Genomic DNA, 72,089 nt, shown 5'->3' with positions numbered 1-72,089 from the left:
CGATGAGCTTAGGGGCAAAATGGACCTCCTAGCATCGGAGTGAGATGCTACCAAAGAAGATCTGGCGTCGACCAAAGTTCAGCTCTAAGTGATGAAAGAAAAGGCCCATAAATGGTCTCGACTGAATAAGGAGCTTCGGGCAAAGCTTGCCTCGGTCGTTGCAGAATGCGATGCCCTCGGCCAAGAGTATACGGCGCTGAAATCCAGATTGGAAATGGCTTTGAACGAGGCCTCTGAAGCTCAGGACATGCTGGCCCAGTACAAGAATGATGTAGAGGTAGCCGAAGCCCGTGTTATAACGAAGGCCGAATATGTGAAGTGGCTATCTCGGAGAGAGACTCTCGAGGAGATCCAATCCCGGGGGTTGACTTAGCGGTCGAGATCGAAGAGGCGAAGAGGTTCGAAGTCGAGGCCATAGCGAGGTACCAGCCCGATGGTTCGGATAGCGAATTGGGCTCTAATGAAGACTAGGTAGGAAATGCCTTAGCTTATTTTTGTCTTTTTTTGTAGTTACATGCTTTGTATTTTGGGGCCATTTTATAGCGCCTCTGTAAATACCTTTCGGTGAATATATATGAAATTTTCCCTTCAGCTATATGTTGTATCCTTTAACTTTTCTATATTTGCTTATGTTTGAGACTTAGGATATATAACTTGTGTCTTAGACTTAATAATATGCCATCGATGCCTTAGCGTAGAATTTGACATCGCTTAAATTGTTCAATCTCCCAAAGCCTGGATGAGGCCTGGGTTAAAAATGACTCTGAGTAGCTTTGACTTCGGAGGACCCGATAAAAAACAAAGTCTTTGCTAAAAAATTTGAATGATTTAACCGGACATAACTAATCTTTGCCGTAAGTGGCACTTTTCATGGCAGTAATTCGAGACCGATTGACTTGATCGGGTCTGAAGTAATCTTTTATGGATTAAAAATGTGTAAGGACCTTTCTTTTTATGCACGAATTTATACATCTCCGAGCCATTTATATGTTGTGGTTGAAGCTTTAAAGGCTTCATATCTTAAGCTCGTCATGGCCTTTTGTGTTTGGGCCCTTCCTTGTAGGCTCGGTGCCTTTGGGATTTAGTAGCCCAATTTTCCCAACCTTACTGTCGGGTAGCAGTCCCCGGTTCGGGGTGACCCGTAGGCTTAGGGGTCTTTAGATGTTTGTGCACGGTATTGTGGGTTCTTACTGCCTTCGGGGTTTCATGCCCCCGTTTAATGGTGGCCCGCGGGCCTAGAAAGTTTTGAACCCAATATTCATTCTAAGTGACTTAACGATAATATTGCTTGTGCGAATGTGAACCGATGAAACAAAAGACGAATTTCTTTTTATTACTTTGAATCCAGTGTAAGTAATTGAAGCTACAAAAGCTATTCGCCATGGCGAGAATGAGATATGCAGGCACAGTTCGTTTGACTATTTGACCCTTATAATTAATCCTAACATTCAAGCCTTGGCTTTCAATGTCTAATAGGAGTGCCTTCTTAATTTCTGAACTAAGGTCTTCGGTTCTTGACGCAAGGTGTGATAGCCCCCTAGTATTCGAGACTGAATTTTGAGGGCTCCAATACTATCGATCCGGTACAGATGATCCACAGTCTCCGGCCTTAGACCCGTCTTCAAAAATAAGGTAGCATGCTTACTGTTGCCTCGTTAAAAACCTTGCCGTAAAACCCACTTCGGGAAAAAATCGATCGAAGAGAAAAAGAGTGCAACACGTGCTTTTAGACCTAATCCTTTGATTTGGCTTTGATTGAGTACATGTATGAGTTAGTTCAAAGCATAATAAACCAAAATGAAATTTATGTGTTCATATCTTAGCAGTAGTACCACTTTAAGTGTGCCACATTCCAGTTTTTGGGTAGTTGTACACCATTTCCGAACTCGAGCTGGTATGAGTCTTACCGGGTTATATCGGTGACTCTGTACGGTCTCTCCCAGTTCGGGCCTAGTTTTTCGGCATTCCGGTTCTTGGTATGTAGTGTGACTTTCCTCAATACCAAGTCCCGACTTGGAAGTACCAAAGGTTTGCCCTTCGGTTGTAGTTCTTCCCATTCGCTGCTATTGAGCTGCTAACTGAACTAGGGCGGCTTCTCGCCTTTCGTCTGGTAAATTTAGACTTGTGGCCATGGCCCCATCGTTCGATGTCTCCGTAGCATATCAAAATTGTAGCCTCTATGCCGTAGACTAAAGAGAATGATGTTTCACCGGTACTTGACCTCGAAGTTGTCCGATATGCCCATAGTACCTCGGGCAGAATTTCTTTCCACTTTCATTTTTAGTCGGTCAATCTTTTCTTCAAGTTCTTCAGTATTGTTTTGTTCGTTGACTCCGCTTGACCATTAGCACTCGGCTGGTAAGAGGTCGATAGAATCTTTTTGATTTTGTGAGATTCGAAGAACTTATTGATCTTGCCGTCAATGAACTATCTCCCATTGTCACACGTGATCTCGGCCGGTATCCCGAACCGGCATACTGTATGATCCCAGATGAAGTCTATGACCTCCTTTTCTCTAACTTTCTCGAACACATGTGCTTCAACCTAGTTGGAGAAGTAATCAGTCATAAGTAAGATGTACTGGGCCCATGGCAAAGGACCTACGATGTCCATTCTCCATTTTATGGACAACCAAGGGGAAATGACCGGGTGAAGCATCTCCCCCGGTTGGTAGATCATTGGGGAGTGCCTTTGAATTTTGTTACATTTTTGAACAAAGTTCTTCGCACCTTTTTCCATCTTGTTCCAGTAATAACCGGCCTTGATTAATTTTCGAACCAACAATTTTGCTCCTTAATGGTTTTCGCAAGTACCCTCGTGGACTTCCCTCATCACGTAATCGGTCTCTCGGGACCCAAGCACCTCGCTAACGGTCCGAAAAATGATCTTCGGTACAGTTTTCCTTCAACTAAGCTAAACCTGGTAGCCTTAGTTCGAAGGGCCCTTGATTCTTTGGGATCCGATGGCAATTTTCCTTTCTGAAGGTAGTCTATGTATTGGTTTCTCCAATCCCAAGTCAAGCTTGTTGAGTTTACCTCGGCATGACCTTCATCTATCATCGAGCTCATCGATTGCACCACCGTTCTGGAATTGAATTCATTGGAGTCGACCGACGACCCTAGATTACTCAATGCAACAACCTCGTTATTCTGATCTCGGGGCATATACTATAGTGTCCATTCCTTGAACTAATGTAACGTCACTTGTAACTTATCCAAGTATCTCCGCATCCGGTCTTATTTTACTTCAAATGTTTTGTTAACTTGGTTAACACCTCAGCCCCCAAGCTCTTAGCCAGTTCTAGACCTGCAATCACAGCCTCATATTTGGCTTCATTGTTAGTCAATTTCACAGTTCTAATAGACTGCCTTATTACATTATCCGTGGGCGGTTTTAGTACGATTCCAAACCCGAACCTTTTTGTGTTGGAAGCACCGTATGTGAACAGGGTCCAGACCCCCGAGCTAGTCCCTGAGGCAAGTAATAATTCTTTCTCGACCTCGGGGATTAAGGTCGGTGTGAAATCGGCCATGAAGTCTGCCAAAATATGAGACTTTATAGCTGTTTGGGATTTGTACTCAATGACGTACCCGGTAATCTCTATGGCCCATTTTGCTAGCCGACCTGAAAGCTCGGGTTTATGCATAACATTCCTTAGCGGATACGAGGTCACAACACATATAGGGTGACATTGAAAGTATGGTTTTAGCTTCCTAGATGCGCTTAATAAGGCGAGCGCTAATTTCTCTAAGTGTGGATACCTTGTTTCGGCATCACCTAGGGTTCTACTAATATAATAGATAGGGAACTGTGTACCTTCTTCTTCCCGGACCAGGACACCACTTACCACCACCTCGGAGACTGCCAAGTAGAGGTATAACTGCTCGTTCTCTTTCAGGGTGTGCAGCAAAGGAGGACTTGATAAGTATTGTTTGAGTTCTTCTAAAGCCTCTTGGAATTCCGGGGTCAAAGAGAAGTCGTTCATTTTCTTTAGTAACGAGAAGAATCAGTGTCTCGTATCCGATGACCTAGAAATAAATCGGCCCAATACGGCTATCCGCCCGGTCATTCTCTGTACCGCCTTGGCATTGTCAATCAAGGTGATATCTACTATGGCCTTTATTTTATCCGAGTTGATCTCTATTCCTCGGTTAGATACCATGAAACTGAGGAACTTGCCCGAGCTGACTCCGAAGGCACACTTTTCCAGCTTCAACTTCATGCTGTATTCCCTTAGTATGTTAAAGGTTTCCTGCAAATATTTCAAATGGTCCTCTGCTCGCAAGGACTTAACTAACATGTCATCAATATAAACCTCCATTGATTTCCCTATCCTTTCCTCGAATATTCGGTTAACTAGGCATTGATATGTGGCACCGGCATTTTTCAGCCCAAACGACATCATGTTATAACAATAAGTGCCGAACTTAGTTATGAAATAAGTCTTCTCTTGGTCGCCCAGGTCCATCTGTATTTGGTTGTACCCAAAAAAATTTTGGGAAATTTTGACTATGTTTTGGAAAATGAAAATTTGAGATTTGAGAGTCGAATTAGACTCAGATTTGAAACCAAACACATATATGAACTCGTGGGGTTATGGGTAGTCGAGGTCTACCCTTTAACTCAGATTTGAAAACCAAACACATATATTTGGTTCTCTTGCATTGTTTGATATTATTAAGTTATTTTTTGGCTAGATTTGAGCCGAGCGCAAGTGAATTTTAAAGGGAAAACTTTTTTTTGAGTATTGAATTGGCCTAATTGAGGTAAGTACTTGCCTAACTTTGTGTCGGGGAATTTGCCCCTTAGGATTTGGTCTAATTTGCATCCTGGTTCTGGTGTTTCACATCTGTGCATGTTGGAGTGCAGGTGCGGATCTGCTTCTGCCAGATTTGTGTCGCTTCTGCGAGGCTGTGGGATGCTCAAGTGTTCCACTTCTGCAGGTGAGGGACCGCATGTGCGAGGTCGCATCTGCGGAAGAATGATCACAGATGCTGACTGAGGCTCCACGTGGGTGTCCGCTTCTGCGAACGTGTTTTGCTTCTGTGAAGTCGCAGATGCGCACTGTTTTGTGCAAATGCGGTTGGTGGAAAGGTAAGTGGAAGTCGAAGATGCGAGCTTCTTCTCGCAAATACGGGAGCACAGGTGCGCTGCTTTGTCCGCAAATGTGGAAATCCTCGAACAGATTTTATATATATCAAGGGTTTGGTTATTTTATCACATTTTGGGATCTAGAGCTCGGTTTTGGGCAATTTTTGAGAGGATTTTCACCACATGAATTGGGGTAAGTATTTTTTTGATTATATTACATGATTCTATCTTCAATTTTGGCATATGATTGATGATTCTAAAAGAGAAATTGGGTTTTTTTTGTCTAAACTTTCCTAAAGTGAATTATTGAGTTTCGAACATCGATTTAGAGTTAGACTTGAGTGAAATTAGTATGATTGAACTCGTAATTGAATGGGTTGTTGGAATTTATAAGTTTTGTCGAGTTTCGAGGTGAGGGCTCGGGTTGACCTTTTGGTTGACTTTGAGTATTTGATTAAAAAATTGACCTTTTTCTTTGGGTTTGTTTCCTATGACATTATTTAATGCTTTTGAGTTGCTTTTGGCTAGTTTCGAGTCGTTCGATGGTTGATTCTCGCGGGATGGAATTTCTAGAGTAATTTTTGGCTTGCTTAGTATTTGATTTGGCTTGTTCGAGGTAAGTAACATATTTAAAATTGGATTTGAGGGTAGTAATCCCTAAGAACTATGATATTTGAGATGGGTTCGGGGTGATGCACATGCTAGGTTACGGGCGTATGTACGTGCACCGAGGCACTCATGATCTGAGTAGTTCTTAGGCTATTATTTGCCTTGTTTTGCTATCATGCTTCTTTGATATCATGTTTTCTCCATTTATATGACTGTGAGATATTATTCATGTTATAAATTATGTCTAGGCCACCTACTTATTGTTTGAGATATGATAGGGCTATTTTTGCCATGTTGAGCTATTTGCCTTAGCCGTACTCATATTGTACAATCATGATATTTACATACGCATGTTATATCTCGATCTATTAACACTCTTGATATACTATCTCACATGTTACTGGTGTTCTTGTACGTGACACAAATTTGAGCTGTATCTGTGGTACATTGTGTTATTCCGTGTTGTATAATTGGATTATGTTTCTGTGAGTTGTGAGACATTGGGACTCGAGATTGATGATTGATGTAGGCCATAGAGACATATTGTGATTGTTACTTGGATTGGGTTGCACGTCGCAATAGGACCTTTGAGCCATGCATCTTGAGTATGCTTAGTATGAGGGTACTTGGTGATATCACTGTGAAATCATTAACTTGACATGTATATTTGACATGTAGGCATAGAGATGTATCCCCCTCATGCTACACAGTAATATGACATTTGATAATTTGACATGTAGGCATAAAGATGTATCTTCCTCATGCTAGACAGTAATATGACATTTGATGATTTGACATGTATATTTGACATGTAGGCATAAAGATGTATTCTTTTTGTGTTAGACAGTAATATGACATTTGATGATTTGACATGTATATTTGACATATAGGCATAGAGATGTATTTTCTTCATGCTAGACGATAATATGACATTTGATGACTTGACATGTATATTGACATATAGACATAGAGACGTATTTTTCTCATGCTAACTGGTAAACTAGAATTCTTATATGATGTTAAGAAATTGGAAAAACACAGTTCTTTTGATAAACTCATGTTTAGTTGACTGTTATACTTGAAAATCATGTCTACTTTTCCATAACTGTGAACGAGCTGAGCATAATATCTCTTCAGTTATTTACCTTTACTGTCCTTATTATATTATTATGAGTTGTTATTGGCCATTGGTGTTGTACTCTAACCATCTTCCAAGCTTGTCATTGCTTTCAACCTGAGGTTAGGTTTATTAATTATTGAGTACATGGAGTCGGTTGTACTCATACTATACTTCTGCACCTTACATGCAGATCTTGGAGCTGATGCCGCTATGCATGGGGGGAGCTGGCATTGAAGATGTACCCTCTTTCCGGATATAGCTGCCACTTGTCCTTGGTAGCTTTAGATTTTGTAATCTGTTTATGTACATTCCAAACAGAGGTTGTATTTATACCAGCTTTGTAAAACTAATTCTTAGTGGCTCATGACTTGTACTACCAGTTTTTGGGCAATTGTATATAATCCAGTTATGTCACTTCTAGACTCTTATCATTATTATTAGATTGTGTTGATTGTTATTTGGCTGACCTAGCGGGTTGGGTTAGGTGCTATCGATACTAGGTAGATTTAGGGTCGTGACACTCTGTTTATCTAAAAGTGTGCTGGAAGCTCTTATGGTTTATAGAGTCTCAACATGAACACTCTATCAATCACGCCGTTGTATCTAAAGCACACATACCACTAGGGAATTTTAATTCGTGGTTCAAATAACCCTCTTTGTACTTTCTCCCTACTTTTGGTCATAAACAATTCCCCGTCATTGCTCCCTCTGACACTTGCACCATGAATATATAAAATTATCGTATCTATTTCACCCATTCTAAAACTTCTGGTATATACATAATCTCAAACTTTGCTCTCGATTCCAATTCTCCATGTCAATATACTATAGATGATGAGTCGTTAACTTATTCCCTTATTGGGTATATATAAGATTCGGAAGAACTTGACGTCATAGGATGATGTTCCACAATACCTGAATTCGATCGTTGTACTTAGACCAAAACTTCTTTCCTTATCCCCCTGGCTAACACCTTCCGTCAGTGGCACTTGGGAAAGATTACCTTGTACTCATTAAGCTTGTGAGCTCGATACATTATTTACCATAAAACCTCTGGTGTTCGAATTGTCTATTATTATCCTTCCTTGCCCTTCACTTCATCTTTGTTCTAATAATGTTATTTCTAAACACAACTCTTTAATGCTCGCCTTGTATACTAGGCTCATTGGCACCTTTTCGATCATTTATATGCTTATATTGAGCTTTACCCACCATTGCTCCTGTCAAAATACTTTCTGAGAGTTGTGACTATATGTGTTGTTGGACCAATACTTCGCACGTTTAGATCCAGTTTGTTGTTTTGTATGATCTAATGTCATGACCCAACTCCCACCGGAGCCGCGACGACGCCTAACACTACTTGCTAGGCAAGCCAACAGATACATAATAATTATGAATTTGAATATACATGGTTTAATAACTCAACAGCGGAAAATATCATGAAATATCTGATGAAAATAATACAATATTGCTACAACCATCCCAAAGATCTGATGTCAACGAGCACATGAGCACTACTAGATATCAATAACAAAGCCAAATCCTCAATACAACTGTCTAGACAATAGAACAATAATAAAGGAAATAAGTGAAATAGAACTCCAAGGTCTGCGAACGATATAGCAACTACCTCGTAGTCTCCCAAGTACTGGTACCAACACAGCTCTAGCAATCACCACGTCCAGAAGTACCTGATCTGCACACAAAATGCAGAGTGTAGTATGAGCACAACTGACCCAATTACTCAATAAGTAACAAACCTAACCCCGGGCTTAAAGCAGTGACAATCTCAGAAGAAACAGTTAAAGACCAACATCAATAACAACACATAATATAATGATGCCTATAATAGTAAATAACTAAAAGGATTTATCATGTTTAGCTCGTTCACATTACATGAATTTAGACATGCTTCCAAGTATAACAGTTAACGCCCAACACGGATAAGACATTTCAGTTACTAGCTAGCATGAGCAAAATACATATCTGTGCCTACATGTTAAATATGCATGTCAAGTTAATGATATCACAATGATAACCTCAAGTACTCTTACTCTCAGCTCACTAGGTTCCTGACTCAAATGCCCACATCATATTACACACACAATCACTCAGCACTGTACGGGTGCCTGGTATCAATGCCCCTCTCCAAAGCACGTGTATATATTACTGTGCCTGCGCCCATTGTTGGTAAGTTAGACTCCGGAGGGCGGATCCTGCCCAAGCACTAATTGAAAGGCAATAAGTCCTACTGCGGTGTGCAGTCTGATCCCAATAATAATAAATCCAATATGGCCTGCTGCGGCGTGCAGCCCCATCTAAAATAACACTCTTAATACGGCTCTAAGGCCTACCTCAGTCATCAACCTCTCAAGTCTCAAGGCTCACAATCTCATATCACTCAGCCCAAGCAGTATCACATATAGAAAAGCAACCATGGCATGTGATGTAACAATGAATAATGTACAGAGACTAAGATATAATATGCAAATGAAAAATCATGATTCAGTGTATAATTACAGTTAAGACAGATAGCCCAAATCAACAGAAATGGCCTCATTAGGTCTTAGTCAAATAATCACATAGTCTAAACATGATTTCTAACATGAATCACAACTCAGTTAAACAAAAAGTGGGAAAAACACGGATATAACAAGGTATTATAGCAAACAAGCCCGGTAACAGTCTAAAAGTCAATTCGGATCATGATTACTCCGGTGCATGCCCACATGCCCGTCACCTAGAATGTGTGTTACCCCCAATACATTTCATATAACATGTTTCCCGGGGATAATTACCCTCACATCCAAGTTTAGATATGTTACTTACCTCAAAACTGGCAAATCAACACTCCAAAAAGCCCTTCCCACGCGTATCGGCCTCCGAACGACTCGAATCTAGTCACAAATAACTTAATATCATCAAATAGTGCCGTAGGAAAACCCATCAAATACGAGTCCAACCATATGAAAATCATCCAATTCAGACCTCAAATCGACCTTCAAATCCTCAAATTTCATTGAGAAAAGTTTTTTTTTAAAAATCCCCAATTTCTCCACTTCAAATCACCAATTAAATGATAAAAACAAAGATGGAATCTTGAAAAACGGACAAATCCGACTCAAAAACACTTACCCCGATCCAAATCGTGAAAATTCCCTCCAAAATCGCCCAAAACCGAGCTCTCTAACTCAAAATGTGATATAATAACTCAAACCCTCGAAATAGAGTTTTAAAACAATCTGCCCAGGCATTACCCTCCGCGATCGTGGACACTTCCTCGAAATCGCGAAGAACAAACTTCCAGCTCCTCCAAAAGACTCTAAGCGAACGCGAGGCCAGGGCCACTAACGTGAAGCACAACGCACCTTGACACTACGCGAACATAGGCATAGCTTTGAGATCACAAAGTCTTACAGCCAGTCGCTCCTATCCGGCCTTCCTTCTACGCGAACGCGTGGTCCCGCACGCGATCACGAAAGCCACTACTTTTCAAAGCGTCACGAACGCGATCATCTTTTCGCGAATGCAAAAAATAATCCGCTAGCCTTCAACAATACACTACGTGATCACGACCCCTTATTCACGATCGCGAAAAAGGAAACCAGAACTAAGAACTAGCAGTTCCAAAACATGGAGAAATGGCCCGAAACCCATATAAAACACACCCGAGGCCCCACGGACCTCATCCGATCACACCAACCAATCCCAAAAATACGACACGAACCTACTCGAGGACTCAAATCACACAAAACAACATCAAAGCCACGACTCGCACCCCAATTCAAGCCTAATGAAATTAATGAACTTTCAACTTTCAAAACTCACGCCGAAACATATCAAATCAACTCCGAATGACCTTACATTTTGCATGCAAGTCCCAAATAACACAACAGACCTATTTTAACTCCCAGAAAAAAATCCAAACCCGATATCGATAAAGTCTACTCCCAGTCAAACCTCTTAACCTTCCAACCTGACTTTCCAATTTTTGCCAAAGAGCCTAAATCAACCTACGGGCCTCCAAATCAACATCCGGACATAACCTATGTCAAAAATCACCATACGAAACTATCAGAATCATCAAAACACCATTCCGGAGTTGTCTACACAAAAGTCAAACTCCGGTCAACTCTTTCAACTTAAGCTTTCAACCTTGGGACTAAGTGTCTCAATTCACTCCGAAACATCCCTGAAACTATATCAACCATTCTAGCAAGTCACATAATCACAAATTAACATAGAAGAGGCAATAAATAAGGGGAACGGGGCTACAATACACAAAATGATTGGCTGTGTCGTTACATTCTCCCCCTCTTAAACAAACGTTCGTCCTCGAACGGGTCTAGAAAAGGTGAGAATATCTATTCTGCATCTCCTGCTCGGTCACCCAAGTAGCCTCCTCAACTTACTGACCTCTCCAATGCACTTTCACTTACGCTATATTCTTTGAGCTTAACTTTTGGACCTGCCGATCAAAAATGGCCACCAACTCCATATTATAAGTCAAATCCCCGTCTAGCTGCACCATGCTGAAGTCCAAAACATGTGACAGATCACCATAATACTTCCGGAGCATCGAAACATGAAACATTAGTTGAAATCCTGATAGACTAGGTGGCAAGGAAAGTCTATAGGCCACCTCTCTAACTCTCTCAAGTACCTCAAAAGGGCCAATATACCGAGGGCTAAACTTGCCCTTCTTCCCGAATCTCATCATACCCTTCATGGGCGAAACTCTGAGCAGAACCTTCTCACCCGCCATGTAAGCTACATCTCGGACTTTTCGGTCCGAATAACTCTTCTGTCTGGACTGTGTTGTACAAAGTCGCTCTTGAATCACCTTAACCTATGTCAAAAATCACCATACGAAACTATCAGAATCATCAAAACACCATTCCGGAGTCGTTTACACAAAAGTCAAACTCCGGTCAACTCTTTCAACTTAAGCTTCCATCCTTGGGACTAAGTGTCCCAATTCACTCCGAAACATCCCTGAAACTATATCAACCATCCTGGCAAGTCACATAATCACAAATGAACATAGAAGAGGCAATAAATAAGGGGAACGTGGCTACAATACACAAAATGACTGGTTGTGTCGTTACATTCTCCCCCTCTTAAACAAACGTTCGTCCTCGAACGGGTCTAGAAAAGGTGAGAATATCTATTCTGCATCTCCTGCTCGGTCACCCAAGTAGCCTCCTCAACTGACTGACCTCTCCAATGCACTTTCACTAACGCTATATTCTTTGAGCTTAACTTTTGGACCTGCCGATCAAAAATGGCCACCGACTCCACATTATAAGTCAAATCCCCGTCTAGTTGCACCATGCTGAAGTCCAAAACATGTGACAGATCACCATAATACTTTCGGAGCATCGAAACATGAAACATTAGTTGAAATCCTGATAGATTAGGTGGCAAGGAAAGTCTATAGGCCACCTCTCTAACTCTCTCAAGCACCTCAAAAGGGCCAATATACCGAGGGCTAAACTTGCCCTTCTTCCCAAATCTCATCATACCCTTCATGGGTGAAACTCTGAGCAGAACCTTCTCATCCACCATGTAAGCTATATCTCGGACTTTTCGGTCCGAATAACTCTTCTGTCTGGACTGTGTTGTACAAAGTCGCTCTTGAATCACCTTAACCTTCTTCATACCATCACAAACCAAATCAATGCCCAACAACCTAGCCTCTCCAGTCTCAAACCAACCAATGGGAGAACGACATCGCCTCCCATATAAAGCCTCATACAGGACCATCTGGATGCTGGACTGATAGCTCTTGTTGAGGCAAACTCTACGAGCGGTAGAAACTAATCCCATGAACCACTGAAATCCATAACACAGGCACGTAACATGTCCGCCAAGATCTAAATAGTGCGCTCGGACTGTCCATCCGTCTGGGGATAGAATGTTGTGCTCAATTCTACCCGTTTTCCCAACTCTCACTGTATCGCTCTCCAAAACTGCGATGTGAACTGTGTGCCCCGGTCAGAAATGATGGAAATGGACACGCCATGCAGGCAGATAATCTCCCGGATGTAAACCTGAGCCATCCGCTCTAAAGAATAGGAAGTCATTACAGGAATGAAGTGTGCAGACTTAGTCAACTGGTCCAAAATAATCCAGACTGCATCATATTTCTTCAAGGCCCGTGGTAAGCCTACCACAAAATCCATCTATGGTATCTCCAATCTTCTACTCAACCCTCCCAGTTTATGATGCTCATACTTCACCTGTTGACAATGCAAACACCGAGAGACATACACAAGAATATCTTTCTTTATTCTTCAGCACTAACAGTGCTATTTCAAGTCACGGTACATCTACGTGACACCTGGGCGAATGGAATAGCGCAAGCTGTGAGCCTCTTCAAGGATCAAATCTCTCAACCCATCAACACTTGGAACATAAATTCGGACTTGAAGCCACATAACACCATCACCACCAATCACAACCTCCTTAGCACTACTCTGCTGCACTGTGCCCTTCAATACCAACATGTGAGGATCATCAAACTGGCGAGTCTTGATACGCTCCAACAACGATGACTGTGCCACAAAGCAAACAAGAACCCGGCTAGGCTCCAAAACATCTAATCTCACAAACAGATTGGCAAAAGCCTGAACATCTCTCTACTACCGGTAAATATGCCAAACTTCCCATACTCTCAGCCTTCCTACTCAATGCATCGGCCACTACATTGGCCTTCCCCAAATGATATAATATGGTGATATCATAGTTTTTCAGCAACTCTAACCATCTTCGCTGCTGCAAATTAAGGTCCTTTGGTTTGAACAGGTGTTGGAGACTCCAATGGTCGGTATAGACCACACATGGAATGTCGTACAGATAGTGCCTCCAAATCTTCAACTTGTGAACAATGGCTGCCAACTCTAAATCATGCATATGATAATTCTTCTCATGAACCTTCAACTGCCGAGATGCGTAGGCAATCACCATACTGTCCTGTATCAACACACACCAAGTCTAATGCGCGACGCATCACAATACACGATGTAAGATCCGGAACCTGTAGGCAACACCAACATTGGGGTTATGGTCAATACAGTCTTGGGCTTATGAAAGCTCTCTTCACACTCATCAGACCATCTAAATGGGGCACCCTTTTGGGTCAACCTAGTCAAAGGTGCAGTAATGGACGAGAAACCCTCTACAAAACGGCGATAATAACCTACAAAACCCAAGAAGCTCCGAATCTCCATAGCTGAAGACAGTCTAGGCCAACTCTGAACTGCCTCAATCTTTTTGGGATCCACCTTGATCCCCTCACTAGACACCATGTGGCCCAAGAATGCCACCAAATCAAGCCAAAACTCAACTTGGAGAATTTAGCATATAGCTTCTTCTCCCTCAAAGTCTGGAGCGCGATCGTCAAGTGCTGCTCATGGTCCTCCCGAATGCGAGAATACACCAATATGTCATCAATGAACACAATGATGAATGAATCAATATATGGTTGGAATACACTATTTATCAAGTGCATAAAGGCTACTGGGGCATTGGTCAGCCCAAAAGACATCACCAGAAACTCATAGTGACCATACTGGTTCCTGAATGCCGTCTTCGGAATATCTAAATCCTGGATCTTCAGATGATGATACTCCGACCTCAAATCAATCTTCGAGAACACTATAGCACCCTGAAGCTGATCAAATAAGTCATCAGTGCACGGTAGAGGGTACTTGTTCTTGACTGTAACTTTGTTTAATTGCCTGTAGTCAATACACAGCCTCATAGTACCATTATTCTTCTTCACAAACAAAACTGGAGCACCCCAAGGCGAGACACTTAGTCTGATAAAACCCTTATCAAGCAACTCGTGAAGCAGTTCCTTTAATTCCTTCAACTCCACTGGTGCCATAAAATACACTGCAATAGAGATGGGCTGAGTGCCAGACACCAAGTCCATACCAAAATCAATGTCCCTATCGGGTGACATGCTCAACAGGTCTGCTGGAAATACCTCTGGGAAGTCTCTCACTACCGGGACTGGCTCAGTGGTTGGAGTATCAACATTAACATCCCTTACGATGGCCAAATATGCCAAACATCCTTTATCAACCATCCGTTGAGCCTTCCAATGTGAAATCACTCTACTAGGAACATAATCTAGGGAGCCTCTCCACTCTAGCATCGGCACCCCTAGTATCACCGACGTTACGATCTTTGCGTGACAATCAAGGATAGCGTGATATGTAGATAACCAATCCATTCCCAAAATCACGTCAAAATAAACTATGCCAAGCAGTAAAAGATTAACTCTCATCTCATAACTTTTAATAGTCACCACACATGACCGATATACATGGTCCAAACAAATAGAATCATCCACCGGCGTAGATACATGAATAGGCATAACAAAAGAATCATGGGGCATATCCAAATAACGAGCACCCCTTTTGCCGGGGGCGCTGCATCTTTAATGGATGCAGGTGGTTCTACAGCAGGCGGAATTGATCAGTGATAGCAGTACACTCTTTTCAGCTGATTTGGTGAGCCCCACTTCATTTCGGGGCCATGTATTTTTTGTTTCTCATGTATTGTATTTTGAGGTATAGCCGGGGCCTTGTTGCCGGCATTTTCATATTACTCTTCTATTATTTTTAGAGGCTCCGTTGACAGGTTGTGGGTGGTGTTTGATGTGAGGAATTGAAGTAGAAATGTTGGTATTTGGCAAACATGTCTTTCATTATATCTATAAACTTGTAATATTTTGAAAATTATGAACGAAGCTGCTAATGGAAATGAAATGAGAGTTGTTAATGAATTCTTTTCAGTGTTTGATTAATGGAGTACATCTCCTCTTTATTCATGGATGAGTTTGGGTAGAAGGAAATCTGACAAGCCTGCTCGGTCGGGTCCACTCGGTTGAGCTCTGGTCTTGGCCATCTCTTGAATTCCACGTGTCCCTTTTTTGGGCGGCTACGTATCATAACATATTTTACCCTATACAATTTTCTTTCTACACTAGTCCAATTTTTCAGTTGCATACCTAAAGGTGTGATCACACCAGATATCAGCTGCCTCATTTTTTCTTCCAAGTCCAAACTCGATCCGTTAACCATCCGGAATCCACCCGAGGCCCTCAGGACCTGAACCAATTATACCAACACGTCCCAAAACACATTACGAATTTAGTCGAGCCTTCAAATCACATCAAACAACATCGAATTCACGAATCGCAACTCAATTCGAGCTTTATGAACTCTAGAACTTTAACTTCTACATTCGATACCGAAACCTATCAAATCACATCCGATTGACCTCAAATTTTGCACACAAGTCATAATTAACATTACGGACCTACTCCAACTTCCGGAATATGAATCCGACCCCGATATCAAAAAGTCCACTCCCGGTCAAACTTCTCAAAATTGTCCAAATTTCCAACTTTTGCCAAATAACCCAAAAATGACCTACGGACCTCCAAATCTACTTCCGATCGCGCTCCCAATATCGGAATAACCATACGGAGCTATTCCCTGACTCGGGATTCCAAACGGACATCGATAACATTGAAATGCACTTCAACCCAAATTAATGAAATTCTTCCAAAATGCTAACTTCCGCAATAGGTGCCGAAACGCTCCCGGGGCATCCAAAATCCGATCCGAACATACACCCAAGTCCGAAATCATCATACGAACTTGCTAGAACCTTCAAATCCCGATTCCGAGGTCGTTTACTCAAAAATCCAATCTTAGTCAATTCTTCCAACTTAAAGCTTTCGAAAAGAGAATTTTCTTTCCAATTCAACTCCGAACTTCCTGAAATTCAATCCCAACCATGCGTACAAGTCATAATACCTGAAGTGAAACTGCTCATGGCCTCAAACTACTAAACGATGCTCTATAACTCAAAACGACCAGTCGGGTCGTTACATTCTCTCCCACTTAAACATACGTTCGTCCTCGAACGTGCTAAGGACTGTCGGTTTCCAAGATGCGAGGCCAGGGTTGACTTTTTGGGTTGAATGTTTGATTTTGATAAAGATCGAAACTTTATTGTTTGTAGTTGTTTCCTACGGCATTATTTGATGATATTAAGTTGTTTGTGACTAGATTCGAGTCGTTCGGAGGACGATACGCGTGGGAAGGGCTTTTTGGAGTATTAATTTGCACGTTTTGAGGTAAGTAACATATCTAAACTTGGATTTGAGGGTAATTATCCCCGGGAACCATGTTATATGAGATGTATTGGGGTAACGCATATGCTAGGTGACGGACATGTAGGCGTGCACTAGAGTAATCAAGATGCGGGTTGACTTTTAGACTGTTACCAGACTTGTTTGTTATCATACCTTGTTATATCGTGTTTTCCCCAGTTGTTGATTAACTGAGCTATGGTTCATGTTTGAAATCATGTTTAGGCTACGTGATTATTTGACTGAGACCTAATGAAGATATTTCTGTTATTTTGGGATATTTGTCTTAACTGTAATTATACACCCAGTCATGTTTCTTCATTTGCATATTATATCTCACTCTTTGTACATTATTCGTTATTACATCACATGTTGTGGTTGTATTTTCATATATGATACTGCTTGGGCTAAGTGATATGAGATTGTGAGCCTTGAGACTTGAGAGGTTGATGACTGAGGTTGCCCTTAAAGCCTGTTGAGAGTGTTATTTTGGATCGGGCTGCATACCGCAGCAGGCCATATTGGATTTATTATTATTTGGATCAGATTGCACGCCGCAGCAGGCTTGATTGGCTTTTGATTATCACTTGGGAAGGATCCGCCCCTCCGGAGTCTGACATGCCAGCAGTGGGCGCATGCACAATGATATATATATATATATATATATATATATATATATATATATATATATGTGTGCGTGTGTGTGTGTGTGTGTGTGTGTGCACGCGTGTGTGTGTGTGTGTATGCGCGCGCGCGCGCTTTGGTGAGGGGCATTTATGCCAGGCATCCATACAGTGGTGAGTGATTGTGTGTGTGATGACGTCGACATTTGAGTCAGGCACCTTGAGTGAGCTGAGAGTGAGAGTACTTGAGGTTATCACTGTGAAATCATTAACTTGACATGCATATTTGACATGTAGGCATAGAGATGTATTTTCCTCATGCTAGATGGTAATTGAAATGCCCTTATCCGTGTTGGGCTTTAACTGTTATACTTAGAGGCATGTCTAAATTCCTATAATGTGAACGAGCTGAACATGATAAGTCCTTTTAGTTATTTATTGTTACTGTCATTATTATATCATGTGTTGTTATTGATATTATTCTCTGACTGTTTCTTCTGAGCTTGTCACTGCTTTTAGCCCAAGGTTAGGCTTGTTACTTATTGAGTACAGGAGGTCGGTTGTACTCATACTACACTTTGCACTTCGTGTGCAGATCCAGGTACTTTCGGATGTGGGGATTGCTAGATATGTGTTGGTACCAGTACTTGGGAGACTACAAAGTAGCTTCTATGTTGTTCACAGACCTTGGAGTTCTCTTTCACTTATTTCCTTTATTACTGTTCTACTGTACAGACAGTTGTATTGAGGATTCGGCTTTGTATTTGACATTCAGTAGTGCTCACGTATTCGTTGACACCAGATATTTGGGATGGTTGTAGCAGTATTATGTTATTTGCATCAGACATTTCATGATATTTTCCGATGTTGAGTTATTAAACCATGTTTATTCAAATTCATAGTTATTATGTGATTGTTGGCTTGCCTAGCAAGTAGTATTAGGCGTCGTGACAAGTTAGTATCAGAGTACTAGGTTTCTTAGGTCTTACGAGTCATGAGCAAGTTTAGTAGAGTCTTGCGGATCGGTATGGAGACGTCTATACTTAACTTCGAGAGGCTACTGAACTATTAGGAAACTTCACTTTCTTGCATTTTTGTCGTGCGGATTTGTTAATTCTGAAGTTTGAACCTCTATTCTTCTATTCTCTCATAGATGGTGAGGACACGATTAGCTGATCAGGAACCAGTACCACCAGTAACGGCCGTGAGAGGCCGGGGTCGAGGTAGAGGCTGAGTTGGGGCTCACACTGCAGCGAGGGCAGCACTTGTGGACAACTAGTTTCTCTAGTGGAGGAGCAGGTATTAGATATTGTTGAGCCGGTGGGACCATCTCAAACACTGGCGGTACCTATTGTGATATCGGGTATTTAGGAGGACTTAACTTAGATTTTGAGTGTATGTTTGGGATTGGCTCAGGCGATTTCATTGCCAGTTGCACCAGCTACCTCACAGGCTGGGAGAGGATCCCAGACTCCCTCCACCCATACTCCAGAACGGCTAACTTAGGGCCATACTAGGGGTGTTTCCAGTAGAACTAGTTGTTGATGCTCGAGCTGCGGCTGATCAATCTATGTCTGATGCGGAGCATAGGAGGTTGGAGAAGTTTAGGAAGCTTGATTCGCCCGAGTTTAGCAGAGCAGAGTTAGAGGATGATCAGGATTTTTTAGACCGGTGTCATCGTATTCTTCGCACTACGGGTATTGTGGATATCAGGTGAGTTTCTTTCACTATTTTTCAGTTTACAGGGGTAGCCTATAGATGGTGGCGAGATTATGAATTAGTCAGACTAGCTAGCGCAGCACCACTTTTATGGCATGAGTTCTCAGTTCTCTTCTTAGAGAAGTTTGTTCCATAGACTTGTAGAGAGGAGTTGCATTGAGAGTTTAAGGAGCTTCACCAGCGAGATATGACTGTGACTTAGTATGACAGGAGATTTACAGATTTGTCCTGACATGTCGTATGGTTGGTTCCCATAGAGATAGAGAGGATCAAGAGGTTCATTGATGGCCTCAACTATTGTTTACGTTACAGTTTAGCTCGAGAGGCCAAGACGGATACTAGGTTTGACAAGGTGGTCGAGAATGCTAGGCGCTTGGAGTAGGTTTGCAGGTTTGAGCGTGAGGAGCGGGAGGGAAAGAGGTTTCATGATTTAGGTGGTTTTAATGGTTCCTCATCTTGAGGTCAGTCACATTACAGCAGGGGTCGTCCTTTTAGGCCCGCTGATATGGCTTGTCAGGTTCATCGTGGTTCATCAGCTAGCCACGGTTCTTACAATACTCATCTAGTTCAGTCATCTTTCAGTGCACTCCCAACTCAGAGCTCGTACCGTGCTCCATCAGTTCAGGGTTCCTCAGTACCGGGTTCTTCCAGTGGTTATTCTAGTTCTCGGGGTTCGGTTCAGGCTCCCCAGTCACCCCTAGATAAAGGTTGCTATGAGTGTGGGGAGTTGGAGCATGTGAGGAGGTATTTCCTCCGTCTTATTGGAGGTCCCGTGCAGTAGAGAGGTCTGGCTGTGATTCCCACACCAGTTATTACACCATCCGCTCAGCCAGCACGTGGTGGGACTCAGGCAGTTCGAGGTCACCCTAGATGGGGGTTGTCCGCACCTACGAGGTCATAGATGCGGAGGTGCATCGCGGGTGCGAGAGTGAGAGAAGAGTTTGGGAGCGCTGGTGCGAGGGTATGTCTGCACCTGTGAAGGCGCAGATGCGGAAGGGAAGGAGCAGGTGCGAAGTCGTGCTAGGCAGAGGGAATGCGCAGGTGCGAAAATGTCGCCGGGCAGAAGGGTTTTTATAAACGGGACTTGGCCTTCTCCCATTTTTATTTGGTTTGGACGATTTTGGAGAGCTTCAAGGGGAGATTTTCATCAAGCACTTCTAGGTAAGTGGTTTCTTCCCATTGTGAGTTAAATACATGAATTATGCATGGATTGGAACATGAGAATTAGTATAAATTGTTGGGATTTTGGTAGAAGACCTAGAATTGGGTATTTTGGATTTTGACCACGAATTTGGGCATGAAATTGAGAATAAACTATATATTTGAGTTCGTGAGGTTATGGGTAAAGTTATCTTCGAAAATATTTGGAATCCGGGCATGTGGGTCCGAGGGTGATTTTTATCGACTTTTCGATCGGGGTTAGAAATTTGCTATAAATTAGATTATAATGAGTATTCGAGTGTATATTAATGGGTTTGCATAATTATGGGCTAGTTTTGGAGCGTTGTGCATCGATTCAAGTTGTTTGAAGGGCTCGAAAGCCGGTTATGGAACTACGGAGTGAGGTAAGCCTCCTTTCTTACCTTGCAAGGGGGAATTAACCCCATAGGTGAACTAAATTATTGTGTGCTCTATTTGTGGAGGCTACGTATGCACGAGGTGATGAGAGTCCGTACGTAGCTACTAGCTATGCCTACGTTCTGGTAGTTTTAGACTCACATCATGCCTTGTTGATAATGTTATTGGTCTATGTTTGTTGTTTGCCTTGAGAGGGAGCGAGATTGAGTCTGCTTATTAAATGTTTTGAAAGGAGTTGAAATTGAAGAACTTATGATTTAAAAGGTTTCATTTGAACTTCATAATTTCGAAAAGAATTGAGGAATAATATAATAGTTGAAGAAATCTATGTGTAACCGCGTCGCATGTATGTTTCGCGAGCGGGGTAATTTCCTTAAAAAAAAACTAGTATGTAAAGCTAAAAGTCCTCTTTCAAAATAGAATGACCATGTAAGAAAAGACAACACATAGAAACAGCAAGTCACAATCAACAATATCCAAATGTCCAGTTAAAACATAATAATTTTTAAAATACGAACTTCATATACAATTTTTGGTTGGGAGATCATTAGCACCGATATGCCACCATCTGTGTTAGCACGGCATCCGATCACGCCCGATCGGCTAGGCCATCTCCCCACGAATGATGTGGTTTGATGAGTGATGCGAAAGAAAGTTGTTACCAAGAGTAGTACCACCATGTGCGCAACATGGCGTCCGATCTCCACCCGATCAGCTAGGCCGCCTTCCCACATATGCCATGTGGGTTGACTTTTCCAATCCACAATTGTTACCAGTTTTATCTCAATTAAGGGGAATAAGATCACAATTTCTCCAATATTTTAATTTCATCCCAAATAAGGGGAATAATCACAATTCGCCCCTACACCGGCACGTGTAGTTTCAGGTGTGGGCCTTATGACCCACCCTTCCTCGATTTTGCTAATTATGCTCCCAAAAATATTTTTAATTTGATTTGTACACAAGGTAACATAAATACAATTGCACTACTAGCCACAATCATAACTTAAATTCTTGGCACGTTGGCCACACTCTATATCCTCAATTCACTTATTTCATTTTCAAGCATCTTTATAGATTATCAACAACAAGATATTTTCAATCAAGACTTTAGGTACACATATGAGTAATTTAGAGTCTTAAGCACATCGAGTTTTTCTCACCCAATTGGTATACTAGTTTTCATTTAAAACACGACTCAAAGTCATAACATTTTAATACGCAAACTATACTTTGAACATATATCTTTTGACATAAGGCTCATTCGGAATAGCCAAGTTTATAAGAGATAACCCGGAATATAGAAATTAGAAATCTTGAGCCAACCATACTTGAACTTACGGGAACATTATGGAATTTGATTCTAAGAGAGAAAGTTTAGCCAACATACCTCAAATTCGTCCCTTAATAATACTACAACGATCCACTACACTAAGCAACTTCAATCTATAATTACAACATCCAATGGAACCAATATTAGTAACAAATTCCATAGTTTAGGCCATTTAGGCATTTTATCAAACACCTAGTAGGCATGAATCTCTACATCTCTTACCCATAGAATTAGTTTATCCAACTACTATCATTTACCAATAATTTATCCCACCATCATTCTTAAACAATTCATAGCTTCCAACATCACATACATGATCATCCATCCACACCCAACCAACAAAATTCCATCAAATAATCACCTTTCAATCTCTACAATTGTTATGTATTTAAATTGGGAACTTATGGCTTCCAATCACCATACCATAAGTTTAAATACTTAATTCATACTCATATTCCCATAATATATCCATACATGTAAGTCTAAGGGTGTAGGATTATCTTTTGGAAGAAATCTTGCAAAACCCTCCTTTGGGTTCTTGAAGAAATTTCTTGAAGATCTATGTATTTTATGGAGGATTGAGTTAGTTTTAGGATGGAATTGATGGAATGAAACACAAAATTAGTAGGTATTACTCACCTTGAAGATGGGGGGAGTTGGGGGTCGTGAGAGAGTGGAGGAAAACCCCAAAGTTCGGCCAAGATAAATGGGGTAAAATGAACCCCGACTGAGTATATAGTGTTTTAGGGCGCCACAGGTGGCGTGAGGCGCTGTCTGTGGCGCTGGTTCCAGAACCTCAAGATTCCCGGCGCCAGGGATAACGCCCCACGCTACCCTGGGCGCTGGCGATGGAAAAATGGGCATAACTCTCTCATACGATGTCCGAATTCGACGATTCTTTTTGCTATGACTCGGTAATTTCAATACGGATCTAATGCTTTAATCAAAACTGAATTTGGAGCTCATTTGCTTAATGTGATACCACTTATATTCGAATAAATGACGTCGTTGAAACACTTTTGATGTCCAAATAATGTGGTTCCAACCCATAGGTCTCCTTTGATACTCGAATACGTTATTTCCGAATACCGTTGTCGCACTTTAAAATACTAAATCATTAGAAAATTTTAACGGGGCCTTACATTCTCCCCCGCTTAAGATCATTCATCCTCGAATGAGGGTTAGAATCCGCCATAAACACCCAATGTGACTTAAATCCTCATCCATACACCAATAGTTCCCAATTTTACTAACTTCATAAATTTCCAAAAATTTCGGCAGAGTTTTCCCTGTAACTAGGCCTATCCACCTTCCAGAGAATCACCAAAACCACTCCTAATAACCCATCCACAACTCGACAAAGCATCACAATATATATATATCAGCGGCACTAATCTCAACATTGTAGGCATTATATTATCAAAAGTGATACCTGAACATGAGCTACACATATTTGAATCGTAACACAAAGAAAGTACCTTTTGATCCACAATCATTTGACTATGCACTCAAGTGAAAACATTTTATTCCTTTAACAATTTCGGACATTGAGGTGGCCTCTTCGACTCAAAGACTTCGCCATAACACACGACGGAGGCAATCTCAACTTCCGGACCTATCTAACAAGGATGGCAAATAGATAGCCCTCATAATCCAATTATCCATTAACTTGACCTTCACTAGCTTTCACCGGAATGGTAGACAGAGGATTTACAACCACCTCCTTAGACATAGACACATGAAAAACCGGGTACACGGAAGACAATAATAGAAAAATATCATACTCATAGTTTGGCCTATTCTGCTCAAGATTTCGTATAGCCTAATGTGACTACACATACTTTACCTTCCTTAACAATTCACCCAATATATTTATAGAGAAAATCTTGGGAATAACCCGTTGACTTTCTTCAACTCTAAATCCATATGCCGAACACCCAAACAAAACCTTTGGGGACCTCCAACAATTACTCTAAGGTGTGCTAGCTTGAATATGACCATAAAACTTCCTATCCAATATATTTGATCACGGGATGATGCTTCTTCTTTGTCATGTTTGAACCGTCAACCACCATAGGTTACTATAAATAGGAACAACGAGGTTAGAGATTAGGTTGGAATGTTTCAAGAATCCATCAATGTGCTGAACAGGGCATTTCAGTAGGTTATATCCTAAGAGACATGAAGGTTACTACCAATAGTGATGACATGGTTAATCATTATGATGACATCATTGATTCGACAAATGAGGCATAGAGTTGTCTAGTAGGCATTGATAATGTAGGGACCATGTTCATGATTATGATATTTAAAAGAAATGAGTCATTTTAGACATATGACATATGGGAGGCATGGCCGGGAGGATAAAGATATTAGCGCCAGTTATTCTCGGAAGACTATGAGTCATGAAAAGGAAGGACAACAAAAATTGTTTCATTCCATATGTGCCTTGTTTGGCAATAGTAGGCCTCAAAGATAAATAGCCAAGTACATGACACCAGTTGCCTCTTGAAATATAGGGAAAATCTGTTTAACTCGAAATGAGAATATTCTAGCACCATGAATATGATATGGGTTTTAAAATACATGAAGTTGCATTATGCTCTAAACAGTAACTAGCACAAGGAATCTATGCCACAAGCCCACGAGGATGAAAAAAAAGTTGGACACTTGTGAGATTATTATCATTCTCACATCTTAACCTTTGCCAATAGTTAATCCTATGTGAAAGGACTAGAGATACGACGAATATGTCTTTCAATTCAATATGCTCATCATAAGGCTGCTTAACTTTCAACCTCAGACAAGTGAAATCATGTAGCTAGGACATTTTAATGTTGGGATGAAATCATGAATTGGTTAGAGAGAATGAACACTTTGCTGTGAGCTAGACATGTTTTTGCTATAACAACTCTCAAGCTACAATACTAGGCCACTTCATGGGAAACTACCATAATAGGAGCAAAATGAGTTACTCACTAGGACATGATCTAGGTGGACATAAAAGTCATACTGAGATGCGTGAACAAAAAGATCTTCCTATGACGAATTTTTTTGAAAATCTCAAATTTTTGAGAAACTTTTATGCGGACAAGTAACCCCTTTTCAATTGACAGTTACACATATAATAGGTGTTGATATACGCTCTCATGTTACTAGATAGTGAAATGGATTCATGATCACAAAGGAGTAAAATGATTGTTCTAACAATAGGAGCCACAAACACCGGAGAAAAAAGAGTGGCTCAGGAAGGATCTCAACACTAGACTGTTTTACATTAGAGATGATACCACATAGGTAAATATTACGATGGTGTGTGCATAGGCACAAGTGAGCAGATGTTATCCATTCGAATCAAAAGGTTATGTAAGAAATTCATCAGGTATAGTCCATTGTTGAGAATTTAGGGAAGCAAGTAGGAAGTATTAGCCTAGGGTTATAACCCAATTCAAGGAGCTCATTATAGAACTCAATTTCTCAAGAGGTTGTAAATATTACTGCGTCTCGTTCAAAGAGTAGATATAGAGAACGACTCATAAAGTTGTTCCAGTTCTATCCTAACTTTCATAGTAACATAAGGAGTGACATATGACAAAGTGGAACCAGAATCAATAAGAGCATACACATCATGAGATTGGACAATCAATATACATGTAACCACATCTGGAGAAGCCTCAAACTTTTGACACCTCCTCATAACATACAACCTGTTGGGCCCTCCCGAGCTCAGAATACCACCCCTAGCTTCTCCACACCCTGCGGGTGGTGTAATGCCTCTAGCTGGGGGAGGTGTTGTGGATGTAGTAGCTGTGGAACTGGATGGTTGTGTCGCTCCCCCGCCCATGCTCTGGCGAGAGGAATGATAATCTCTCTGAATGTGACCCCTCATAAAACACTTGTAACATATATAGGTACCATAGTTGTAACACCCCAAAAAATTTCGAAGTACTTAAGTGTAAAGCCCGATAATATTTGCAAAGAAAATAATATTTCATGGTGACGGACTAGGCTTACGTGTTTGAGGATCGGACTTTTTGGGTTGAACAATGCACCGGAAAGTAAAGGAAAATGTTTGGCAAAAAAGTGCATTTCTGCGGTCTATTATGCGACCGCAGAACCACTCTGCGGACCGCATAATGGTCGCAGAGTGAGGCAGTTAATTGGGTCAGTTGAAAGCAACTATGCGGTCGACTATGCGACCGCATAACTGTTATGCAGTGCATTATGCGACCGCATAATAGTTATACGGACCGCATAGTGACCGCATACACAGACAGTTCTTTTGGCCATTTTGTAACCAATAATGCGACCGATATGCGGTTCCCATATCGGTTATGCGATCACATACCTTGTTCCGGAGCTCCATTTTTGGGTTTTTAAAACCCAACCCTATTTCGTTAAATAAACTATTTGGGCCATTTTGAGACATAATCTGATATTTTAGAGTGAGAGAGAGTGCCCTAGAGTGAGAAGGTGTTCTTCAATAATTTTTCTTCAATTCTTGCTCAAGTTTTGGAAGATTAAGAAGGGAAGCTCATTAGGTCTTCATCCTAGAGGTAAGATTCTACACCCTAAACCCTAATTTCAAAATTTTCTGAAAATGGGTAACTAGCAAGATAATTTTTGGGCATGGGAGTTATTTATTTTACATGCATGTGATATCAAGGGGTGTAGGAAGATTGTTGAGATAAAAATGGTAAAGATTGGGTTGTGGGATGATGGAATTCTCCATAAAAGGACCTTGGAACCTTAATGCACACCTAGTGTTTGATAAAATGCTCAAATGAGCTCGAACCATGATCATCTTCCTAATTTTGATTCAATTTGTTATATTTCTACAATAGATTGAAGTTGCTAAGAATTCCGGAACATTTAGAGTGTAAGGAAGCTCAAGTGAGGTATATTGGCTAAACGCTTCTCTTAGAATTGAATCCCACGATATTCATGTAAATTATGTAAATCCCGAGTGATTCATTATGAAATTGGCTATTCCGAGTAAGATTGGGTTGAAAGATATATGTTCAACAAGCATCCCAAATGCTCTATTCATGTTATGTTACCAATTGAGGATGTGTTAAAATATGGGCTATGCATTAATAATGTTTCGACTTTAAGTCAAGTTCAAATGAAGGCTATTATGCCAAATTTTGTGAAATATCTCTATGTGCATTAGACTCTGAATTGCTCACATGTATACTACACACTTTGATTTGAATTGTGTTTGTTGTTGATGATGAGGATGATATTTGAAATTAATAATATGAGCATGAAATACTGAATATGGACAACGTGCCAAGAATGATCTTATAATTATGGCCACTAGTGCCAATGAAATGAAAAGATATGAAAGTATTATGAAATGCGGTGATTGATATAAAAAGTTTGATGTCTCAAATAAGATAGCCTAGCCGGTCGGGTCATGATCGGACACTATGTCGCACACATGGTGGTGATTGTGCTGGAAATTATAATTGAAATTGTGATTGTGGTCGATGTCCCTAATGGATAGCCTAGTCGATCGGGTCGTGATCGGACTCCGTATTAAAGACGGTGGTATTAATATTGAGAGAAATTATTATTGATGTCTCTACTGTGATAGCCTAGCCGATCGGGTCGTGATCGGACTCCGTGCTAAGAGTGCGGTGGTACTGGTTTTGTGAAAAATGGTATTGTGAATAGTGGTATTGGTATGGTGAATAATGGTACTGGTATTGTGGACAATGGTATATCGATACTAAAAATCTCCCAATATGAGATATGAAAATTAATTTGAACACTGTCTTGATCCTAAATTGGGGTTTGATGTTAATTAAGGCTTTCATTGATATTATGATAATCCTATTTGTATTATTTGTCACTCTATTGAGAGGGTGTTTAGTTATATATACTAGTGCTATTCGACAGTACTAACGTCCCTTTTGCCGGGGACGCTGCATCTTTCAATGGATGCAGGTGGTTCCACAGCAGGAGATATTGGTCAGTGATAGCAGTGCACCTTCTTCCCAGCTGACTTGGTGAGCCCCACTTCATTCCGGGGTCATGAATCTTTTATACTTTGTGTATTCTGTTTGAGGTATAGTCGGGGCCTTGTTGCCGACATTATCATTGTACTCTTCTTTATCTATAGAGGCTCCGTAGACATAGTGAGGGTTGTGTATTGGTGCTGGGAAAGACAAACTATGCTATGTTGTAGTTGTATTACTTGTCCATTTGAGACTTTAAAAATGGTGAAACTTATGGTAAGAAATTGGTAATTGCAGACATGACCACTTTATTGTTTAATTAAGGAAAATATATATTCTCTTTATTCATGAATGAGTTTGGGTAGAAGGAATCTAACAGGCTTGCTCGGTCGGGTTCACTCGGTTGAGCGCCGGTCGTGCTCCTTGGTTTTGGGACGTGACAATAGTGACATACTCACGGATGACATATCCCACACTTCACAACAGGGATGAGGTCCACTAAACTGACTCGTCCCACTGACCTGATATTTATCCTTTTTGCATACATTATAAGCATCCCCCTTATCCTTCCTCCAAGCTTCCAATGCGGGAGTAACAATTCCAGCACCAGATTGTTGTGTGGGCCTTTGGAATTTCCCAAACCTGTCACCCCTAACATGCTGCTGAGCATACTCACCACACGACACCAAATGTTCCTTCCCACACATCGGGCAGACCGGGATGGGTGTACCCAACCTAGGGCATTTGTTCTTCTTGTGCCCCCTCTTTCCACAGCCATAACATATTTCAAGGGTCATCCAACATGTTCCCAAGTGGCGCTTGATGCAAATCACACAATCTGGTTCATTAGCACTAACAACCCTCTTTGGTTTCTTAGATTCTCTCACCACACGATCCGGTGGTGCGGTGACATTGGTAGGAACAAGGACACTTTCCTTAGCAACAAGTTCTTCCAATCCCTCCACGGCTCGACGCATTCTCCCAACGAACTCTTATGCAATCTCCCCCAGATTCAATAGCGCGGTCATTCCCTCTTTGCTACTTTGAACTCGTGGATTACTCAACTGGAAAATGAGACATGGCGAGAAATTTAGCTTCCTATCTTGATCTCTATCGCACGATATGGAGTATCAAAGAAGTGTGACATTCCTAAATATCCATGTAGCCTCCTCATTATAGATATGGTTGAGAATACATCGATAAGAAGGACTCTACTAGACACGGCTCCGAGACATCCTAGGGCACTTTAAAACCTTAGGCTCTAACACCAAGTTTGTCACGCCCCAAAATCGAGGAGCACGACCGGCGCTCAACTGAGCGGACCCGGCCGAGCAAGCCTGTCAGATTTCCTTCTACCCAAACTCATCCATGAATAAAGAGGAGATGTACTCCATTAATCAAATACTGAAAAGAATTCATTAACAACTCCCATTTCATTTCCATTAGCAGCTTCGTTCATAATTTCCAAAATATTACAAGTTTATAGATATAATGAAAAATATGTTTGCCAAATACCAATATTTCTAGTTCAATTCCCCACATCAAATACCACCCACAACCTGTCTACGGAGCTTCTAAGTATAATAGAAGAGTAATATGAAAATGCCGGCAAGAAGGCCTCGGCTATACCTCAAAACACAGTACATGAGAAACAAAAGATACATGACCCCGAAATGAAGTGGGGCTCACCAAATCAGCTAAAAGGAGTGTACTGCTATAACTGATCAATGTTGCCTGCTGTAGAACCACCTGCATCCATTAAAGATGTAGTGCCCCGGCAAAAGAGACGTTAGTACTATCGAATAGTACTAGTATGTAAAGCTAAAAGTCCTATTTCAAAATAAAATGACCATGTAAGAAAAGACAACACATAGAAATGGCAATTCACAATCAACAATATCCAAATGTCCAGTTAAAACATAATAATTTTTAAAATACGAACTTCATATACAATATTTGGTTGGGAGATCATTAACACCAATATGCCACCGTCTGTGTTAGCACGGCGTCCGATCACGCCTATCGGCTAGGCCATCTCCCCACGAACGATGTAGTTTGATGAGTGATGAGAAAGAAAGTTGTTACCAAGAGTAGTACCACCATGTGTGCAACATGGCATCCGATCTCCACCCGATCAGCTAGGCCGCCTTCCCACATATGTCGTTTGGGTTGACTTTTCCAATCCACAATTGTTACCAGTTTTATCCCAATTAAGGGGAGTAATATCACAATTTCTCCAATATTTTAATTTCATCCCAAATAAGGGGAATAATCACAATTCACCCCTACACCGGCACGTGTAGTTTTAGGTATGGGCCTTATGACCCACCCTTCCTCGGTTTTGCTAATGATACTCCCAAAAATATTTTTAATTTGATTTTCACACAAGGTAACATAAATACAATTGTACTCACCTCAACATTTTTCACATTGTATAATTTCTTATTAGTATTTCTAGACACTCACAACAATAATATTTCCTTGGCTCATTTGGCTATTCACAAGATTCTTTATTCCTGGCACGGTGGCCGTATTTCATATTTCACACTTTTACCTCTTTCAATTTCAAAGATCACCATCAAATATCAACATATAGAATATTTCAGGAATCATATAACTCAAACTTATTAGTAATGGGAACTTTAAACACGCAAGGTTTCTTCCCAAATAATAGGGCATACCGACCAGCAATACAAGCACATATCAAAATCATAAGCAATCAATACACCATTTATTCGTGCAATACTCCTTCCCAAAAATGACAGTATACAATTTCAACACCTGAATATGTAAGAACTCGAATCACACTGGATATATTTTTTTAAAGCAAAGCATTAGTCAAAACAGCCACTTATGGGCATGAATTGAGTTCAAAAGCTTTTAGGCAATTCTATTTTCGAAATCATTTTTAAAAATTTGAGTCGAGGCTCATTTCATATTCTTTATCACATCCTCTCATTTTATTTGCACTACTAGCCATAATCATAACTTAAATTTTTGGCACGTTGGCCACACTCTATATCCTCAATTCACTTATTTCATTTTCAAGCATCTTTATAGATTATCAACAACAAGATATTTTCAATCAAGACTTTAGGTACACATATGAGCAATTTAGAGTCTTAAGCACATCGAGTTTTTCTCACCCAATTGGTATGCTAGTTTTCATTTAAAACACAACTCAAAGTTATAACATTTTAATACGCAAACCATACTTTGAACATATATCTTTCGACATAAGGCTCATTCGGAATAGCCAAGTTTATAGGAGATAACCCGTAATATAGAAATTAGAAATCTTGAGCCAACCATACTTGAACTTACGGGAACATTATGGAATTCGATTCTAAGAGAGAAAGTTTAGCCAACATACCTCAAATTCGTCCTTTAATGATACTACAATGATACACTACACTAAGCAACTTCAATCTATAATAACAATATCCAATGGAACCAATATTAGTAAAAAAATTCATAGTTTAGGCCATTTAGGCATTTTATCAAACACCTAGTAGGCATGAATCTCTACATCTCTTACCCATAGAATTAGTTCATCCAACTACTACCATTTACCAACAATTTATCCCACTATCATTCTTAAATAATTCAAAACTTCCAACATCACATACATGACCATCCATCCACACCCAACCAACAAAATTCCATCAAATAATCACCTTTCAATCTCTACAATTGTTATGTATTTAAATTGGGAACTTATGGCTTCTAATCACCATACCATAAGTTTAAATACTTAATTCATACCCATATTCTCATAATATATCCATACATGTAAGTTTAAGGGTGTAGGATTACCTTTTGGAAGAAACCTTGCAAAATCCTCCTTTGGGTTCTTGAAGAAATTGCTTGAAGATCTATGTATTTTATGGAGGATTGAGTTAGTTTTAGGATGGAATTGATGGAATGAAACACAAAATTAGTAGGGATTACTCACCTTGAAGATGGGGGGAGTTGGGGGTCTTGAGAGAGTGGAGGAAAACCCAAAGTTCGGCCAAGATAAATGGGGTAAAATGAACCCCGAATGAGTATATAGTATTTTTGGGCGCCACAGGTGGCGTGGGGCGCTGCCTGTGGCGCTGGTTCCAGAACCTCAAGATTCCCGGTGCCAGGGATAGCACCCCACGCTACCCTGGGCACTGACGATGGGAAAATGGGCATAACTCTCTCATACGATGTTCGAATTCGACGATTCTTTTTGCTATGGCTCCGTAATTTTAATACGGATCTAATGCTTCAATTGAAACTGAATTTGGAACTCATTTTCTTAATGTGATACCACTTAGACTTGAAGAAACTACGTCGTTGAAACACTTTTGATGTCCAAATAATGTGGTTCCACCCCATATGTCTCCTTTGATACTCGAATACGTTATTTTCGAATAGCGTTGTCGCACTTTAAAATATTAAATCATTAAAAAAATTTAACGGGGCCTTACATGCTCGCGGACTCTTTCATCAAGGCTCATGCCAAGGCCAGAAAAGTACAGACCCATAAGGCCGATATATTCAGGATTGCACGAGAATTTATTACATGATGCCAGAATGAGAGAATGTTGCTCCCAGCTGTCTCGGATGAATGGGCGATTGAAGCATTCACCAAGGGACTGAATCCGAGAAATTCAGACGCTTCCCGAAAACTGGAGGAAAGCTTGCTTGAGTTTCAAGCAACAACTTGGGCGGATGTCCACAACCGGTACGAGTCAAAGATAAGGATTGAAGATAATTAGTATGGTTTTCTATCGTCGACCAAAGGACGAGAGAAGAACTGAGAAAAATCAAAAGAGGATTAAGACATGGACAAACAAACTTCGAGGGGCCGGTTTTGCCCTACGAACGGACCGAAGGCCGTGGCAGAGGCTTCCGGACAGTGGACAGGTTTGTCGTTGACAAAAGGACTGATCGCGCTCAAAATAATAGATTACTACAGGATAAAGAAGTGTCAGGGTGACGGGATCCTTCTTACTCCAAGTTATCGGAATACAACTTCAACGTCAGTATAGTGGAGTTGGTGTCAGCCGTGAGAAACATCAAAGAAGCACGGTTCCTGAAATCAATAAGATTCAATCCCAGCCAGAGGGATTCCAACTTATGGTGTGAATACCATGGGACGAATGGCCACCAGACATGGGACTGCCGACACCTCAGGGAAGAAGTGGCAACATTATTGAAGAATGGTCACCTCAGAGAATTCTTGAGTGACCGGGCTAAGAACAATTATGGTCGTAACCGGGACAATGCGGAACCCTCGAAAGAAGGAGAAGATCCTCCGCGACAAACGATCAATATGAACTTCGGAGGAAACAAGATCAACGGGGTTACCTTTTCGGTAGCAAAAAAGACAAAAGTATCAATAACTCATAGCAAAAGGCTCCGGGAAGACATTATTACTTTTATGGAGGAGGATGCAGAAGGATTGCTGCTACCACACAATGACGCATTGGTAATTTCTTTAAATGTGTTAGATTTTAAGATTAAACATGTTCTAGTGGATCTAGGAAGTTCGGCTAATATCATATAATGGAGAGTATTGGAGCAAGCTAAACTCACCGGAAGCATTATTCCGGCCACAAAGCTCCTTGCCGGATTCAACCTCGCGAGTGTGACAACCCGAGGAAAAAATTTATTACTCACAACACCGAAGGAGTAATGAAAACAACTCTCTTCGAAGTGGTAGATGGTGATATGGGATATAAAATCATTATGGGAAGGCCATGGTTGCACGGGATGAAAGCTGTACCATCAGCATATCATCAATTGCTGAAGTTTCCAACACCTGAAGGAATTAAGCAGATAAGGGGTGACCAACCAGCAGCAAGAGAGATGAATGGAATTTCAGTCTCCAGTAGCAAAAGGAAAAGAACACGCGGCATAGCAATTATAGGAACCGGCACCTGCTCCCGAACTAGATGAAGTTAGCCCGGGGGTAGAGGCATCGGAATATTATCAGGTGCTGAGATATTTACAGGTTCCAGAAGAGACGGGTGCAACGAAATCCACAGTAGAAGAGCTTGAGCAAGTTGCATTGTTCGAAAAATTCCTAGAAAGGAAGTTCCACTTAGGGACAAGACTGCAACCGGAACTAAGGTCTGACTTTATTAAATTCCTTAAATCTAATGCCGATTGTTTTTCATAGTCGCATGAGGATATGACAGGTATCCCGATAGAGGTAGCCGTACAAAAGTTAAGTTTGTATCCCACCATACCTTCGGTAAGACAAAAGAAATGCCCTATTACCGAAGCTAGGAATAAATTTGTCAAAAAAGAGATAACCCGCTTACTTAATATTGGTTCGATCCGAGAGGTAAATTATCCAGACTGATTAGCCAATGTAGTAGTAGTTCCTAAGAAGAACAATAATTTTCGCATGTGTGTAGATTATAAAGATGTTAATAAGGCGTGCCCGAAGGACTCGTTCCCACTGCCAAACATTGATCAAATAATTGATGCCACGGCCAGGCACGAGTTAATGAGTTTCCTCGATGCTTATTCTGGGTATAACCAAATTAAGATGAACCCGGAGGATCAGGAAAAAGACTTCATTTATAACAAATTTCAATACATATTGCTACAATGTGATGCCCTTTGGTTGAAAACGCCGGAGCCACTTATCAACGGCTCGTGAACAGGATGTTTGAAAATCAAATAGGAAAAACTATGGAAGTATATGTAGACGATATGCTCATTAAGTCTTTAAATGCAGGTGATCACCTTAAACATCTATAAGAAACTTTTGACATCCTAAGGAAGCATAATATGAAACTTAACCGGAAGAAATGCGCGTTCGCGGTTAGCTCTGGTAAGTTTCTGGGATTTCTGGTATCGCAAAGGGGAATTGAGGTAAACCCCGATAATATTAAGGCCATAGAACACATCCCGGGCCAACTGTCAAATGTGAAGGAAGTCTAAAGGCTCACAGGGAGATTGGCAGCTTTGAGTAGGTTCATTTCCCGGTCATCAGAAAAATGTCATCATTTTTTCGCACTGCTCAAATAGAAAAATAATTTCAAATGGATCCCGGAGTGCTAGCAGGCTTTGAGGGATTTGAAAAAGTACTTGTCAAGCCCTCCATTGCTTTCAAAACCAAAAGAAGGTGAAATGTTGTTAGTCTACCTCGCGGTCTAGGAAGTCGCAGTAAGTGCGGTTTTAGTCCATGAGGACGAAGGTACGCAATCTCCCACTTATTATGTTAGTAAAATTTTAACGAGAGCAGAAAATCGCTACCCACATTTAGAGAAAATGGCCTTAGCTCTCGTAGTAGCTGCTCGGAAGCTGAGGCCCTACTTCCTATGCCACCCGATAGTCGTGGTAACCACTTTCCCTTTGTGGAACATCCTCCATAAACCCGAGCTTTCGGGTAGATTGGCCAAATGGGCCGTCGAAATGAGTGAGTTCGACATAGAATATAGACCAAGGACTGCAATTAAATCGCAAGTCTTGGTTGACTTCGTGGCCGGTTTCAGTCCAGGATTACTGCCTTTGGCAACCAAGGAGGCAGTAATGGTGTCAGAATCAACATCAGGGGTTTGGACCTTATTTACGGGCAGAGCTTCCAACATAAAAGGGTTCGGGTTTGGTATTGTCTTAATCACGCCTTCAGGGGAAACCTTAAGGCAAGCCATTAGAATGGTCCCTTTAACTAACAATGAAGCAGAGTATGAAGCTTTGATTGCAGGGCTTGAATTAGCTCGGAGACTTGACTCCGAGGTCATCAAAATCAAATATGACTCACAGCTGGTGGTAAATCAGGTCTGCGGGATCTTCGAAACCAAAGAGGAGCGCATGCAACAATACGTGGTAAAGGTACATGCTATGTTGGCGTGATTTCGGGAGTGGTCGATTACTCATATCCCGGGGGAAGATAACGCAGAAGCAGATGCATTGGCTAACCTTGGATCATCGACGGGAATAAAGGGATTAGAATCCGGGATGGTAGTACAACTGATGAACTCAGTTCTGGATACATATGGTTACTATGAGGTAATTGCAACTAATTTGGTCTGGGACTGGAGAAATGAAATCATCGATTATCTCGAGCCCGAAAAGTTACCCGAAGACCCCAAAGCATCCCCTGTGCTGTGAGCCAAAGCAACACGATATAGCTTCAAGAGAGGCCAATTGTATAGAAAATCTTTCCAAGGCCCGATGGCCCGATGCATAGGGGCATCCGAAGCTAACTATGTCATGAGAGAGGTTGACAAAGGGATATGTAGCAACCATTCGGGCGCAGAAAGTTGGTAAGGGCAGGATATTATTGGCCCCGCATGGAACAAGATGCCAAAGACTTCGTACGAAAATGTGATAAGTGCCAACGCTACGCACCACTAGTGCATCAATCAGCAGAACCCTTGCATTCGATTCTGTCCCCGTGGCCGTACATGAAATGGGGGATGGACATCGTCGGACCACTACAGTGGGCTCCTGGAAAGGTAAGATTTCTTTTAATTTTGACTGACTATTTTTCTAAGTAAGTGGAAGCAAGTCCTTATCAGAAGATCGGCGAGCGCGAAGTGGTGGATTTCTTGTGGGAAAACATAATTTGCAGGTTCGGAATACCAAAAGAGATAGCATACGATAATGGGCCACAATTTATCGATGCAAAAGTTACAAAGTTCCTCGAAGATTTAAAAATAAAGAGGATCACATCTTCACCCTATCGTCCGAGCGTAAACGGTCAAGCGAAGTCAACGAACAAAGTAATTGTTCAAAACCTCAAGAAAAGGTTGGAAGCGGCAAAAGGTAATTGACCCAAGAAATTATCCGGAGTTCTATGGGCATACCGAACAACGGCCAAATCGAGCACAGGAGAAACTTCCTTTTCCCTTGTGTATAGTGCAGAAGCTTTAATCCCGGTAGAAGTAGGGGAATCCACCTTGAGATATTTCCAAGCAGAAGAAGAATCAAACAACGAAGCAATGTTAGTCAACTTGGAGCTACTCGATGAGCGCAGGGAATTGGTGTAAGGCCCCCGTGAAATTTTTCCTAAAAACCAGGGTTCCGTGATGTCGGGGTAGGCGTGGAGGTTAATAATAGTAGAAACTCTTCGCGGCAAGCTTGCGAGCCGTGGTTCGGACTTTTTGGATTGAACAATGTGCTGGGGAGTTGAAGGAAAATATTTGGCAGAGTTAGGCATTTCTGCGGCCCATTATGCGGCCGCAGAATGGCCGTAGAGTGAGACAGTCTTCTGGGCCATTTTTTATGTCAATTTTGCAGCTCATTATGTGACCGCAAAACCATTTCGTGGGCCACGCTCTGATAGCATATCCAGCATTAATATTTTCGCGGAGGGAGGTTCTGCGACGCATTATGCGACCGCAGACCCAAACAGAGTTTTCCAGTTTTTTTGGCACCAAATTGTGCGATCGATATGCGGACCACATATCTATTTTGCGGTCGCATATGCGACCGCAGATCCTGTCTCGGGGCTTCATTTTTGGGGTTTTTAGACCCGACCCTATTTCGTTAAAACATATGCCATAGTCCATTTAGAGCAAAATTTCTGATACTTTTAGAGTGAGAAAGTGTGCTTAGAGTGGGGGAGTAACCTTCAACCTATTATCCATCAATTCTTGCTCAATCATTGAAGATTATCAAGAAAGTTCTTATCCTAAAGGTAAGAATCTATGCCCTAGCTCTTAATTTCAAAAATATACTAAAAAGGGGAGTAATTAGCAAGATAAATTTTGGGTGTGGGAGTTGTTATCTTGCATGCATGTGATATCAAATAATGTAGGAATGTTGTGAATTAAAACTGGTAGAGAATTGGTTGAGTGATGATGGAATCTTTCATAAAAGGGCCTTAAAAACCTTAATACACACCTAGTGCTTGATAATATGCTCAAATGAGCTAGAATCATGATTATCTTCCTAATTTTGGTTCAACTTGTTATATTTCTAAAATAGATTAAAGTTGCTAAAAATTCTAGAACGTTTTAAAGGTTTAAGGAAGCTCAATTGAGGTATGTTGGCTAAACCCCTCTCTCAGAATCGAATTCCACGTTGTTCATGTAAGTTATGAAAGACCCTAGTTGATCATTATGAAATCGGTTATCCCGAGTAATCTTGTGTTGAGAGATACATGTTTAATATGTGTTTCAAATGCATTTATTCATGCTATGTTTATCTTTTGAGTATATATATTCAAAGTGTGGTTGTGTGTGTTATAATTGTTACGATTTCAAGTTATGCTTGAGTGAAGGTTATCATGCTAAATTATATGAACAAAATCTCTATATATGTCTAAGACTCTTAATTGCTCTCAAGTGTACCTAAAAGCCTTGAATTGAAAAGTCTTGTGGTCGATAATGGTAATGGTGTGTGAAAATGAAAAGGGGAGCATGAAATATGAAATACGGCCAAGTGCCAAAAACGGTATTATAATTGTGGCCATAAGTACCGATGAATTGAATAGATATGAAAGAAGTATGATGTGAGATGACTAAAAAAAGGTAATGTCTTGGGTGAGACGGCCTAGCCGATCGGGCCGTGATCGGACACCATGCCGCACACATGGTGGTGACTGTACTGGAAATGATAATTGAAATTGTGGTTATGGTTGATGTCTCAAATGAGATAACCTAGCCGGTCGGGTCGTGACCGGACTCCGTGTAAGAATACGATGGTATTGTGAATTATGGTATATCGGCTCTAAAGATCACCCAACCGAATAACATGGAAATTGACTTGAAAACTTATGTGATCCTTAACTTGATGTTTTAGTATTTGGAGCTCTTATTGAATCCTTGACTGTTCCCCCTTGTATTATTATTCATTCTATTGAGATGGTGTTTAGTTTTACATACTAGTACTATTCGACAGTACTAATGCCCCTTTTGCCGGGGGCGCTGCATATTTAAATGGATGCAGGTGGTTCCATAGCAGGCAGTGTTGATCAGCGATAGTGGTACATCCTCTTCCCAGCAGACTTGGTGAGCCCCACTTTATCCTGGGGTCACATATTGTATCTTTTGTTCATATTATTATCACATCTCGAGGTATAGCCGGTGCCTTGTTGCCGGCACTATCATAGCACTCTTTTATATCTTTTAGAGGCTCCGTAGACACTATGTAGGTTGTACATGGGTGCTAGAAAAGTCAAACAGATTATGTTGTGTTTTGATCTCTTGTTTTACTCGAATCATAAGAATGTGTGTATTTTTGGACTTTAAAATGATGTAACCAATAAGACGATTTAGTATTGTATATATAAACTTTCTACTATTTAATTAATGAAATCATGTCTTCTCTTGATCATGGGTGAGTTGGGTAGAAAGTATCTACAGGCTTGCTCGACCGGTTCACTCGGTTGAGCGCCGGTCATGCTCCCCGAGTTTGAGGCACGACACTTGGCTCATATAAGAATGGCAGCCCAAAAGCAGAGAATGGAGAGGTATTATAATCGAAGATCCAACCTCCGTTATTTCAAAGTAGGAGACTTGGTCCTAAGGAAAGTAACTCAAAACACCCGGGAGCCCAACGCAGGGAAGTTAGGCCCAACGTGGCAAGGCCCCTACTGTGTTTCAGCTGTCACCGGAAAAGGTTCATATGAATTAGAGAACCAAAATGGAGAAACGTTGTCCAGCAACTGGAACGTGGCGCACCTCAAAAGATATTATTGCTAATGAACATTATCCGAGTTGAAAGTATGTGCTGCACTCTTTTTCCTTTCGTTCAGTTTTTGTCCCAATTGGGTTTTTCTGGTAAGGTTTTTAATGAGGCAGAAGCAGAAAGCATACTACGAAGACAGTAGCAATAAGACCTTTAATAGCAAGGCACACAAGCAAAGATCCACTCGGGGACAGTTAGATAATCTTTTACTCTATAGCAAATTCCCACCGGGAAGTTAAGTTTGCTATTGAGCAAAGGTTACCCGACTGTTCACGAGCGCAAACCACTAGAGGATTGTTAGATAGTCCTTCATTTGATAGCATAAATTCCAGAGGGAAAGTAAAGTTTGTTACCAAGTTAAGGATTATCTAGCAATTCATTGGTGGAATCCTCGAAGATACAAGACTTCCAGTATTCTAATTCGCATTCTTCGCATTCGAACACTGGGGGGAGTGATATGAAGATTCAATGACAAGCCACGTCAACCAGGAATGAAAAACCAGAAATATAATTGTATCATCGGGACCAGGGACTGCGCGGACAGTCCCGTAGAAACAAGTAGTACAAATTAGCCACAAGTAATGACAATTTCTTTTCAGCATAGCAAATGCTTATGTACTTTTTGAAAATAGAAGGAATAAAGTGAAATAAAATCCTTTTGTTTTTATCCTGTTTCTTGTCTGAACGATGAATTAACTTTGTCATTTGAAAGTTAAAGAAGTACTTCAAATGCTAGTGCCGTAATGAACAAGAGACGTCTTCTTTAAGAGCACCGTAAACATAAGAGGGCCCTCTCTTATAAAAACCCTCCCGTTAAAGGGTTGGTTTCGGAAGAATTTATGCCCGAAATCAAAATGCTTTCGGGGAAAATACACCCAAGGCTTTACATAATAAGACTCAAACAGAAAAACTTGCGCAAAACTTTTAAGCAAAAGGAAGAAAATGTAAAGGTTAAAAACTTGCATGAACATTCAAACGAAAGAAAGACTCAAACAAAAACTTGAGCAAAAAGATATTTCTATTTACAATAACATGCCACAACGGCACAGATACAAGAATTGGAAAAAGAAAAAGAAAAGCTAAACTACATTATCTCCGGACCCCGGAGGAAGAGAAGTGTCTATGTCCCCCGGAGCAGTAGATGGAACCACCGATGGCTCAACATTTTGATCTTCACTAGCTTGACCTTCAGCATTATCATCCTCCGATTCTTCTTCAGATCCTGAAAACTCGAAACCGGATCCAGAAGGACCAGGAGCATCAGACCTCACTGGGAGACCACTTTTAGCAGCTAACTCAAGCTCACGGGCCTTAGCAATTTCGGCATCAAAATCAATGAAACCAGCTTTGGCCTCTTCCAAGGTTTTCCTCCTCATGTTGTACATAGCGTAAGTTTTCTCTACAACGAGGGAAGCATCTCGACGCTTGAGTTCTTCTTTGAGTTGGGTGACCTCGGTAGAAAGGTTTTCCCGGGCGCATCTAACGGACTTGAGGCTAACATCGAGCTTGCGGACAGTAGAGCTGAAAATCTTATTATGCTCAATGGTCCTCTTGTGCTTCTCCTCCAGGTGGGCATATTTCACCTCTGCAGCAGCGAGTTCTTCAGCCTTCGAATTCAAGGCTGCCTCTAAGTTGTTCAATCTTTCAACAGAGGCAGCCTCACGATCGAATGCAACAAGAATGACAATATGGACTTCAGCCCATTTGGCCCTAGCCTCTTCAAATTGGACCCTCAACAGGGCAATCTCTTGGCTAAGGGTCTCCACTTTCTGCTCACTTTGCTGCAAATGAGTTTCCAACACAACATCCTCGGCAGCCTTAGTTTCCAATTCTGAGAGGCGAATAACGGCTTGGTCTCGTTCAACCAAAAGTTGATCCCGCTCGGAGGTAAGTTCCTCATTTTCCCTAATCAACCTTTGAAGGCCCTCAGAAGCAAGAAAGTTGGCCTACAAAGTGAGAAAAACAAACTCAAGATGTGTTTATACAAAAATAGTAGAAACAACAAAAGAAGTAAAGAATATGCTCTTGCGACGTTGTACATGGCATTGTTCAACAAGCACTCTCCCGAGAGAGCCTGAATCTTTTCCCAATCCTTCTCTGAAGCCAAAGGCTTCAGGTAATTAGCAATCTCCACCGACCGGGATAGCAAGTTGCATCTAGTGGAGACCGAAATTCCTTCTCCCTTCTCCAGAGGGGGGAGCATAATTTTGCCCCAAATTCCTATGAACTAGGAACTGGAGAAAAGGAACACTTCCTTCATGATCAAGTATGGCCGGTGGAGGTGATGTGGCAGTTGCTAGTGGAAGAATAGATGCGGATGAAGCAGCTGCTGGTGTAGGCAAAGGTGGAGATGAAGCTGATGGGGTTAAAGAGTGAGAAGCAACTGCATCAAATGCAGTGCTGGTTGTTGGATGCTCGCCAACCAAAGACGGCAGGGACCCCGGTACTCAGCCCCGCAGCACCGGGCACAATAATTAGGGCCCGAAGATGGGAGTTGGCATTATCTACCAAATCAAACTCTCCCCAAAGTGTCGAAACATCGTCCTCGGTTGGTGTAACAATCTCAACGGGTCGAGCATCTTGTTGAGATGATGAGGATCGTCGTCTTCTATGTAGAGAAGCTCCCTCATCACTAGCTTCTTCATCATCATCGATTATCACGATGTCTATGACCGGACCGGAAGAAGGGCCAGTCATCATCACTATCGGATATGACTCGGGGGCAGCAGTCTTCGCCCTCTTATTCTTTTCCCCGGCCGTGGAGGAACGCCTTCTTTTTGGTTGTTTGTCTTACGGCTAGGGACTCCGTAATGATACACTTGTACCCGAAGCAATCCTGGAGATATCTGTTAGAGTAAGCGCCTCCTGAAGCAATCTCGCCGCATCAGCAGGATCACCAAGATGTCCTCCTCGGGGACAACAACAGAGCCCGCGAGTAGACCTGATTTCATAGACAAGGTAGAAGGGATCAATCAAGTTCTTCACATGAAAAATTGAAACACGGTGAGTTTGAATTACCATGATTTTTGGCCTTCCACCCGTATTTAGGGGCTAGTTCTTTCCACAAGCGAGTTCAGGCGTCATAACATCCAAGATCTTCTGGACCCACCGGTCCAAACCTTCAACCGCCGGTGGGATCCATCGGGTTGTTGAAACAGACGAAAGATGGAGGATCAATACTGGTATAGAAGAATATTTAATAAAAGAAATATTAAACAAAGAGCTTATGAGTGCGATTCCAAGCGGCAGGAAAGGATGAAGCCGTTGCCGAAATGATATCGTTGGTGGCAACTATAACGAACCGTTCCATCCATCCACGACCGTTGTCATCATCCATGCTAGACAACAGAGCATGATGGCCATGCTTGCAGAGGTTTATCATTCCCCCAAGGAAGATCTTGGGAAAATAGAGATTCATCATATGAGCTAAGGTTAGCTCTTCTCCCGTCTCCTGGCACAAACGCCGAAGGCAAGCAACCGTCCCCTACACAGAAGGACTTACTTGTGCCAAACATACCTGGTAGCTGAGGCAAAACTCTGCAATAATGGAGTCAAGCTCTCCATTTAAAGAGAACACACACAAAGTAAAGGGATACATGTAAAAATATGTAAAACCCTCCTTGGGTAGGGTCACTCGCTCCGATAGATCAAGAGCAACAATATCCAAATCGTGACAGCGGCAGTCTTCCTTCACAGCAGGAATGCTAGAAGGACGGATGATACCTACTGACGGCCCATGTACGAGAGTTAGTAGTAGGAAATTTCTCTTCGAAGTCTTTTGTAGTAACAAGACTTCTAGGGATGATGGAGCCCACTGTTGGAGGAGCAGAATCCTCGGCCTTGTTCTTGTTCTTTGAAAAACTGGCACGCTTTGAGAAAGAAGCCATTGTATGGAAGAAAGAAAAGGTTTTTGCTTGAAGAAAATTAGAGAAATGATGAAGAGCAGGATGCAAGTCGAATTAGAGAAGCTTGTAAAATTATGAAGTATAGGGGAGAAGGTTGATGCATATAAGTAAAAGTTTTGGCGGCTAAATTAATGGCCATGATTACCTCGAGAATCGGCAAAAGTTGTGCTGAATCGTGGGATGACGCATGTTCGGGGCATTAAATGCGGAGAGACGTGCGTCTAATCAACCGTCAGAAGCGTTCATTGGGAGTTATAGTAATTCCAGCCAAAAGAGTGTTTCTACCAACTTCCGAGTAACATAAAGTTGTGTCACCAAAAAGCAGGGGGACTATTTGTATAGGGTAAAATATGCTATAACATGTGGTCGCCCAAAAGAGGGACACGTGGAACCCAAGACGGGGGATGGCCAAGACCGAAGACAACTGTTTTATTTGTCACCGGAAAGAATAACACTCATAAAGATATGATGAATACTCTTTACCGGGTAGCATTTAATAGAGAATATTTCGTGGCATTAAGAACGATTGCCCGTTACAGGGAATTTGGCATTTATGTTCACTGTTACATCTTTATCAATGACCCTTATAATTGACATTAAAGAGGGGCACGATCCTAGGACCTCCTTCCCTAGACGTAACTATAAATAGTGAGCTTAGTTATCATTGTAGAGGGGGAATTTTCCGACAAACTCATGCAACATTCTATTCAAAGCTTAATACAATCTTATCTTTTTGTTTTTTGATTTCATTGCTGTTATGCACGGAAACCCTATTCCCGGAACTGCTATTTCTGTTATTTCGTCTCCATTTCAAGGCTAAGTATTGCATAATTCTTCAATTATTTTATTATATTAGGATCAAATTAATTCACTTGTGTAGAAATCACGTATAAATTCAACTGTACCGTTTTATGGGTAAACAAAAATATAGCCAGAGAAAAAGTAAAAATTTGAATAGATGTTACGACTGTCGTTAGTATATTATTTTCATTATGAGTTCTTTGATAAATATAAGATTTGAAATAGATATCACTATTATTTCGTGAACCACATGATATGAATTTAAAAAGTTATTGATAGATTTAAATATATTTTTTGACATTTTTTGATCTATACAAAGTGTAGAAAGCCCTAAATAAAACTACAAAATACTTCCTCCGTCAAATTTGTTTATTTTGATTATCAATATGAATATAAAATATTTAGATTTTAAAAAATATAATTTATATATTTAAAACTTAAATAAAATTATTAAATCACAATAATTAATAATTTAAAATATTTATGGGAATCAAAAAACTATTTGTTTGACTGTTCTAAACTAACAATAAATTCCCAGCTTAAAAAGTGGAAGCTCTATGCTTTGCACTCATTTTACTACGCCGAAATTGGAGAGAAAAGGAAAGCTATGGCGGGCAGTGGTGGAAACCCTAGTTCGGGCGGGCAGTCTCATCAAGCTCCAAAAATCCTATTAGCGAAGCCTGGACTTGTTAGCGCCGGCAAATTCAACCGCGGCGGCCCTGACGACCGTGATTCTACTGCTCACCGCTCACGCATTGGTTCTCTTAGTCTTCTCTCTGACACCTGGGATTTCCACAGTGATCGTTTTCTCCCGGTTAGTATTTCTTTTACTGCTAGTGGAAATTAATTTATCGGTACTATTTCTCTGAATTTACGACCTTTTTTATTTTATTTTATATGATGGCAGTTTCTAACGGATAATACGGACTTTACAGTGGTGGGTGTGATTGGTCCTCCAGGGGTTGGGAAGTCCACTATAATGAACGAAATATATGGTTTTGATGCTACCTCCCCTGGTAACTAAAGCTGCACATGATGTTTATTCTTCTTTTCTTGGAATTATGCTTTTGTTTTTCGAATTATCACTACGCATGCACCTTTAGTGTTATGAGAAATACATACGATAGATGTAATTAAATAAAATTGTATACACTGATGGCATAAAAAACATACACATCACTTGCCAGTTCTTTCTGGTTACTAATCCGTGCTTCTTATAGAAAGTTACCTGTAATTGGTAATACAGTTAGTGTATAAAAGTTGAAGCTTTGAATAACAGTTCCAGAGGGCAAAAATTTTGAAATGTTGTATTCCAGGAATGCTTCCTCCCTTTGCTATAGAAACAGAAGAAGCAAGGGCTATGTCGAAACATTGTACAGTTGGCATTGAACCACGGGTTTCCGCTGAACGGATTATACTGCTTGATACTCAGGTTTCTTTCACTCATTAGTTGGACTTTTTTCTTCGGTACTTTAACTTCTTGCTTTTATTGCTTGTACAAGTGATAATGTTGTCAGTTATTCGAAGCCTTCTAGTTCAACATGCTATATGGGTTCCTTTGTTGTCTATTCTTTTCAATACAAGTCCACGGTGGAATCCTTATCCAAATACCATTGATATTTTGTTGATTTTGACAGCCTGTTTTTAGCCCTTCGGTTTTGGCTGAAATGATTAGACCAGATGGCTCATCCACCGTCCCCATAATAAGCGGCGAATCTTTACCAGCTGAGCTAGCTCATGAACTGATGAGCATCCAGGTAAATTCCGAGTTAGATGATTGCATCAATTTCATCATCGATGATGCAGGAGCTGACTGTTTTTATGTATTACCTAGTGGTTTTCACCCCTATCCCTCGCCCTCCCTTGCTTTAAGGTGCTGAAAGCCAAAATGGTAATATTACTTTGTTCGCTTGTGGTGCAAGGGATGTTTCTAGCTTGGTGTTCTGCTTGCATCCATTTGCCACATCATATTGGTGGTATCAGAGGGAGTCCATGATGATAGCATGTGGCGACTCATGTCAACGGTATTTAATTCACCTTTAACTACTTTAGAATGTTTCTTGTTTGTCAACAAAATGGTTGTAACCTATCGTCATATTTTCTTGGAGAAGATGGATGTAGCTGGTTGTCTGATAAAATTAGAAAATATATGTTTATTTGCTGAAACTCTCGTCAGTGCACAATTAGCTCACTAAGTTTCAATTTTTATAGCTATTCACTACAATAAGTGTGTTACAATTGGAAGTGCTCATTTGAAGACAGGCCGGCAATATGGAATTGAAACTTGACATTTGAAACTTAAGGTATTTAAGTTATTTAGTTAGTCATGATTTTTTCATTATATTAAAAGAGGTTAAATTTTATTATGTAGCTGTAGTTGATGGGAAATGATTTTAAATATTTAGAATTATCTACCAATTTTATATTCAAGTGGCAGATTTAGTTGTTTATACTTTTACAAATAAAGTGCAGTTGATGTATCAAATAATTCATTTTGCTCTACCAAACACATCTAGTGTCTATCATGTGATGCAGTTACCTCTAAGTTCTAAATTAGGTTATGTAACGACTCCTTTCTTGTGTACCTTTGTCAGAAGTGACAAGACGTAAAGCGCTAGTGGCCTTTGTTGCCAAAAAGAATTCGATTTTAAGAAAGCTTCTCATCTAAGCTCTGATTTTCTGCTGCTCATGTCACAGTTCTATACTTAGCAAGATCCTGTTCTCCTTTATTTTCATGCCCTATTTGGAAATTATTTTCGTAACTGTGTGGTTGAAATTTAACTTCAACTATCAACAACTTATGTGGCTGCTCAAGTTACTTGTCCAGCATATGGTAATGTAACTGTTTGATTCTTGAGTGATGTCTTGCTTCTAAGAAAACCTCCTAGCGTCTTTTTCTACTTGCATTTCTATGATATGGTACTGTTGTGCTCTTCTTGCAGGTTGATTTGCTAAAGCATGGCATACCTGATCCATCATCTTTAACCCTTTCCCATCCTCAAAGCTCTGAGAAAGAAAACAGAGAAAAAATTCTGGACGGTGGAGAAGAGTACATGGCTGATCCAGTTTTTGTGCGTACAAAGTGCGTTAACCTAAACTTTTGATCTTGCTTTTAGCATGGACTGGTGAATTAGTTATGATGATGAAAAAGATGGGCCAAGCTGTTCAAATTTTCATGTTTATGCTAAAGTTATCTTCAAATTGCTTATTTAATTTGCATAGTAGAAATCAGTTACCGCTCGAGCTTTGATTTATAAATCCGAACACCTAGAGGTTTCAACAATATCTAGACCTTCCTTTTTCTTATTTCTTACTAATTGACCGGTCAATATGAGCTAAAGGACTGATTTCCGGTTCCTTCCACAGTCCTTCACTGCTCATCCCCTCTGCAAAAGTCCATTTTAAGGATTTAACTTCAAGTAATTTTCAATTTTTTGCTTTGTTTTCAGTTTCTGGTTTTATTTTGGAAAGAATTTTAACTGAGAAAACTTAGATTAAGCTTATATAATGGAGTGCTTAGCAGAGAAAGGGTCTTAATGGTGTTTTGGTTGGGAGAGAGGGGAGCCTTCCAGGTGACAAGATGATCATTGAGGTGGTTGAGGGACGGACATTGAAGGAGTCTGTATGCTGAGGCAATCGAGTAGCAAAGTAGTGGAGGCATATTTAGTTCAATGAGGAAGTGCTGACTGCTGAGAAATTAACAAGGTTAGAAAACAACTGGAAACTTACAAGTACAAGGGAAAAATAGGCCTTTAGCTTATTATGGCAGGTCAATGACTGGTCTTTCACTAACAAATAAGAGAAAAGGGTGTTTGTCTATACTCAAAAACTTGAGGGGTGTCTTAGATTTTTACACAAAACGTGAAAACTGATTTTTACGCAATCTTAGGCATTGTTCAAGTTATAGTGATTGTGATATTAAATTTAGATCTTTACAAAGTTGTAGCTTCTGGTTTACCTTGAATTTAGTTGCATCACCATGTTGAACATAAACTGGTTAAAGAGAATGGGTATAATATCATATATAAAGGTTGAATTAATTGTTAGTTAATGTAGAAGGTACTTCAAGTGTTCTTCTCTAGTTGGACCTATGAATCGGAAGTCCTCAATGAAGTATGGGTACATGGTTATAACTGCACAATGCAAGTTTTTTTGTTCGTGCTGTAATGACATAAAAAAATCAGAGTTACCAAACGATGCTCTTGCCTTGTGCGACCTTTCCCCAGTTCCTGAAAGTTAATTGTTGTCTTCATTGTCGGCTGTTGGATAACTCGCTCTATATAGCTCCCTATAATGTTATAGGGTTGCACAGGAGCTGCTCTTGTTAATTTTTATTTCATTTCCCCTGGAACCAATATTCAGTTTGTTGTTCTGCTTTTGTTTTTAGACTACGCACTGAAGATCTAACACCATGTAACGTTGTTCAACTGAAGAAGGCACTCACACAAATCTTTTGCTCTTTATCTATCGTGAGATCAAAAAACCACACAACTGCCAAAGAGAGTCATGTTTCTGCTGTTCCTCTCAAATATTCAGATCGAGAATCTGAATATTTGAAATTATTTCTACTGCCATCTAGAAGTAAAGATGAATCCTTGAAGCCACAGTATGAAAGCCACATTTCAGCGTTATGGAATTTGCGGGATCAGGTCCCACAATCTCCCTCACCCTTCAACATCTGCAGTTTAGCACACACCGACACCTTTTTGTTTTTCTCAGATATTCCAGACGTAATGTTCTGTGAAAATACTTAGGGAACTAACTTTGAGTGATTGATTCCTCAGGTTTTGTCAATGAGAGGTCCATCTTTCTCAAGGACTGTGTCCGAGCGTGATTGGCTGAAAAATTCTGCCAAGATATGGGAAATTGTTAAGAATTCTCCCATTTGTGTGGACTACTGTAGAACTCTTCAAAGTTCAGGCATGGTTAGGAGGTAATAGCTATTAATCTTCCTATGTTCATCTAGGTTGATGGGCAATTTAGGTCTTTTTGTATATATTTTTTTTCCCTGGAGACTTCTGTGTACTCTTTTTTTTGAATCATCTTTCTTTCTGCTTTATTTGGTGCAACTTTCTGTGAAACAAAAAGAAGTGAACCTTCTGAGTTGATTGAATAACGACCTACAAAGAAGAGCTTCATATAGGAGCCTTAGGTTACTTACAATATTGTAAGTGGTTTTTCTCTACTTCTAACAAGGTAAGCATTCTATCACTATATACTAATTATCTTTTGGCATCTAGAGAACATTACTAGTTTAAAATAGCCAATATTCATCTACTTAAATTCAGTGGATTTTTACATGTTCTGAATCTTAGACATAATAGCTTTATTTATTGTCATAATTTTTCAACAAGTCTCAAATTCAAAGTGGTGAAGCACCCTTGAGTTTGCAAATTAAAACGGGGAGATCTTGTATGTTTGCCGTATAGATATTATCTCTTCATTGCCGTAGTGAGACACCGTGCAATTGTCATACCATTGGTTGGCCAACTAACCGAAGTCAGTTAGTAGCTCATTTATTTCATTTGGGTTGCTACAAGACTTAATTATTGTTCCAATCACCTTTGGGAAAATCGCACTTTAGTCCCTGACCTTCAATTAAATCATGTGTGCGCTTTTTATCCTTAAAGTAACGGAGATCAGAACAATTAACGGATGATTAACTACATTGAAGGACAATTCTGGAATTAAATGTTTCTAGTTTTAGTGATAAGAACTTCAAGATAATCACCGATTTGAAATTACGTACTGTAGGTTTACACAATTTGAGACTTGAGAATCGGAATAGTGAAGACACGATTCTAAATTGGGTTTCCTTGAGGGCTTACCACCATGGAATTCAAAGCAAATGTATGTGCTGGGACGAACTTGCAAACGGGTGTTTCAAAAACATATTGTTATTGAGATTAAGAGTGCTTCTGACGTTTTATACAATCTAGGGTGAAGCTTGGACCAATTTCTTGTCAAATCTGAAGTTGAAGTTTGACGAACATCGTGAAACTGGCTCGAAAACCAGAACTTCGCAAGAGCAACGCATCCGCCGTGAATGCGCCAATGCTGACCATCTTTGTTTCGATTTTGTTCATGAAATCATGAAACAACCTAGATATTACACCCAAACCAATTGATTGTATTAACGCACTAAACGAAATTACAATAACAAAAAAGCAATAGAACAATAAAAAATAACACTAAAGGAAATAGTGAGGAAATGAGGAGAAATTACAATAGAAAGCCAAGGAAGGGGATGATAAATTAAATAAAATAGAGGACAAGAGACAAACTCAGAAGAGGAGTGAGAGGAATAAGAGTCTAAGCTGCGACATTATTTGGATGTCTATTCTTTCTTAATGCTTAGTCTTTTTTAATCAGTTGCTGATTGGACATGGATCCCAAATCAACCTTTCTGAAGGCCTTCTGGTCCTATTGTTAATTGGGTCTGGATCCTTATAGGTATCCACGTTGGGCTAGAGCTGATTCAGAGCTGATTCATAACAATACCGTCCTTAATAAGAATCTTATTTGCAAGGTTCAAGTCAAGTACGTAAACGTCCTCAAATAGGTTCTACTCACCAAGAAAACTTCCAAAGTCGAACTTCTTGCCGAACTTGCACCAAACAAGAGTAAATGAGTCAAGTACACGAGCTGACGAGCATACTGATGATTATATTGCTTCAACCAATCTTGTTGTCACATAAACCAAGTCGTTGTGGCAGTTCCTTGCCGCAGTAGTTGCAAACTACTCCCTTGTAAAGTGTACTGTAAAGTCTACTTCACTAATGGAACATGTGACTTTAACTATTGCAGCATCCAAGTTCAACACCCTATGGTATATTTATAAAACAATGCTATTGGTGACTTCCTGCATATTCAACTGTGCTCCCATAAAGGTATCATGATTGGCACACAATAACGATAACGATAACGATAACGATAAACCCAGTGTAATCCCACAAAGTAAGATTTAGGAAGGGTAGTGTGTTCATAGATCTTACGCACGTATGCCAACAAAATTTGCTACACTTTCTTGGTGTTCATCCTTTGACTTAATATTGCACGTTTTGTGTCCCTGCCAAGTTCCTCACCAAATCTATCCCTCGTAATAGTGAATGAACCACCATCTTAAGATTCCAACACACATTGTTCAACATCGTCACTAGCAGTAAGTGTCTCCCTAAATACCCTGGTCCTTGCCTTAGCAATTTTTCCAAGGTCGTTGTTCGAGATTGAGTTTTCAAGCTCAGAAAAGATGGTAGCACTCTCCTCATAAGTCAGCGCCAAAGGAATAACCGGAAACAACATGTATTAGTGCAATGGAATGAACTGAAGTTTCAACAAGAGCACCTACAATTTTGAGTGATGCATCCTCATGCGCATTCTCTGTGTCAAACTATTGTTCCCTTGCAAGTTGTAGAACTTCATTCAAGATGTCAAATTGATACGACCTTAGATACATAACACACGCTTTGGATGTCAATTGATGCTATATGTGTAATTTGGCTATCAATTGAAGACTACATATAATTGAAGGGTATAATTGTAATAGGTATCGCTTAGGAGTATTTAGGTCTTGTTAGCTAAATATCTTCCCTAGTATAAATAGCCCTTAAGGCTTTTATTTTAGGGTTAGACTATTTTGATGAATGATAAGTTCTCTTTTGAAAGGCGTAATGGTGAATTGCTATTGTTGATGACAACTTTTGCTAGGGTGTTTTTCAAGTGGAATTTCTTCCACTTGAATGTGTCCTATAAACTTTGTTTTACAATTAATTGATGATTGATCTTTACTTTGTTGGGTCTATTTTCAATTTCTATCGTTTATCTTTAATTTTTTGTCTTCCGCGTTTTAATCCATATCATTTGGTATCAGACCGAAGGTTAAGGACTGTCTCTATAATTCCTTGATTGTTATTTTATTTGAAAATCACAAATATTTTTTATATAAAAGTTCCCAGAATATTGTTCATCTTGTTCTTGAGTTGAATAGTTAATTTTTGGAATCTAGATACATTTTGTTGTTTGAAATTGATTGGGGTTTATTATGTATGTGAAAATACTTCAATTGAATTTGGTTTGAAGCGATTTAAGTAGCTACAAGTAAAATTGAGAAGTTTCTTGTTCTTCAAGTTTATCATGTCCACTAGTGGATTTATTGAAATAGTACCACTTGATCCATTTGAGTTGATGTGGCTCATGAATTTGATATTATAAACCGTTGGGGTTTGATCCTAAGGTGATTACCAATTGAAATATGAAGTTTGAAGGCATTTGAATGTGATTTGGATCAATTTGAAAATTCCAAATCCAGTTAAAAAGTTGCAAAAAATTACAGATCTGAAGCCATGCATAGGATCCGTGTGTAGGTTACACAACTTGCATAGCAATTCCAGAAGCCACTAGATTAAGACCATTTTGTGCGTATGCTGCGCAACAGTCATGCGTAGGCTCAACAACAGTCACATCAGAATCGGATGGGAGTCTCCTTCGGAGGGACATCCCGAATGACCGCACTGAGGAATTGTATCGTGCTTCGTGTAGGCTACGCAGTCTCGCGTAGGCTAGGCTACACATCAAGTTTTGCATTGTCTGCTCCAATCCTTTTCTTTTCTATTTCTTCTCTTTTGATTACTTTAATTAGATTATATTAACATTAGTTTATATTAATTGTTACTATAATTTTGGCGCTTTAAATTTCTTTTGTGCTACTTTCTTTTGTGCTTTTCTCTTTGTTATGTTGTTAATTTGCTTGTACCTTGTCTATTTGTTTTAATTGTGGCTTTCTTTTCTGCCAACATAATTCCACCCCAACCTCGAGGTGGATGGGCTACTTTTGAATACTCTTGTGGAGTTCGAAAGAAACTTTAGCAACATTATAGAGTGGTAAAGACTTGAGTAGTGAGAGCACTTGAGTGCGGTCAAATGCCAAAAATCTTGAGTGTAAACACGAGTGATTGAGCGACAACTTTCAAGAGTGATATACATGAGGGAGTGACTGAGGTCCTTATTTTATACTAACAACTTTTTTTTTGTCTTAAATATGTCTTCATAGCTACAAGGAGTTACAAGAAAAGGTTAGATGATTTGGTTGGTGGTTCAAATGGAAGGAGTCCATCTAGTGAACTCACTACTAGTAGGACTTCTCTTAGACATTACTATGATGATTATGGGCTAAAGAAGTATTGGAGAAAATTCATAGTAACTGTTGATGGACATAAAGGCTACACTCTACAAGTAGATGAAGATAATTGTGACGACCCAAAATTTCACCAAGTCGTGATGGCACCTAAGCTGAATCTGCAAGGTAAGCCAGTTATCATAAGTCATCAACCAAATAGAAGATCATCAATTAATACAGAAATAAGAATACGATTTAGATACAACTACCCCAAGATACGAAAGTACAAGTCATGAGCAATTAAAATTTGGATATTACAACGTTGGCAAGAAGATATCATCTGTTTGGAAGTTACATAACATAAATATAAATCCTACACTACCATGAACAAGATGATAGTAGATGGTTGGAACGCTGTAGTCTTCAATGCTCGCCCTCGAACTCCGCAACTGCTTAGCTTCAAATATCTGCACGTAAAGTGTAGAAGTGTAGTATGAGTACAACCGACCTCATGTATTCAATAAGTATCTTGACTAACCTTAGTGAAGTAGTGACAAGATTTTTAAGTCAAAAGATACTCACTTAATATACATGTGTAGTTTATAAGCATAAAAATAGCAATAGTAATAATAAGACTATAAGAAGAAAAATAGTAAATAGATTCAATAAAAGAAGTAATAACTACGTTTCTCGAATAAAATCAACTAAACCTTCCTCAATAACTCAAGTCAACAGAGATAATAATAATATCCGGGAACAACATAGCCAAAACCATATAGGAGAACAATATCACAAGTCAACACCGAAATTCATAATATATATGTTGGGGCGCCACGATCCAAACACAAAACTGTTGCGGCGACAACCCGATCTTACCTTGAGCACCATTCTCACAAACCCTAAGTTTGAGGAGAAATCTTGTTCTTGAGTTCCTGTAGATGTTCTAATAATTTCAAGATAAAATCTTGTTTAAATCTATATTAGGGAGTAATAATCAATCCTTAATAGCATCAAAAACTCATCTTAGTCATTGGAGAATGATCTTGGGTCAATATCTTCTTGAATAGACCAAACCCTAACTCTTTGGGGCGTTTGGAATGGGAAAATCCCGTCCTTTGAGTATTTATTTGCGAACCTACCAGGTGGGGCGTGCCTTTTTTTTTTTTTTGATAAAGCGCAAATATTTCAGCTTCTGTCAATCCCTTTAGACATCTTTGGTTGCTTTTCGTGCTTAAGCATGAATATTGCAAAATTTTTAAAATCTCTATTGGCAGCCCTCGTGCCTTTCCCCCCATTTCCAACCTTCTCTAATGCTCACCACAACCTCGTCAACATATTCCAAGGGATATAACAATCTCATATGAGTTTCACACCCCTTGGGATTTTCTAAATAACATCATTAGACATGTAATTACTTGAAATAATATTTTAAAACTTATGGACCTTTACAAAAATCATGCCTAACTAGTAAACATGCATTGCAGTATTGTGGAACTCAATCATACTCGACCTCGTGATTGAATATTTTTCAAGCAGGATCCTGTACTCTAATGCTTCTAGGTAATTATGTCCATTCAAATTAACACTCTAGCATAAGAGATCCTTGCTACGTTGGTAGTAAAGCCGTCAGCATATATAAAGCATCCTAGTTCACTTATAATTATAATAAAAGTAATCTTTCCCTAGCAGTTTAGTGGTAAATTAGGGAAGCTTGTCCTTGATAGGATAGTTTTTTAAATTTCATCATGAAAATTAAACTTAGTAGACCAAGTCTTGAGAATTACTAATTTGTTACTTATAGTAAGTGGCCTTGAATAAAACACCTCATTCCTAGTATCCACAGTGTTGAAAAGGATAACAAAATACCCTTCATTGTGATAGTACACATTTGGCTTTGCAGCAAAATTCCAGGCTATGAATCTCTTCATTGTACCAATTGGAGGAGAATCTCCAAATACATATAGTATATTTGCCTTCTTCCATTTTTCAGTTTCACTCTCCATCTCTTCCCATTGTAGCTGGACTATTTTGATTCAACTAAATTGGGGGGGGGGGGGGGGGGAGGGGGGTTAACACCAAATCCATTTCCCTAGCAGCCATCGATTTGCCTATGTTCCCCCCCCTCCCCCCACTCATTAGGCAGATCTAGTTTCCTCTGGGCTCCAGGAGTAACACCAGCAACTGCTTTCGCCTCTCCTTCTTCCACCATTACCACTTTACTAGTGTAAGGACTTCCCCTTTACGAAGCTAATTCTTGCTTTTTCTTATTTGCACCAGTCAAGACCAATAGAGCAGTACACCCTCCAATAGCTAATCTTTTCATCCAACGGTCGGACTAGTTGAAATAAGGGTGGATTAGGTTTAGTAGCACTTGTGCTAGCTGAGTTAGGAGGTAGATTCAACTTAGTAACATTTACGCCACAGGAATTTTGAGTCAATGAAGATTTATCATTGTCACCAATTAGGGTTCCTTGAGGCGATTGTGTTACGCCCCATGTTTTCGTACGTGAAAGTGCGCCATGAATAAATTAATGGAAGCTCGGAAATGAGATGTTACATCCCGCATTTTTGTACGATAAAGTTTCGTCGTAAATTAATCGACGTAAGTTCGGGAATGAGATTATTGTAAGATTATAAGTATTATGCTATTTCAAACAAGTGATGAGTAAATTCGTGAAGGTGAGAGGATAAGCAAATCGAAGAAAATGAATTTCGTCAAAATTTGACATTTTGGGGTAAAATACGGTCTAAGCTATAATACCCCGTATTTATGGACTAGTGCCATACAAGGTACCACATGGCCACGATAGTAAGGTATATAAAGTGTATTAAAAGTGAGTAGCATTTTATGATAATTCTTAATTATGTGGATAATTGATTAATTATTGAACTAGTGGGGATTAATGAATTGATTAAGGAATTAAGTGGATGACTTTTGGATAAGTCTTATAACCACTTACGTGGCATCCATATAAGAGACTCTAGGTGACTCTTAATTAAATGTGCAAGATGGCAACAATTTAAAGAGTAGGCACTTCATCTCATTTGGTTAAAGAAAGTTATGAAGAAATGCCAAGAGAAGTTACGACCTAATCATTCCTTGCTTGAAGTAAGCAAATGTTCCATTTCAATTTCACAATATTATGATCAAATTCAAAGGAAAGATTCAGCAACTTATTCAAAATATTGGCAACGTGATTTTGCTACAAAATCATATGAGACTACGTAATATTATAGCAACGGAATTTCGCGATTCTAAGGGAGTACAGTGCAACCTTTCTCAAGAATATCATATGGATTTCCCCCTACTTCGATCCACCGTTATGTGAGTTGTCGCAAAAGACGTGTGTTGGAAGGATTATCAAGAGAATCGGCTCAGGTATGTTAAGGCTATCCCTTCTTTCTTTTGGCATGATCTATACGACATGAACGAAATGAGCAAATGCACAACTTTCATAAATGACTCTATTCATAGAAATATTAGGGGTGTCTATATTCTTGATTCTCCACGTGAATTATTATTATATCTTCTGTTCATAGGTCTCAGAAAAATATGTATTTGATAAAATTTATCCGACAGGCATATTATTTTTATGACATTCCGAGAAAATCTTATTAACGTATTTCTTATGCATTTCATGCATTTATATATGTACATTGACCCATGACCAGATGGCGTTATATACGCGTATATTATATGTATATGGGATATGGAAAAAGGTTATATATATATATGTATATGTATATGGGATATGGGAAAAGGTTACAGCGTTATATATGCACCACCACCTGATCAGCTGGTATACGTTGATGATTTGCCCACAGTGGCCGAAATGATATGATGTGATGCCCTCAGAGGCTTGATGATGTTATGAACGCATATACCTATGCATGGTTTGACATTTATACGCATATGCATGACATTATAAAAACGAAATGATTCACAGAGCTATGCAGACGTACATGTCAAGCTATTATTTACTGGTTTTCATTCCTTATATACTCGGTACATTATTTGTACTGACGTCCCTTTTGCCTGGGGACGCTGCGTTTCATGTTCGCAGGTCTCGATAGACAGGTCGAGAGTCCTCCAAGTAGGCGATCGGCTCAGCGAAAGATGTCGGTGCACTCCATTTGCTCCGGAGTTGCTTGTTAGTCAGTATGATTTAGATGTGTATTGTTTGGTATGGCGAGACTCTGTCCCGACCTTTATGACAATTATCTATTCTTAGAGGCTTGTAGACAAATGCCGTGTATATGAAAGATTGTACGGCCCTGTCGGCCTATGTATGGAGTTTATTAATGATCATGTTGTCCTATTAGGCCCGTATGTCACGTGTATATGATGATGTAATAAGAAAGATACGTTACGTTGGTACTCGGTTGAGTAAGGCACCGGGTGCCCATCGTGGCCCATCGGTTTGGGTCGTGACAAAAGTGGTATCAGAGCAGTTCTATCCTAGGGAGTATACAAGTCGTGTTTAGTAGTCTTGTTTATGGGTGTGTTGTGCACCACACTTATAAGCAGGAGGCTACATGGAATTTAGGACTGTCACTCTTTCTTCTTACTCTAGATCGTGTAGTAGAGCCCACTTGTAAGAACTCAATTTTCTAAACTTTATCTTATTCATAATATGACGATGCCTACATCCAGAAAGATGATTGGTAAGAGATATAGATGTGGAAGAGTTGAGTCAGAGGAACTCAATTTTTGCATCATGCTTATGATGGATAAATATGAGGTATTCAGTAGATCGTGTGTGTACTAAGATATGAAAGCCTCTTGATAAGGAGCCTTAAGGCAAGAATATCTATCCAACCCTATGGTAAAAGGCGATGAGAGATTCAGAAGATAGATACAAGTTTCAACAAGTAGAAGAAGCAAAATGAAGAAGTGTACGAGGCGCCCAGTTAATGAAGATTATCAATATTCACAATTCAGGCAGAGAAATATAAGCCTTTTGAGTTACCTTCAACAATAATATAGGTATGTACAATTGGCCACACCTATCTCATTTATGCCCTATGGGGGCTAACAAAAGTAGTATAAGAGAAGGACGGATATCAGGGTCCGACTGGGGTTGAGTGACCCAAAATAGTGGATGGATTATTTGCGTCAGTTGACATTTTCGAAGGATATTGTAAATGTGCAAATAGATCTCTTTGTGAGATACCCAGATGGTGCACTCTAAAATAGTGCCGCTGGATATGAGTACTACAAAGATAGGCACTAGAAGCCTTGAAAGGGATAAATATTATCTTAGTATGGCTCCCGTCCCTAGTAAAGAAAAAAATGTTAGGCAACCCGAAGAGCCAGTAGATGGAGCAAGAGCTAAAAGCAAAAGAATGTCCTGTTGAAATTTTCAAAATAAAGTGATAGACAAAAATGTTAGCAGAAAATGAGAAGAGAGTTAATGAAGCATTATGAGTAAGATGTGATGCATGGATGACAACGGTAGATGAAAAAAAAAACATGACAGTATTACAGAGTATATAGCCAAGTGAAGGACAAGACGAGAGGAGCCAGGCCTTGAGACAACAAAAGAGTATAGGCCACAAAGTCATATCCTCATTTCGAGAAATAAGTTCGTGATTCCAATGCGACTACCAGAAGGGAGAGTTAAACCCCAGAGTAATAGAAATCAGTATGGGCTGGTGAACAAGATAAACTAAACATGAATTAGGGACTGAATGATTCGATAATGGTCGACATCATGAGAATTTCAGATTTTATTCCGGCGATAATAGAATAGATGACAGAAGAATACCCTTTAAAGGTCATTCAGGAAGACGCTTCCCTAAAGCAAGCAAGGTGAGTAAAATTAAGATTAAGGGACTGTATCTGCCAGTTACACTAGGTGTTTCCCTCGTGAGTAAGGAAATTTGTTACCCTTGGTACAGAAGGATTACCGCAAGGAGAATGAGGGTTATCGATGATGTGAAAAGATGCCAAAGATGAAGAGGTAAATCATTTATACGTAGATCATCGTAGCACTAAATGTTAGTACTCCCCTAAAGGAGGAAATATGGAGTGATGTGGCATTAAGTCAGAATTAAGGGGTTCTAGTAATTATGGAATGGTAAAGGAAGAATGCGATTTAAAAAAAAATGAAAAAGGGACGAGATTGCACTTATTCAAAGCCTACAAATTTGCTACGATTCTAGAACATTATGCAAACACAACGTCAAGGAAAGGAAGTAAGGGTCCCTGCCCAAGATGTTATTGATAGATAAGGAATCAGTGCGAGACGTAAGTTAAGATAAAGGAAATAACCCAAGAAAGATTACGCGGAATATTGATATGAGAATGGGCCAACGAGTAGTCAGTAATTGATTCAGAAAGAGCCTAGTTATGTCTAAACAGGAGGTTACAGACGAGTTAGCAGATCGTGCAAGATAAACATAGTAAAACCGTAGATCAACATTGAGGTGAATCGACAATGGATGGATAAAAGATACAAAGTACGAGATGAGATTAGACCATCATTCTCAAGATGAACAGTAATGAAGAAGCGTTAAAAGACTTAGCTTTATGCATATATGATAAGTAACAAGAGTAACCTGGAGTTTGGTCGCAGACCTAAGTAACAATAAATCGAAGTAAGAGTTATGGTATAGTATGGCCTACTTAGATGTAGTAAAGCTAATGACGCCCAGAGGGACAACTTGACATAATTTTTTATATATTCACAAAGTGAGGCCTAGAGATTGGCTAAGAGCTGGAGGAAAGGGGAGAGAAGCGTTGCATAGGCGCACATACAAAGTTAGAGTCGTACAAGCTGCATGATAGAAGGTAACAACAGTTACGAGATTAGAAGGATTCCGACTACAAGTCGTGGTGTGAGAAAGAGGCTTAAAGGGGGAAATGCCATGGCCTTCGGATTTATTCAAAGAACAGTTGTCTAAATGGAAAGGAGAATATTGAAGTATTCGCAAGAGCTATGGGTTATGAGAATGATAAGTGCATCAGTCAACATTCGAGGACGAATGTTCCAAAGGGGGGAATGATGTTACACCCCATGTTTTCGTATATGAAAGTGCGCTATGAATAAATTAATGGAAGCTCGGAAATAAGATGTTACATCCCGCATTTTCGTACGATAAAGTTTCGTCGTAAGTTAATCGACGTAAGTTTGAGAATGAGATTATTGTAAGATTATAAGTATTATGCTATTTCAAACAAGTGATGAGTAAATTCGTGAAGGTGAGAGGATAAGGAAATCGAAGAAAATAAATTCGTCGAAATTTGACATTTTGGGGTAAAATACGGTCTAAGCTATAATACCCCGTATTTATGGACTAGTGCCATACAAGGTACCACATGGCAATGATAGTAAAGTGTATAAAGTGTATTAAAAGTGAGTACCATTTTATGATAATTCTTAATTATGTGGATAATTGGTTAATTATTGGACTAGTGGGGATTAATGAATTGATTAAGGAATTAAGTGGATAACTTTTGGATAAGTCTTATAACCACTTACATGCCAGCCATATAAGAGCCACTAGGTGACTCTTAATTAAATGTGCAAGATGGCAAAAATTTAAAGAGCTAGGCACTTCATCTCATTTGGTTAAAGAAAGTTATCAAGAAATGCCAAGAGATGTTACGGCCTAATCATTCCTTGCTTGAAGTAAGCAAATGTTCCATTTCAATTTCACAATATTATGATCAAATTCAAAGGAAAGATTCAGCAACTTATTCAAAATATTGGCAAAGTGATTTTGCTACAAAATCATACGAGACTACGTAATATTATAGCAACGGGATTTCGCGATTCTAAGGGAGTACGGTGCAACCTTTCTCAAGAATATCATATGAATTTTTCCCTACTTCGATCCGCCGTTACGTGAGTTATCTCAAAAGACGTGTGTTGGAAGGATTGTCAAGAGAATCGGCTCAGGTATATTAAGGCTATCCCTTCTTTCTTTTGGCATGATCTACGACACGAACGAAATGAGCAAATTCACAACTTCCATAAATGACTCTATTCATAGAAATATTAGGGGTGTCTATATTCTTGATTCCCCACGTGAATTATTATTATATCTTCTGTTCATGGGTCTTAGAAAAATACGTATTTGATAAAATTTACCCGACAGGCATATTATTTTTATGACATTCCGAGAAAATCTTCTTAACGTATTTCTTATGCATTTCATGCATTTATACATGTACATTGACCCATGACCAGATGGCGTTATATACACGTATATATATATATATATGTATATGTGATATGGAAAAAGGTTACGGCGTTATATACGCACCACCACCTGATCAGCTGGTATACGTTGATGATTTGCCCACAGTGGCCGAAATGATATGATGGGATGCCCTCAGAGGCTTGATGATGTTATGAACGCATATACCTATGCATGGTATAACATTTATTCGCATATGCATGACATTATAAAAACGAAATGATTCACAGAGCTATGCAGACGTACATGTCGAGTCTTTTACTCCATGTTTCTCTCATGTCTATTATTTACTGGTTTTCATTCCTTACATACTCGATACATTATTTGTACTGACGTCCCTTTTACCTGGGGACGCTGCATTTTATGTCCGCATGTCTCGATAGACAGGTCGAGAGTCCTCCAAGTAGGCTATCTGCTCAGCGGAAGATGTCAGTGCACTCCATTTGCTCCGGAGTTGCTTGTTGGTCAGTATGATTTAGATGTATATGTTTGGTATGGCGGGGCTCTGTCCCAACTTTTATGACAATTATCTATTCTTAGAGGCTTGTAGACAGATATCATGTATATGAAAGATTGTACGGCCTTGTCGGCCTATGTTTGGAGTTTATTAATGATCATGTTGGCCTATTAGGCCCGTATGTCACATGTATATAATGATGTAATAAGAAAGATACGTTACATTGGTACTCGGTTGAGTAAGGCACCGGGTGCCCGTCGTGGCCCATCGGTTTGGGTCGTGACAGATTGTACTCTTCCAGCTCCCCTATATTGACTTTCTGGTGCTATGAACTCTGTGTGTTATACTTTGATGGCATTTATCTTTGGCCGCCCCTGTATTGGTGAAAAGATTGACTTGATGATGCCCTGACAGGTGGCACAAGAGTTAGAAGAATAAAGAAGAGCGGAGGTTGGAAAAAAGGCATGGAAAAAATACCCACAAGGTTGTTTACAAAGAGATTGTATCTGACAACTGGAAAGAAGAGATAGGCGGGGGATGCACAATTAAAGACTACAAAGAAGGGAAATTCATTAATAGCCGTGGATATGGAAAGGAAATCAACATGATCCCTGATTTAATGTGATTGGTTATTATTACTATAACCATTACAAATTACTCAAGTAATGGGCAATCAATGTAATTAATATTAGTAAAGAGAGGGAATTAAGTATGAAAAAGCAGTATTGTATCCTTATATAAATTTCCCTTACCATACTTTGTACGATCATCAATGAATTCGCAAATACATACTATCACTCTTTTATTATTATTTCTCTACTTGAGTGAAGAATCCTACTCTCAACTCTTAGAAGGGAGCTACAATTATCAATAAAATGTCCTTTTCTTTATTCTCTGAATATTTTGTTTCCATTATTTCTTATTATTCTACATTAGAAAAAGTGAAGTAAAATTGATTACTAGAAATTCGATTTATTTTATTATTTGCTTTGACCACACAAATTATTTTTTGGTTAAATAAATTGGTTCCGTTACCGGAAAATCTAGTAATCTTTTCACTTTCCATATTTTATCTTTAACAATGAATTATGTCTACTACTAATAAAATTATTTAGGTGGGTGATGGAGAACAAGGAAGGCAACAAGGAGGAACTCCTCCGCACCACACACCCGCAGCTACTCCGCGGCGTTCACGAGAAAATTCACCTGAAAGATCTGCTAATTGATGAACAATCAAATGAACAAGATAATTTGAAGCAGTTTATTGCTTAACAGATTGGTGAAGCCTTCCGTGCTTTTGTAAGTGGACTACCAAGTATTGTGCAGGCTCCACTAGCGGTGAATACAATTGTGGAAAACCCTCATTCAGGGCTTGAAAACTCTGAAAGTGGGAAAATACCAAATAATTCTGGAACCGGTGGGTCAGGTACACTGAATAATTCTAATTTAAAAAATTTAGTACTAAAATTATAGAAATAACTCAAGGAAAAAATGAGCGAATAAAGCAGATACAGGAGTACTACCCGTGATTAAAGGAGTGAATATTGACAAGTATTCACAACAACCTTAGAAGCCAAGTGCATCACCGTTACCAATGCCCAAAAAGTTCAAGATGCCCGATATTCCTGAATATGATGGGACTACTGACCCGCAAGATCATGTTACCACATTTACTACTGGAGTCAATGGCAATGATTTAACTAAGCAGGAAATCTAATCAGTATTGGTGAAGAAATTCGGTGAAACCCTCACAAAAAGAGCATTAGCTTGGTATGCACTCTTACCTGAAAATTCGATTGGTTCTTTTTCTAAGCTTGTAGTTTCACTTATAAAAGCACATTCGAGAGCTCAAAAAGTAGAGAAGAGAATGGAAGATAACTTCAAGATAAAACAAGAGAATACAGAATTGCTCAGAGAATTCGTGGATCAATTCCAGCGGGAGAGAATGATGTTACCGCGTGTACCTAACAATTGGGCAGCTATGACATTTGCAAGCAATTTGAATGAGAAAAGTTCAGAAGCCACAGGAAGATTAAAAGAAAGCCTGTGGGAATTTCCTTCTACTACTTGGAATAATGTTTATAACAGGTACAATACAAAGTTGTGAATAGAAGAAGATACAGTGTCTCTGTCGAAGGTGGAGGAAATGTTCAAACCTAGACGTTCAGAATTAGAAAGGAGATCTGGATAAAACAGGTATGAACCTTACATGGGACCTGCGGGACGAGAACAAGAACATGCACGGTTTGATGAAAGATCTAGACAGAAGGAGGCGAGTTCTTCTTTCCGATTCGGAAAGGAATGAGATACAATAAGGAACAATGATCAAAATTCTCGATCAAGAATAGGAGATTATAATTTCAACATCAGTACGTCAGAGTTGGTAGCTCCGGTAAGAGGTATGGGTGATAACGTACGATGGCCAAAAGAGATAAGAACGGATCCCATCAAAAGAATCTAGGAATTCTGGTGTGAATTCCACTCATGATCATGGTCACAGAATAACAAATTGCAGGTCTTACAAGGGGAGGTTGACTATTTACTAAAAAAAGGTTATCTCACTGACCTATTTAGTGAAAAAGTAAAGTAGTCTTATATAAAAAATAGGCAAGAATCACCAAAACCCCATCACCAAAGAGGATGGAGAATGTTATAATCGAGGGTGAGGAGGTCAATGGAGTAACATACACGACAACGAAAAGGACAACCAAGATCTCAGTTACCCACGGGAAGGGGGTTCGTCAAGTCCTGGAAGGAGACAACATAATATTTGATGATGAAGATGCAGATGGCTTGATCATCCCTCATAATGATGCTCTGGTAATATCTTTACATATCAATGATTCTAATGTCAAGCGAGTTTTGATTGATCCAAGTAGCTCTGTGAATATCATACTGTTAAGAGTGGTGAATGAGATGCAAGCGACTGATCATGACATAACCAATGCTCGATCTTTGTCTGGGTTTGATAATTCAAGTGTTGTAACAAAAGGAGAAATTATGTTAGCAACATTCACAGAGGGTGTTGTCAAAGATACCAAGTTTCCAGTGGTGGATGCAGACATGAGTTATAATATAATTTTAGGAAGGCCGTGGATTCATGACATGGATGCAGTACCGTCAACATTGCATCAGGTAATTAATTCCATTGCGATAGGGAATTCATCAGATCAGGGGAGATCAGCAGGCGACACGAGAAATCAACACATTGGCAATGGCAAGTGGAACTATCACGACCCAAACCAAAGGGCCGCGACGGGCACATGGTGCCTAACTCAACCGAGTACCAACGTAACGTATTCTTCTTATCATACTAGTAAATGGGCTAGAGGGGCTGTCATGAGATAACCAGAATAAAACATAAGGGAATACTAGACATAAGACGACCCAACATGATATAGAAACTTATACATGTGACATACAAGCCTATAAGACCGACAAGATCATTTGTACACTCAAAACATAGGCCGACAAGGCTATACAAGTATCCATATACATGACATCTGTCTACAAGCCTCTAAGAGTACATAAACTTCATAAAGGTCGGGACAGGGCCCCACCATACCAATCAATACATGTCCAAATCATACTGACCAAATAGGCAACTCCGGAGCAAGTGGAGTGTACCAACACCTTTCGCTGAGCTGATAGCCTACTAGGAAGAATATCAACCTGTCTATCGGGACTTGCGGGCATGAAATGCAGTGTCCGCAGGCAAAAGGGACATCAGTACAAATAAAGTACCGAGTATGTAAGGCATGAAAGTAGTATATAAAAGACATGAAAGAAACATGGAGTAAAGAACTCAACCTGTAAGTTTGAATAGCTCTGTGAATCATGAAACATTTATAATGTCATGCATATGCATATAAATGTCATAACATGCATAGGTATATATGTACATAACATCATCAAGCCTCTGAGGACATCCCATCATATCATCTTGGCTTCTGTGGGCGAAATCATCAACGTATACCAATTGATCAGGTGATGGTGTGTATATAACGCTGTAACCTTTCCCCATATCCCATATACATATAATATATGCGTATATAACGCCATCTGGTCATGGGTCAATGTACATGTATAAATGAATGCAATGCATAATGAAGTATTCAATAAGATCTCTTAAAATGCCATAAGATCATTATGCCTTCAGATAAACTTTATTAACTTACGTATTTTCTAAGACCCATGAACAGACGATATAATAATAGGACACATAGGGAATTAAGAACATAGGCACCCCTAGTACATCTATGAACAGAGTCAATTCTGAAAGTTGTGCGTTTGCTCATTTTGGTATCATATGGACCATGCCAAAAGTAAAGAAGGTATAGCCTTAACATACCTTGCAGTCTTCTCTCCAATCATCAACCAAGCTCAATATGATCTTCTTACGTCTATAATGAGTAAACCGACTTTGTAGTCATCATATAAGCATTGTAACTCTCATATTTCAAAACCAATATTCTACAAGAAAACAGACAACACCTCCCCTATTTTTACTACATACCATAAGTTATTAAAAGTTACCAAACATCCCAAACAACAACACTACAATTCACAATAAGCTCTCTGATTGCTTCAACAACCATTTTGAGCGACAAGCTCGGTTTGTGACTAAACAACTAAAGTTTGAAACCCCTTATTCCTTCCATAATTTATCAACAACATTAACCGCCACATATTCAATTATCCCTACTAATTTTAAGCCACAATACAACTTTAAAACGACCCCATAACAGTCCCACAATTTCAGCAACTCAAAACTTATTTTTATGATTACTAAAACACGTTTCCGACTTGTCTTTTCTTTCAAATCGAGAAACAAAACCAACAATATATAATAAAGCCTCTTCTCATATAAAACAGCCATGAATTTAACTTAAAATTAAGTTCACAACTAGCCAACAGTGATGCCACAACAAATAGCATACTACTCTTTCGAAACTCGCAAGTTCTAGTCTTTACGATCGAGCTACAACTCGTAGAAGCTTAGATAAGGGAAAGAGAAGCATAAACTTACCTTGGAATAAGTAGAACCCACGAAACCTAGTCCATATTCACCCAAAATCAGTCCCCCAATGCAACTACAAGAATGAGAAAGGGAAATTAGCAAGATGTCCCGGATTTTCGGTACTAGAATCACTTCGTATCACCCGAAATCACCTAGGGTTTGTATGGGATTTTTGGGGGAGGAGTTGCAGTGGTTTTCTCCTATATTTTACTCATGAGATTATTTTGAAGATGTGAGATAATCATCCCATATAAAAGGCCCCTTGGCCGCCCTCAATCTGCCCTTTTTTGGGGATTTATTTTGTCCCTTCATTTAAGCAAGTAGGTGATGCACCTACTTGTCACCTACCAGTCTGCGCAGTCTCGCAAAAATACAAATATCTCTCTACTCCAATATCGTATTGATGAACGGTTTAATGCATTAGAAAGTAGACTCGTAGATCTTCAATTTGGTATGTGGATCATCCTTTAATTCCAAGTATATTGGTAGAAATGCTTAGCTACATTTGACCTAATTTTTAGCACATTATGAATGTAACTTGTGATGACCTTTGCCGATGTAACGACCCGGCCGGTCATTTCGAGAGTTGTAGCTCCGTTCCCCTATTTTTTGCTTCTTTTGTGCTTTGTAGCTAATATATGACTTATCGGGTTAGTTGGTTCGGGTCCGGAGTGAATTCAGGGTGAATTGAGACACTTAGTCTCTTAATTGAAAGCTTAAGTTGGAAAAGTCGACTGGATGTCGACTTATGTGTAAATGATCTTAGATTTAAATTTTGATAGTTCCGTTAACTCCGTTGGGTAATTTTGGACTTAGGAGCGTGTCCAGATTATGATTTGGAGGTCGGGAGTAGAATTAGGCTTGAAATGGTGAAAGTTGGAATTTTGAAAAGTTTGACCGATAGTGGAATTTTTGATATCGGGGTCGGATTCCGATTCCAGAAGTTGGAGTAGGTCCGTAATTCCAAATGTGACTTGTGTGCAAAATTTGAGGTCAATTAGACGTAATTTGACAGGTTTCAGAGTCATTTGTAAAATTTGAAAATTTTAAAGTTCATTAGGCTTGAATCCGTATGTAATTTGTGTTTTTGATTTTGTTTGAGGTGGTTTGAGGATTCGACTAAGTTCGTATCGTGTTTTGGGACTTGATGATATGTTTGGTTGAGGTCCCGGGGGCCTCGGGTGAGTTTCGGAGGGTTAACGGATCATTTTTGGACTTTGGTCGTTGGCTGATAACTGTTGGTGTATTTCTGCTGGTTTCCTCTTACACATTCGCGAGAGGAGCCTCGCGTTCGCGAAGGGTGTTTGTGAGTTGGGAAGGTTTTGTTCTACGCATTCGCGAATAGTGGGGCGCGAACGCGAAGGTATGGCTGTGTGTACATCGCGAACGCGAGTGAGGTGTCGCGTTCGCGTAGAGATGTTGAGATAGCTGGGGACCCCAGGCCCTTGGTCTACGCATTCACGAGGCAGGGATCGCGTTCGCGAAAGGGTGATGTTGGTAAAGCTTCGCGCTCGCGAAGCTGTGGTCGCGTTCGCGAAGCTATGGTCGCGTTCGCGATGAAGGTGCATCTGGGTAGATTTAAAAGATTAGAAACGAGGGTTTCGAGTTCATATCATAAAATTGAAGTGGAAGCTCGGTAGAAGGCGATTTTTGGAGAGATTCTTTCGTGGGTGTTTGGGGTAAGTGATTCCTATCCAATTTTGGTCAAATCCAATGATTATGCCTTTAATTCCACCATCTAATTTGTGATTTGGGGTGGAAAAATTGGGGAAAAAGAGGAAGAATTCTTGAGTTAGATTTTTGAGGTTTTGAATGGGATTTTGTTATCGGATTTGGGTAAATTTGATATGGTTAGACTCATGAATGAATGGGATTTCGAGTTTTGTGACTTTTTTCGAATTTCGAGACGTGGGCCCGGGGGCCGGTTTGAGCCGATTTCGGATTTTGGCTATAATTTAGTATTTTCTTGTGGAATTGATTCCTTTAGCCTATATTAATTTTATTGTACAGGTTGTGGCAAGATTCGGGACGTTTGGAGACAGATTTGAGAGGCAAGGGCATTTTAGAGTAGAATTTAGCCTATATTGAGGTAAGTAACATTTTCAAACTTGGTTCTGAGGGTTCGAAATCCTGAATTATGTGTTATGTGATTGGTATTAAGGTGCCGCACATGTCAAGTGACGGGCATGCGGGCGTGCACCGTGAGAATTGTGATCTGGTTGACTCCATGACACCGTATAGTGGTTCTATCTTGTTGATATCCGTGTTTTCATCATGTGATAAAGTAATTGAACTGTCACTCATGTTAGATATCATGCGTAGGCTTTATGCCGGTACTGTTGGGACCCATAGTTGTCGTTTCTTGCTGTCATCTTACTGATTTTATTAATATTTCGTACTCAGTCATATTCATGCATTTCATATCATATCTCAGTCTCTGTGGTTTTTTGTTGATACATCATATCATTGTTTCGGGCTAGTTTCATGACATTGTGAGCCCGTGAGTGAGACTGGAGAGATTTCTGACTGAGTGAGGCTGAGAGCCTGACTATGAGTGACCGTTATAGGATCGTGCTGCACGCCATAGCGGTTATACTGATTTGTGATAGCGCTTGAGCTGTAGGATCCCCTCAACAGTCTGCACACACCCCCAGTGAGCGCGGTTGATATTATTGAGGGATGGATTTTCCTTGGACATGGATCTTGTCCGAAGCATTTTATACCTGGAGATGGATCTTCTCCAAGGGCTGGATTTTCCCTACTCGGTACTGGGTGACTGATGGTCAGTGAGGTATATATATTCCGGGATGGATCTTCCTTGTGCCGTTTGGGCCATATACAGTACCGAGTGATTGAGCATTTGAGAGTGTGAGCACATGAGGCTGTCAGCATGGTACATCATATACATCATGTGCATTGGCATGATAGAAGTAGAGGAGTTATACTTTCATATCATTCAGATTGATCCATTTTTACTGTTTTAAGATATCTATTGAACTTGAAAGCATGTCTACATTTCTGCACTGTTATTTTATGTATTGAATTGTGCCGGTTGAGTTCGTCAATACTTTCAGCCCACAGTTTGGATTTGTTACTTACTGAGTTGGTTGTACTCACGCTACACCCTATATCTCATGTGTAGATCCAGGTACTTCTGGTTATGGCGGCTGCTGATTGAGGAGACAGGATCTCGGAGACTATCGAGGTAGCTGCATGAAGTTCGTAGGCCTTGACTCTCTTTCATTATTTTTATCTGTACTTCAGTTTTTACTCCTTAGACATTGTAGTAGACTGTATTCTGACATAGATACTCATGTACTCGGTGACACCCCGGTTTTGGGATAAATTGTATGGTGTTGCGAGTTTATTTCGGTTCCAAAAATGGGTTTTTCTTAAATATTAATTACTTCTGCCTATACTTTTAAAGCTTTCACTATGTTGAGGTAGTTGAGTAGTGGATTGCCTTGTAAGGCCCCATAATATTTTCCTAAAAACCTGAATTCTGTGATGCCAAAGTAGGCGTAGAGGTTAATAATAGTAGAAATTCTTCGTTGCGAGCTTGCTCGCCGCGATTCGGACTTTTTGGATTGAATAGTGCACTGGGAGTTGAAGGAAAATGTTGGGCTGAAGTACGCATTTTGCGGCCCATTTTGCGGCCGCATAACCACCACTTGAGTAGCTGTGTAATCCTTTTTATGAACTTGTCGCCTATGAATTTTGTATCACTTGTTCAGTTAATGTAAATGTGTTCCTTTTGATTATATGTTGTTTACATGAGGCCACAGTTGGTGTTGTTATGAGTTATGTTATGTTATTGGTTTATGAATATGTTTTAAGGATGTATTTCTGGGGCTCTCTGACAGGTGGATAGGCCTAGATACAAAGGAAACTCTGGCAAAATTTTTAAAAATTTGAGGAGTTAGTTAAATTTGGGACTGCTGGTGTAGGGTATGAAAAATAAAATTGACTTGTACAAGGTACTAATAATGGACCCTGATCCTCATTCGAGGACGAATGATCTTAAGTGGGGGAGGATATAAGGCCCTGTAAAATTTTTCTAAAAACCCGAATTTCGTGATGCCAAAGTAGGCGTAGAGGTTAATAATAGTAGAAATTCTTCGCAGCGAGCTTGCGAGCCGTGATTCAGACTTTTTAGATTGAACAGTGCGCTGGGAGATGAAGGAAAATGTTGGGCTGAAGTACGCATTTCTGCGGCCCATTCTGCGGCCGCAGAACCACTCTGCGGACCGCAGACTGGTCGCAGAGGGGGGCAGATTTCTGGGGCATTTTTGATGTCCAATTTCACGGCCATTATATGACCGCATAAACGTTTCGCGGGCCGTATTCTTGTCGCATATCCCACCTTGGGATTTTTCGGAGGGAGGTTCTGTGGTGCACTATGCGACCGCAGAACCGTTCTGCGGTGCATTATGCGACCGCAGAACAAGTCTGTGGGCCGTATAGTGACCGCAGACCAGATCAGTTTCTTTCCAATTCTGGCCCCTATTTTCGCGATCATTTTGCGGACCGCATAACCACTATGCGGTCGCATATGCGACCGCAAAACCTGTTCCGGAGCTTCAATTTTGGGGTTTTTAAACCCGACCCTATTCCATTAAAACACATCCCATGGACCATTTTGATCATATTTTCTGATATTTTTAGAGTGAGAGAGCGGGTCCTAGAGGGAGGAAGTAATCTTCATCAAGTTATTCTTCAATTCTCACTTAAAACCTTGAAGATTATCAAGA

The 72,089-nt window shown here is 40.0% G+C and overlaps 4 protein-coding genes across 4 annotated transcripts; 2 read left to right on the top strand and 2 right to left on the bottom strand.

Moving 5' to 3' along the window:
• Nucleotides 1–11,968: 11,968 nt before the first annotated feature.
• LOC138899961 (uncharacterized) lies at nucleotides 11,969–14,915 on the bottom strand. Its single transcript, XM_070186663.1, has 5 exons — nucleotides 14,373–14,915; nucleotides 13,757–13,859; nucleotides 13,164–13,421; nucleotides 13,058–13,062; nucleotides 11,969–12,655 (listed from the first exon to the last, which is right to left on the bottom strand). Exons 1-5 carry the CDS (start codon nucleotides 14,913–14,915, stop codon nucleotides 11,969–11,971), a joined length of 1,596 nt encoding a protein of 531 aa, XP_070042764.1.
• Nucleotides 14,916–35,467: 20,552 nt separating this feature from the next.
• On the top strand, nucleotides 35,468–36,052 carry LOC138899960 (uncharacterized). The gene has a single exon (XM_070186662.1). It carries the CDS (start codon nucleotides 35,468–35,470, stop codon nucleotides 36,050–36,052), a length of 585 nt encoding a protein of 194 aa, XP_070042763.1.
• A 4,862-nt stretch (nucleotides 36,053–40,914) lies between these two features.
• On the bottom strand, nucleotides 40,915–42,038 carry LOC138899959 (uncharacterized). Its single transcript, XM_070186661.1, has 2 exons — nucleotides 41,868–42,038; nucleotides 40,915–41,781 (listed from the first exon to the last, which is right to left on the bottom strand). The coding sequence occupies exons 1-2, from the start codon at nucleotides 42,036–42,038 to the stop codon at nucleotides 40,915–40,917; spliced, it is 1,038 nt and encodes a 345-aa protein (XP_070042762.1).
• Nucleotides 42,039–45,104: 3,066 nt separating this feature from the next.
• Nucleotides 45,105–49,776, top strand: LOC104112772 (uncharacterized). The gene is made up of 8 exons (XM_009622780.4): nucleotides 45,105–45,355; nucleotides 45,449–45,557; nucleotides 45,858–45,973; nucleotides 46,179–46,298; nucleotides 46,476–46,565; nucleotides 47,484–47,623; nucleotides 48,929–49,190; nucleotides 49,326–49,776. The coding sequence occupies exons 1-8, from the start codon at nucleotides 45,149–45,151 to the stop codon at nucleotides 49,476–49,478; spliced, it is 1,197 nt and encodes a 398-aa protein (XP_009621075.1). The 5' UTR covers nucleotides 45,105–45,148; the 3' UTR covers nucleotides 49,479–49,776.
• The last annotated feature ends 22,313 nt before the right edge of the window (nucleotides 49,777–72,089 follow it).

This window comes from Nicotiana tomentosiformis, chromosome 10 (genome assembly GCF_000390325.3).
Source record: "Nicotiana tomentosiformis chromosome 10, ASM39032v3, whole genome shotgun sequence".
Lineage (NCBI taxonomy): Eukaryota > Viridiplantae > Streptophyta > Magnoliopsida > Solanales > Solanaceae > Nicotiana > Nicotiana tomentosiformis.
Note: the sequence above shows the minus strand (reverse complement) of the source record. Positions and strands in the feature narration are given on the sequence as shown.

Coding starts and splice junctions, on each gene's coding strand:
- LOC138899961 (XM_070186663.1), bottom strand. CDS start 14,915: ATGGTTGATAAAGGATGTTTGGCATATTTGGCCATCGTAAGGGATGTT. Junction 13,860..14,372: donor ATGGTCACTATGAGTTTCTG/GTGATGTCTTTT, acceptor TGTTGCCTACAG/GTTCCGGATCTTACATCGTG. Junction 13,422..13,756: donor ACGCATCTCGGCAGTTGAAG/GTTCATGAGAAG, acceptor TTGTGAGATTAG/ATGTTTTGGAGCCTAGCCGG.
- LOC138899960 (XM_070186662.1), top strand. CDS start 35,468: ATGGCCTTAGCTCTCGTAGTAGCTGCTCGGAAGCTGAGGCCCTACTTC.
- LOC138899959 (XM_070186661.1), bottom strand. CDS start 42,038: ATGCTCCCCCCTCTGGAGAAGGGAGAAGGAATTTCGGTCTCCACTAGA. Junction 41,782..41,867: donor TGAACAATGCCATGTACAAC/GTCGCAAGAGCA, acceptor CTCACTTTGTAG/GCCAACTTTCTTGCTTCTGA.
- LOC104112772 (XM_009622780.4), top strand. CDS start 45,149: ATGGCGGGCAGTGGTGGAAACCCTAGTTCGGGCGGGCAGTCTCATCAA. Junction 45,356..45,448: donor ACAGTGATCGTTTTCTCCCG/GTTAGTATTTCT, acceptor ATATGATGGCAG/TTTCTAACGGATAATACGGA. Junction 45,558..45,857: donor TTTTGATGCTACCTCCCCTG/GTAACTAAAGCT, acceptor GTTGTATTCCAG/GAATGCTTCCTCCCTTTGCT.